The sequence below is a fragment of the Gossypium hirsutum genome, chromosome D01, assembly GCF_007990345.1.
Source record: "Gossypium hirsutum isolate 1008001.06 chromosome D01, Gossypium_hirsutum_v2.1, whole genome shotgun sequence".
Classification (NCBI taxonomy): domain Eukaryota; kingdom Viridiplantae; phylum Streptophyta; class Magnoliopsida; order Malvales; family Malvaceae; genus Gossypium; species Gossypium hirsutum.
This window is the reverse complement of record NC_053437.1, coordinates 50,733,062-50,805,150: the sequence shown is the minus strand read 5'-3', so window position 1 is coordinate 50,805,150 and position 72,089 is coordinate 50,733,062. Positions and strand designations below refer to the sequence as shown.

Sequence of the window (72,089 nt, the reverse complement as noted above, 5' to 3'; positions counted from 1 at the left end):
AGAAATTAAAGTTGAAAATCCATTATAATCACTTTAATTAACAAATAATGATTGAAACCAACTTAAAAACAAGTTTAGAGATGAGGATTACCTTTAATTGAACTTAAATCATTGATTTGGAAGTTTGAATCAAAATGCTTGAAGAAATTCGGATGAATTTTTGCCCAAATTTGAAAATTATTTCGAGAGATTTTTGGGAGAGAAAAGGTTTAGATCTATTATCTGATATTTGGTTTATAAAAACAAGCAAAAAACGAGAGAAAAAGCTTTCAATTCGGGTGAAAAATGAGTGAAAAGTGAGATAGTTGTAGAGTTGTTAAAACTGAAAACCCCGCCTAATTTTCAAAATTTGGGGAATTTACCATCAGGCCACTCCCCTTTTTCCCTTGTTTTACAATTTGCTCCTTCCCCTCCAAAATTCCAACAATATGGTTTATTTGCTATAAAACCTCTTACACATTTCCCTTGTTTTTCAAATTAGTCCCACTTAATTAATATTTTAAATCACACAATTAAACTCCCATTTTAAATTATTTTTAAATTCCAATTTAACTCAAAATATTTATTTTTACCCAAAAATTATTTAAAACCATTAACTTAATTTTTCTAAAAATATTTTTATTTTTTGGAATATTATTTACTGATTTTTAGATGAAATTAAGTTAACTAATTAAGAATATAAATCACTAATTAATCTGATTAATTCCTAATTTTCACTTAAAACTCGGTAAACTTACCCGAAACTACTAGACCTATTTTCGGGGCCTTACAGAAACTTTTGCCCCTATTGCAAGGTTTGACACCATAAGGCTGCTATTGACTCTTGTTGCTCAAAAGGTTGGAGAATACATCAGATGGATGTGAAGTCAACATTCTTGAATGGTTATTTTAAGGAAGATATTTATGTCGAGCAACCACATGGGGTCACAGTACCTAAGTGCGAGGCCAAGGTGTACAGACTGTGTAAAAACCCGATTTCAGTGAAATCAGAACAGTGGTTTCGGGACCACAAATCCAAGTCCAAAAGGAAAATTATTTTAAAATTATTTTATGGTCTACATTATGATAGAAATAGCGTATGAAAATTTCGTAAAGAAAATTTTATTGATTACATGTTTAATTTGATGAAAAGAACCAAATTGCATTATGTTCAAAAGTTGAATTCTAGTAGCTAAAGGGACCAAATAGCCATGGAATTCAAAATTTGGGGTCCTTATATGGAAAATAGACCATTTATAGGAGTTAGTAGATAAGTATGATTAGTCATCAACGGAAAATTTGATAAAGAAAAGGATGAAATTGAAAAGTAAAAATAATTAAAGATGATAAGTAATAAAATAAAACAAAATATCATCATATTATCATATTATCATCTTTCCAAAAAAATACATGGAAACCCTAGTTTGAAGCTTGAAGATAGACAATCTTATTTTGGCTCTATTAGGAGAGCATTCAAGTCTTGTTTTTAATTATTTTTATGTTTTCAAGATCATAACAACTTAATCTAGCTATCTCGGGGATTAATTTGTAAAGTTATCAAATTATTAGGGTTTTTCATGGATGAGTATGCATGAATTATGATTTTTTATGGTGGAAAATGAAAGGTTGTTGATAGATAAACAATTTTTGTAAAGTAAATTTTGATGAAATTGTGATTTAGGGACTAAATTGAAAAGATGTAAAATTGATGGAAAAATTTTGAATTTTATGAAATACATGGGCTGTTATTGTTACATGTAAAAATTGGTTTAGACTTGAAATAAGGATTAAATTACATGAATTTTAATTTTTGAGCCTAAGGAAGATATTTTATTTAATCAAAAGTATAGGAGAAAAATGGTAATTTTGCCTAAGATGTGAGTTGGATTGAATTGAATATGAATTGTATTAAATTGAGTCAATTTACTCGCATAGATCTAGATAGACCAAATACGGAGTTAGATCTGGAAAAGAAAAAGTGTCGGATTAGTAGATTTGAGTACATAAACACTTGTCGAGGTAAGTTCGTGTAACTAGATTGTATATTTATATGTTTTAAATTGAATAATATGTATTTGAAATGTATAAGTGCCATGTATATGATAGTAATCACATATTCGATGATGACTGACAAGTATTAAGTCCCGTTTGGAATAAATGAAATTCGATGGATACAGGATTCCTGAATTGGTTGTGGTCCTGCATATGTTGCGAACACACCACAGCTCGAAAGAGCTTCCCGTTAATAGCTTTTATGAGCATCTCGATATTTGGCTCTCACGAGCTTCCTATTATATGGTTCTTGCAAGCTTCCCATTAATAGCTCTTCAGAGCATCCCGATTGGTTGTGATCCTTCATGTGTTGTGGACACACCATAGTTCTTATGAGTGCCCCGATATAGGGCTCTCCGAAGCTTCTCGATTAAAGTTTTTTTCATAAGCTTTCCAATTAATGGCTCTCCGGAGCTTCCCGATACTGGCACGCTTGAACTTCCCGAATATGGCTCTTATGAGCTTCCCGTTACATGGCTCACAGGATGCTTCCTGTTATATGGCTCGAGAGAGAGTTTCCTAATTATGTGCTCGAATGAGCATTCCTAAATATGAATTGATGGATGATACATGAATTGATGAATTACAGTTTCGTACACTTTGTGTGTACTACCCTTGTATCCATCGATACTTGTATCCATCGATACTTTAAATGATTCAACGGGAAAAGTTCTGACATGAGATACATGAAACCTGAAATGAAATGTATTATTATATACACGAAATATATGAAATTGACGTATGAACACAAGATGTGGAAAGTTTATAAGTATGAAAATTTGATATTTGATGAGCTTATACATGTTTCTTAAAATTCATGTGAAATACATGGCTAACATATTTGATGAGGATATGTGTTTAGGCTATTAGTCAAATTGCTTTGGATGCATTTTGTATGCTTACCCTAAATGTAAATGAATGGTAAGTTAATTCCCGTTATACGAACTTACTAAGCATTAAATGCTTACTCTGTTTTATTTCCTCTGTTTTATAGTAATTCAGAAGCTTGTTGGGTTGGAAGCTTGGCGAAGATATTTCACACTATCCATTGAACCATTTCGGTACATATAGAAAACTAATTTTGAATATAATGGCATGTATAGGGTAAATTGGCCAATATTGGCATATAAATGTTTTGGTTGTAACTAGCCATTGGAATGGCTTGTGATGAACATTGTTTTGATGTATATATACGAGATAATGTCATGTTTGATATTAGTGTTTAGTATGGTTGATTGATAGTAATTTTTATAAATATGTCTATATGTATTTTTGGTCAAAACAGTAAGTTTGGATAATATGGATTTATGAAGTGATATGTCATGCATAAGACTTGGTTTTTGGCTTCATTTAAATGTCTTGTATTGGCTTGTGAATGTGTTGAAGTGTTAATGTAGGTGCAAGGCAAGTTTGGGTGAGAAATGTGGCTTGGAAAGGGCCTATTTCGTCCACATGGGTAGAGACACGGGCGTGTTTCTTAGCCGTGTGTCCCCTGCATCTTTAAAATTTCAAAACAGAATGCTCTAAAATTGTCACACGGGCGTGCGGCTTGGCCGTGTGACCCCTGTACCTATTTAATGCAAGTCAATATGCTCACACGGCCTAGGACACGGGCTTGTGGCTTGGCCATGTGAGCCAAGTCAGTGAGCACCCTAATTTGGGCACGGGCTCGGACACAACTGTGTGTCTCTATTTCGAACACCCATACTGCCTGAGACACGGGCATGTCTCTTGACCATGTGAGACATACGGCCTAACCACACGGACTTGTGTCCCCTGCACATTGGAAAAATTTTGATATTTTGTGAAAATTTTTCTGAGTACCCGGTTTAGTCCAGACTTGTTTCTAATGTATGTTTTGGGCCTCAAAAGCTCATATAAGGGACATTATGATTGAATTTAATTAGTTTCTATTTTAAATGCTTAATGATATGAAATGTATGTTATAAGATCTATAAACTCCGGTAATACTTCATAACCCTATTTCGATGAAGTATATTAGTTAGGGGTGTTACATTTATTGGTATCAGAGCTACGTTTAGTCGATTCTCAGACTAGCATAGCATATACGAGTCTAGCTATACATGTCATTCTATAACCTGTGATAGTGTGGTATCTCCTGACCATTTTAAAAAAATATATTTTTCATATAGTAATGTCATCCAACTGAGCTGAATTTGAAGAAGCTGAGAGTAATGCTCAAGCTTCAGTTCAAAGAGCAGCCTCAAGTAGTAGAAGGCCCATATATGAGGGTCAAGGCGGAGAGGCAAAGGAAGCCTTCTTCCAAATGATGAATGAGTGGTTTACAGAATTTGTAAGAACAAATTTGACTATGCAACAACCTCCACCCCCTCATGTACCTCAATCGATTCCTTACATGCCTCAAATTACAGAACTTGTTAGAGCCGATAAGCCTCCTGTTGATAAAATCCGTAAATATACGGCAGAAGAATTCAGAGCTACTGCTGAGGATGATCCTGAAAGGGCTGAATTCTGGTTGGAAAATACTATCAGGGTACTGGATGAATTATCTTGCACACAGATCAAATGTCTTAAATGTGCAGTGTCTTTGTTAAAAGATTCAGCCTACAAGTGGTGGAACACCTTAATTTCTCTTATATCGAAAGAGAGGATTACATGGGAATTTTTCTAAACTAAGTTCAAAAAGAAATATATCAGTCAGAGATTCCTTGATCAGAAACGTAAGGAATTTTCAGAGCTTAAATAGGGGCAATGGACAATATCTAGATATGGAAGAGAATTTGTCCGAATGAGTAAGTATGTCAGAGAATGTGTCCCGATTGAAATCGCAATGTGTAAGCGATTTAAACAGGGTTTAAATGAAGACATAAAATCATTGGTAGGGATTCTTGAGTTGAAAGAATTTGTTGTATTGGTTGATCGAGCTTATAAAGCAGAAGAGCTTAGTAAAGAGAAAAGACAAGCTGAGATTGAAGCCCGGACTTCAAATAAAAGATTTATTGGAAAGTTATATCAGTCGGCATCAAAGAAATCAAAGAAATATCATGACCGTTCTACCACCTTTGCGGGGTACTTTGAGAGAGAGATTCAACTTTGTAGTTCAAGATCTCAGGCTACACCTGTAGCAAGTACGGATAGTGTTAGAAACACCAAACCCAGATGCAAGCATTGTAATAAACTGCATCTCGGTGAATGTCGCATGAAAAGCAGAGCTTGCTTTAGATGTGGTTCTTTTGACCACTATCTTAGAGGTTGTCCAGAAAAGCTTGAGAAAGATATCGTCCAAACTTCAAGGCTGAGTAACCCCGCTAGAAGAGGTAGACCACCTTGTAATCTCGACAATGTGAGTGGTAGCCAAGGCACGACAAAAGATTCAACTGTAAGATCTGAAGCACAAGCACTAGCCAGAACATATGCTACTCGTGCACGTGAGGATGCTTCTGCACCCAATGTTATTACTGGTACTTTTTCTCTTTTTGATACTGATATAATTGCATTAATTTATCGCGATTCAACTCATTCATATATTTTCACAATTTGGTGTCTAATAAAAATTTACTTGTTGAGTCCACTAAATTACCCCCTAGGCCGGTACGTGATGGTGGATAAAATTTGTAAGAATTGTCCGTTAATGATACGGGGTTATTGTTTCCCGGTTGATTTAATATTATTACCATTTAATGAATTTGATATGATTCTAGGTATGGACTAGTTAACTCAACATGATGTTGTGGTAAATTTGTGGTTAAAGTATCAAACCCCCTAGCCCGGTACGTGATGGTGGATAAAATTTGTAAGAATTGTCCGTTAATGATACAGGGTTATTGTTTCCCAGTTGATTTAATAATATTACCATTTAATGAGTTTGATGTGATTCTGGGTATGGACTAGTTAACTCAACATGATGCTGTGGTAAATTGAAAGCAAAAGCATATTATTTTGAAATGTCAGAATGGTGAAATGATCAAATTGAATCAGATAACTTGGACGGATTGTCTAATGTAACATCAGCCATGTCAGCACAGAAATATGTCAGAAAAGGGTATGATGCCTACCTTTCTTATGTGTTAGATACTAAAGCGTCTGAATTAAAGATTAAATTAGTGTAAGTTATTTGTGAATATCCTGATGTGTTTCTAGAGGAATTACCTAGATTACCCTGGTCAGAGAAGTTAAATTTTTTATAGATCTTTTTTTGGGGACAACACCGATATCTATAGCTCCTTACAGAATAGCTCTGACAGAATTAAAAGAGTTGAAAATAAAGTTGCAAGAATTGACTGATAGAGGTTTTGCTAGACCTAGTTTTTCACCCTAGGGTGCACCAGTTCTGTTTGTCAAGAAAAAAGATGGATTGTTGAGATTATATATTGATTACTAGTAGTTCAACAAAGTTACAATTAAGAATAAGTATACACTGCCTCGTATTGATGACTTTTTTGATCAATTGGAAGGTGCTACAGTGTTTTCAAAGATTGATCTTCGTTCTGGTTATTATTAGTTTCGGGTGAAAGAGTCAGATGTGCCAAAAACATCTTTCAAAACCAGGTATGGGCATTATGAATTCCTTGTGATACCATTTGGCTTGACAAATGCACCTACAGTATTTATAGATTTAATAAATAGAATTTTCAGACCGTATCTAGATAAATTTGTGGTGGTGTTTATTGACGATATTCTGGTATACTCCCGAGATGAAAATCAACATACTGATCATTTGAGAATTGTTCTGCAAACTCTGCGTGAGAAAAAACTGTATGCTAAATTTAGAAAATGTGAATTTTGGCTTCGGGAAGTTGGTTTTCTTGGACATATAGTATTTGCTGAAGGCATCAAAATGGACCCAAATAAAATTTCAACAATTATTAACTGGAAACCACTGAAGAATGTATTTGAAGTTAGAAGTTTTCTAGGATTAGCTGGTTATTATTGGAGGTTTGTAAAAGGGTTTTCAATGATAGTAACACCGATGACTCAGCTATTACAAAAAGATGTGAAATTCGAATGGTCTAATAAATGTCAGCAAAGTTTTGATCGATTGAAAGCCCTGTTGACTGAAGCACTAGTTTTGGTTCAGCCTGAATCTGGTAAGGAATTTTTGATTTACAGTGATGCATTATTGAATAGTTTAGGCTGTGTTTTAATGCAAGAAGGTAAAGTAATAGCCTATGCTTCTAGACAGCTAAAGCCACATGAAAAGAATTACTCGATACATGATTTTGAATTAGTAACTATTGTATTTGCCCAGAAAATTTATCGACACTACTTGTTTGGTGAAAAGTGTTATATATTCACCGATCATAAAAGCTTAAAATATTTGATGTCGCAAAAATATTTGAATCTGAGACAGCGCAGGTGGCTTGAATTGTTGAAAGATTATGATTTGGTTATCGATTATCATCCGGGAAAAGCAAATGTAGTTGTAGATGCTTTGAGTAGAAAGTCTCTATTTGCTTTGTGAGCAATGAATACCCAATTGTCATTGTTGAATGATGGCTCAATCTTAGCTGAGTTAAAAGCTAAACCGATGTCTCTATAGTAGATCTGCAAAGCCCAGAAAAATGATAATGAATTACAAGTTAAACGGGTACAGTTTGAATCAGCTTCCGATTTAGAATTCCAGATTGGACCCGATGATTGTCTGTTATTTTGAGGCAGAGTTTGTGTACCGAAGAATTTAGAGCTTGTACAGAAGATTTTGCACGAAGCTCATAGTAGTACTATGTCTGTTCATCCGAGGAGTAATAAAATGTACAACGATCTGAAACAGATGTACTAGTGGCCGGGAATGAAACGTGATATTTTTTTAATTTGTATATAGATGTTTGACATGTCAGCAAGTTAAAGCTGAACATCAAGTACCTTCAGGATTACTACAGCCAGTCACGATACCAGAATGGAAATGGGAAAGAGTTACCATGGATTTTGTGTCAGGGTTACCCCAATCTCCTTAAAAGAAAGATGACATTTGGGTAATCGTCGACTGTTTGACGAAGTTCACACATTTTATTCTAGTACGTATGGATTTCTCCCTAGACAGATTAGCACAATTATATGTTTCTAAGATTGACAGATTACATGGTGTGCTAGTTTCTATTATTTCTGATAGAGATCCGCAGTTTACATCCCAATTTTGGAATAAGTTATAAGAGGCACTGGGTACGCAATTACACTTCAGTACCGCTTTTCATCCTTAGATTGATGGTCGATGTTATGTTTTAGAATTTGAAGGCAATTGGGAGAAAACTTTGCCGTTAGTCGAATTCCCATATAATAACAACTATCAGTCAAGCATTAAGATGGCACCATATGAAGTTTTATATGGACGCAAATGTAGAACTCCATTGTATTGAACTGAGTTTAGTGAGAAAAAGATACATGGTGTAACATACCGATTTTGGGCCTAGTCGAAACAGTGGTTTCGAGACCACAAATTTGACATGATAAAATTTATTTTTATTATATTTTTGTAGTCTACGATTTCATGGAATGATTTTCTGAAAATTTCGTTCGAAAATTTTAACGTTTGGGCACTCAGTTTAGGAAAAAGGACTAAATTGTAAAAAGTGCAAAAGTTGAGTTCTACATGTTAGAGGTGTCCAATTGTTATGAAATTTTAAATTGGAGGCCCTTATATGGTAATTAGACCATTGGTTAAGTTGGTGGACAAAAATGGACATGGTTAGGCATGTTTCCAAAGTTTTTCATTAAGGGTATTTTGGTCATTTAGTTATCAAAATGAATTAAAAACAAAATTAAAAGCCATTTTTTGTCCATCTTCAAGATTTGGCCAAATTTCACAAGGGGGAAGCCATATTTAGGGTTTTCAAGCTTCCCAGCTCCATAGTAAGTGATTCCAAGCCCCGTTTTTAATGTTCTTTACGTTTTTGGAGTCCTAGTAACTTGATTTAGCTTATTCTAGCAATAATTTAACCTAGGGTTTATATTTGGAAAAACACCCATAGGTGAAATGTGTTTATTTTGATATTTTATGGTAAAATATGAAGCTAGAAATTATGTTAAACAACTTTTGCTAAGCGATTTTAAATGAAAACTAGTAAAACGACATAATCGATAAAAATACCTAATGTTCATAAGTGTTAGAGTGGAAATTTGATGTTTCCATAGAAGGGAAAAATGTTCAGCATGTCATAAAACATAAGAATAAGAGATGAAGTTTAATTTTTGAGATTTGGGGCAAAAGTGTAAATATGAAAAAGTTTAGGGGCAAAATCGTAATTTTTCCAAAGTTTGAGTCAAGGACTGTTTTGATGAATGTGCATATTAAATAAGTTAAATTTGCTATTATAGATCAAGAAATACGTGGAATCGACCTTGATAGGGGAAAAGAAAAGATTATGGACTGACTTGCAAAATTACTATATTTTGCACCGAGGTAAATTTGTATGTGATTAATACCTTGTTTTTACTTATGTTTTAACATTTTTATAAGATATGATTGAATATGGGATAATTTCTTGAGGTGAATTATGAGTTGTGGTTGAATATGAAAGAGTTGGAAAAATGTTAAAAAAAGAGTGAGAATTCATGGTTAAACCTTCAGAATGGGCCGGATATTGTTGGAAATATAGGTGGATGCTATGTGCTGATTCCACCCGATATTAATGAAAAGAAAGGTAGTTGCTATGTACTGATTTCACCAGATACCAATGGTTATATAGGTGGTTCCTATGTCTTGATTTCACTCTATACCATTGAGTATAAAGGTGGTTGTTATGTATTGATTTCACCGAGTACTATTGACTATAAGGGGGTGCTATGTGCTGATCCACCGTGTAACTGAGATTATTTCGAAGTGTTCATCGGAAACTGATTAAGTGAAAATATATGTGATGAACAATGTGTTTGATCTTTAATCGACCCTTTGGTACGATGAAATAAAGTAATGAAATTAAGAAAGAGTAAATTTAAAGACAAAACAGTTTAGGATAGAAACAGTTGTGTGATTTTGAAAAATCACCAAAAATGGTTGAAACTGAATTAAAGGTTTGATGAGATATAAAACTAAATCTTAATGAGTCTATTTTCACATAAAGGAAACAGAGTAAGCAAAAGAGTTAAATATTTTGAGATATTTGAATTTTAGTGAGACAGGGTCAGAATGATTTTGAAATCACCTGTTCTGACTTTGGAAAATCACTAAAAATTGTACAAAAATAATTATGGTTTGTAATTTACATTTTTAAATTTATCAATGAGTCTATTTTCAATAGAAATAAATGGGAACATCATTTGAATTCTGTACAAATATATAATTAATTTTTAGTGAAGAGGGGTCGGAGCTGTCGAGCAGTGAAATAGGGGAAACTTTAAAGAATAAACTATACTAATTGGCTAAATCAAAAATTCTGAAAATTTTATGCTAAGAAGATATATGAGTCTAGTTTCAGGAAAAATTTACGGATCTTAATTTAGAGTTCCGTAGCTCTAGATAGTTTAAAAACAGCTTCTAATCATCAAAAATCCTATGCGGATCTTAAACGTAAAGACTTAGAGTTTCAAGTTGGTGACAAAGTATTTTTCAAAGTTTTACCATCGAAGAAAGTTCTTCAGTTTGGTCATAAAGGAAAACTGAGTCCACGATTTATCGGGCTATATGAGATTACCGAAAGAATTGGACCTTTTGCTTATCGGTTGGCTTTACCACCAGAACTAGAAAAGATTCACAATGTCTTTCACGTGTCTATGTTACAAAGATATCAGTCAGACCCTTCACATGTTATATCCCTGACAGAGGTTGAGATTCAACTTGACATGACTTACAGTGAGGAACAGATCAGAATTCTGACACGTGAGATAAAAGAACTAAGAAATAAAAAAGTACCTTTAGTAAAAGTACTCTGGCAACGACATGGAATAGAAGAAGCTACCTGGGAGCCAGAGGAAACTATGAGAAATCAATATCCAGACCTCTGTATTGGTAAGATTTTTTAGGACGACAATTCTTTAAAGGGGAGAGTTGTAATACCCCGTGTTCAGTGAAATCAGAACAGTGGTTTCGGAACCACAAATTTGAGTTCGGAAGAAAAATTATTTTAATATTATTTCATGGTCTGCATTACGATAGAAATATCGTATGAAAATTTCATAAAGAAAATTTTACTGATTACATGTTTATTTTGATGAAAAGGACCAAATTGCATTAAGTGCAAAAGTTGAATTCTATCAGCTAAAGGGATCAAATAGCTATGTAATTCAAAATTTGGGGTCCTTATATGGCAAATAGACCATTTATAGGAATTAGTAGATAAGTATGATTAGTCATCAATGAAAATTTTGATAAAGAAAAGGATGAAATTGGAAAGTAAAAATAATTAAACATGATAAGTAATAATATAAAAAAAATCATCCTATTATCATCTTTCCAAAATAAAAATACATGGAAACCCTAGTTTGAAGCTTAAAGATAGACAAGCTTATTTTGGCTCTATTAAGTGAGTATTCAAGTCCCGTTTTTAATGATTTTTATGTTTTCGAGTTCATACTAACTTAATCCAGCTATCTCGGGGATTAATTTGTAAAGTTATCAAAGTATTAGGGTTTTTCCATGGATGAGTATGCATGAATTATGAAGTTTTATGGTGGAAAATAAAAGGTTGTTGATAGATAAACAACTTTTGTAAAGTGAATTTTGATGAAATTGTGATTTAGGGACTAAATTGAAAATATGTAAAATTCATGGAAAATATTTTAATTTTATGAAATACATGGGTTTTTATTGTTACATGTAAAAATTGGTTAGACTTGGAATAAGAATTAAATTGCATGAATTTCAATTTCCGAGCCCAGGGATGAAATTGTAATTAATCAAAAGTATATGGGGAAAATGGTAATTTTTCCTAAGATGTGAGTTGGATTGAATTGAATATGAATTGTATTAAATTGAGCTAAATTTACTCGTATAGATCCAGAGCTAAATTTACTCGTATAGATTCGGATAGACCAAATACAAAGTTAGATCGTGGAAAAGAAAAAGTGTCGGATTAGTAGATTTTGCGTACACAACACATGTTGAGGTAATTTCGTGTAACTAGATTGTATATTTATATGTTTTAAATTGAATAATATGCATTTCGAATGTATAAATACCATGTATATGATAGTAATCACATATCCAACGATGACTGGCAAGTATAAAGTTCCGTTTGGAATAAATGAAATTCGATGGATACAAGGTTCCCGAATTAGTTGTGGTCCTACATATGTTGCAGACACACCACAGCTCGAATGAGCGTCCCATTATTAGCTCTCATGAGCATCTCGATATTTGGCTCTCACGAGCTTTCCGTTATATGGTTCTTGCAAGCTTCTCGTTAATAGCTCTTTGGAGTATCCCGATTGGTTGTGTTCCTGCATGTGTTGTGGACACACCTTAGCTCTTATGAGCATCCCGATATAGGGCTCTCCGGAGCTTCCTGATACTGGCTCGCTTGAACTTCCCGAATATGGCTCTTATGAGCTTCCTGTTACATAGCTCACATGATGCTTCCCGTTATATGGCTCGAGAGAGAGCTTCCCAATTATGTGCTCGTGTGAGCATTCCTGACTATGAATTGATGGATGATACATGAATTGATGAATTACAGTTTTGTACACTTCGTGTATACTACCAGTGTATCTATCGATACTTTAAATATTCAATGGGCAAAGTTTTGACATGAGATAACATGAAATTTGAAATGAATTATATTATTATATACTTGAAATATATGGAAATGACGTATGAACACAAGATGTGGAAAGTTTATTAGTATGGAAATTTGATATTTGATGAGCTCATACATGTTTCTTGAAATTCATGTGAAATGCATGACTAACATGTTTGATGAGGATATGTGTTTAGGCTATTGGCCAAATTGCTTTGGATGCATTTTGTATGCTTACCTTAAATGTAAATGAATGGTAAGTTAATTTCCCGTTATACGAACTTACTAAGCATTAAATGCTTACTCTGTTTTATTTCCTCTGTTTTATAGTAATTCGGAAGCTCATTGGGTTGGAAGCTTGGCAGAGATATTTCACACTATCCATTGACCCATTTCGGTACATATAGAAAACTAATTTTGAATATAATGGCATGTATAAGGTAAATTGGCCAATATTGGCATATAAATGTTTTGGTTGTAACTAGACATTGGAATGGCTTGTGATGTACATGTTTTGATGTATATCTAAGAGATAATGTCATGTTTGATATTAGTGTTTAGTATGGTTGATTGATAGTAATTTTTATAAATATGTCTATGCATTTTTGGTCAAATAGGTAAGTTTGGATATATATGGATTTATGAAGTGATATGTCATGCATAAGACTTGATTTTTGGCTTGATTTAAATGTCTTATATTGGCTTGTGAATGTGTTGAAGTGTTAATGTAGGTGCAAGGCAAGTTTGGGTAAGAAATGTAGCTTGAAGATAACTTATTTCGTCCACACGGGCAGAGACACGGGCGTGTGTCTCAACCGTGTGTGACACACGGCCTAGCATAATGGGCGTGTGTTTTGGCTGTGTGTCCCCTGCATCTTTAAAATTTCAAAATAGAATGCTCTAAAATTTCCACACGGCCTGGCACACGGGCGAGTGGCTTGGCCATGTGACCCTTGCACCTATTTAATGCTAGTTAGTATGCTCACACGGTCTAACACACGGGCGTTTGGCTTGGCCATGTGACCCAAGTCAGTGAGTACCCTAATTTGGACACGGGCTGGGACACGGCCGTGTGTCCCTATTTTGAACACCCACACAGCCTGAGACACGGGCATGTCTCTTGACCGTGTAAGACACACGACCTGACCACACAGGCGTGTGTCCCCTACACCTTGGAAAAATTTTGATATTTTGTGAAAATTTTCTGAGTACTCGGTTTAGTCCTGACTTATTTTTAATGTATGTTTTGGGCCTCGATAACTCATATACGGGACATTATGATTGAATTTGATTAGTTTCTGTTTTAAATGCTTAATGATATGAAATATCTGTTATAAGATCTTTAAACTTCGATAATGCTCCGTAACCCTGTTCTGATGTTGTATACGGGTTAAGGGTGTTGCAGACTGTATAAAACTTTGTATGGTTTGAAGCAAGCACCAAGCATGGTATGAAAGAATTGACGGTCACCTAATAGAGATGGGTTTTGAAAGAAGCATCGACGAACCCACTTTATATGTGAAGAAAACTGGTAGTGAAATATTTCCCATTATTTCATTGTATGTTGATAATTGTATTCAAAGATTAGGTGCAAGACAAGTTTGAAATGTCAGACCTTGAAGAAATGACATACTTCCTCAGTTTGGAGGTGAACTAAGCTCACAATGAAATCTTCATAAATCAAAAGGGGTTCGCAATAAAAATCCTTCGAAGATATAGTATGGAGAATTGTAAACCTGCAAGCACTCCCATCGCTTAAGGTGAGAAGCTCACCAGCAATGAAAATGCTGAAAAGGTTAATGAAACAAGCTACAGAAGCTTGGTGGGATGTCTGCTTTACTTAACAGCATCCAGACCTGACATAATGTTTGTTGTAGGTCTGTTGTCAAGGTACATGCATTGCTGCAATGTGAACCACTACAAAGTAGCAAAAAGTGTTCTTCAATACATAAAAGGAACTCTAGATCATGGAGTGAATTTTATGAGGACTGAAAAGATCAAGCTACTTGGGTATTCAGATAGTGATTAGCCTAGATCCACTAAAGACATTAAGAGTACCTCATGTTATTTATTTACTCTAGGATCAAGTGTGTTTTGTTAAAGCTCGAAGAAGCAAGAAACTGTGGTGCAGTTAACTGTAGAAGCTGAGTATGTCGCAACTACAATAGCTATAAATCAAGCCATTTGGTTGAGGAAACTACTGAACAATTTAAATTTGAAGCAAGAAGAAACAACAGAGATTAAGTGTGATAATAAATCTACTATGGCAATTGCAAAAATCCAGAGTTCCATGGAAGAACAAAACACTTCAAAATCAAGTATCACTTTGTGAGAGAAGTGGAGCTAGCCAAGGAAGTCACATTAGTTTTGTCACACCCCAAATTCGACCTAGACGTTATGGCCAAATTTGGAGTTACTACGTATCATGATTGAAAATTTTGTTTTTGTATAACTTGAAAATCATCATTAACTTTCAAAATCCCAGAATATTCAAAATCATATCTTAGAGTACCATTTTATTAAAAATTTTGATTTTTTTAATTTCCAAAAGCTTATAATTTTCATAGCGGAAACTCCTTAAAAATGAATAATTGAGAAACATGGTTTTTTGTTTGAAAGCCTTTAATTTTTGCAGAAAAAACGAGTTTCATCATATAAAACATTTAAACAGTATTAAGAAAAATACAAAAATAAAGTTTTAAAATCTAAAACAGTTTAAAAAGTCAAGAGAGTCCAAAATTTATAGAACCCAAATCCCAAAATTTAAAATAAAATCAAATTTAAATAGATTATGACATTAACCGAGCTCCCGATTGCACCGTCCCGCCTAAGTTTGAGGACTACCTGAAAATATCAGTCAAATAGAAAATGAGCTTTCGAAACTCAATGCATAACAAATAACTTAAAACAGTTAATGCATATCATGCAGATTTATCAGAAACAGATACATAACGGAGCAGAATAGATACAGATATATAATCTTACCCCTAACCGCTACACACCAACTCAGACCATCCCAACACACCATATGGGTATAATGTAACACCCCTATCCCGTAACCGTCGCCGGAATAGGTAAGGGGCATTACCGGACTTGTAACTCATGTCAGAACAATAAAATTTTAAACTTTTTCTTGAAATAAAGATCATTCATTTAAATAAGTACTAAGCACAGCCAGAGATAAAATTTAAACTTCACTAAGTAAACATTCAAAAGATGCCATTTTCGCATGGCTTATATACATTAACCAAAATATTCTTCCGCCACTAGTCTATTCTATACATGCCATAAAATAGTTCTAAACATAACAGTAACAAGCAGTGGATAGTGATAGTGTGACTAGTTGCTGACGATCCCCGAGCCTGTAGCTTCGCAATGAGATCTATAAAACAGAGGAAACAGAGTAAACGGAGTAAGCATTACAATGCTTAGTAAGTTTTAAGCAGTGTCAATAGATAACAATCAAATTATAACATAGTTGTTCGTATTTTATTTCACTCTTCCTTCGGGCATACCATCCCTTTACCGAATATGCACATCTCATCATATACAATAGGTAGATAAACTTTCACATAAAAGTGAGCTCAAGTGACATAGATATATCGTATGATTTCACATAACCTCTCACACTGATCCGATGTCACATAATCATAGGAATAGTCTCATAGATTGCTCTCGTATGCATCACATAACTACCTTATGATTTAGTGCAAATCAAGCTCACATATAAACTTGGAGTACATACCTGTTTAACCTTTCACATTGAATATATTTATAAGCAATTCTTATTACGAAGTCTTACCCGGACATAATCTCCACACGAAGTTATCGGGTCTTACCCGGACAAAATCTCCACACGTAGTCATCGGGTCTTTAGAGCTCGGATATAGTACGAGCACGAAGCTTACGGACATTAATCAGTGATAATATTCTGGCATAAAGCCTACGGGGTTTTAACCCGGATATAGTACTGACACAAATGCCCTTCGGGACTTATCACATTTATACACTTTCACATCCATCACGTTGGCCACTCGGCCCTGTCACATATATACACTTTCACATTCATCACATCGGCCATTAGGCCTTATCACATATATACACTTTCACATTCATCACATCGGCTATTAGGCCTTATCACATATATACACTTTCACATTCATCACATCGGCCATTAGGCCTTATCACATATATATACACTTTCACATTCATCACATCGGCCATTAGGCCTTATCACATATATATACACTTTCACATTCATCACATTGGCCATTCGGCCTTATCACATATATACACTTTCACATTCATCACATCGGCCATTAGGCCTTATCACATATATACACTTTCACATTCATGACATCGGCCATTAGGCCTTATCACATATATACACTTTCACATTCATCACATCGGCTATTAGGCCTTATCACATATATACACTTTCACATTCATCACATCGGCTATTAGGCCTTATCACATATATACACTTTCACATTTATTCAAATATACTTCACATACCACATATACTATCATGTACAGACTTGGTCTTGGCCGAATCTACATCCATCACTTTCCAATGAATAATTTAATTTTACGCCATACTATCATTTCATATTAGAATACTCATAAGCTTACAATATCACGATTTAGAATTCAAGTATGGGTTTAATCACTAGCTTATGAGCAACTAAAACAAGTTTTATCCATGTTTACAACAAAATCACATATTCACTACGAGCTGTTTTCCTGAGCAATGGTCACTAAATTATATATAACCGGAGCTACAAAACTCCAAATCACTTGCCGTTAATTTTTCCTGAATATAAACTCGTATATCTTCCATCCATAAAATTTCCAGAATTTTAGGTTTGGCCAATCAATACCAGATTTTTCTTAAAGTTTCCCCTGTTTCACTGTTTGACTAATCTGACCACTCTTCACTACGAATCAAATTTATCATTTTACAGAATTCAAAATGTGTTTCATTTGATTTCATTTGAAACTAGACTCATTAAGGAGTCTAAGCATATAAATTTTATCTTATAACCATTTTTGTACAATTTATAATGATTTTCTAAAAACAGAACAGGGGATTTCGGAGTCATTCTGACACAGTCCCGCACAACTTTAAATATCTCTTTATAGGCAATTTCTTTGCTTACACGGTCTCTTTTATAAGAAACTAGACTAACTAAGCTTTGATTACATATTTTATTCAGCCTATAATTCCACACCAACAATTTATAGTGATTTTCTAAAATCACGTTACTGCTGCTGTCCAAAGCAATTTATTACAATTTGCTCTTAAATTTCCAAGTCCAAACACTTATGAACTTACCATTTGAGTTTAAGACATATCATGGCCACATCATATCTTATTAAATCAACTCATTATGTCCTATTATGATTGAATTTACTCAACGTTTAATCACTTAAAACTTACCTCGGAAGTTGCCGAACGATTACGACGGCTCTTCGATCACTTTTTTCTTTTCCCTTATCCAACTTTGATCCTCTAGGCTCTTGAGCTAAATCAAACAAGTTTACTTCTCAATCAAACACATACATACGGCAACCATATACATTTCAAAAACCAATTCATTCGTATCATTTGTCCATATATTAGCTTTTAGCATATTTGGTCATTAGAGCGACCTATTTAACTTTCAAGCATTCATTTCTAATTTTAATTAAACAATGCCGAATGCCATTAGCTACTAATGCCACACACACACATGTGCATAAAATTCATCCATACATAACCTCTAGCTCATTCGGTCATTCATCTCTCAAACCTATCAAAGTTTCATGTCAAACTTCCCTGGCCGAATACGCATATAAGCACATAATGCACATTTAGAATTTTTTTTATTTACTTCATGATACATTCGGCCTTGGCAACAATTTCATTAGAAATCCCTATTAGCCACTTCATCAATCAATTATATCATCTACTTAATATTTCATAACTTATCATGCTAGCTGAATATTATTTATTCAAGTTCATCATCTTCATATTCGGCATTAGCATCAAATATAATAGCCCATTTCTTCCCACTTTGAATCTATGCATCCATTTAATCATAGTTTGTTCAAGCACTCATACAACAAGATTCATCCAATTTAACAAGAAACAAAAACTTTATTCCTCCATAGCTACAATGGCCGAAAGATCTAGACATCTCAATACCGAAATTTCTAACATGGGTTGCCTAAAGAATTTGGTAGGGAGTTCAAATTTATCTAGCATTTCAAGTAACTTAACACATCCATATAGCTAACATGCTAGTAGTATCAAGGCATCAACTAAAATTTTGAAGCCTCTTAGCCGAATCCTAACTCTCCAACAACTCTAATTTCATCCATGAGATAAATAGAAGTAGGCTAACCCTCCAAAGGATGTGTAAACCTCCAAAAGCAACATTGAACATACCTTAATCTCAAGAACCACCTTGGCCGAACTTCCCCTCTTCTTCTTCCTTCCATTCACGGCAATGGAGGAGCAACCTAGCTCATTTTTTTGTTTCTCCCCTACTAACCACTATTATTTTATTACCCATGTTCTTTATTTTATTAATTCTAACATAAAACACTAACATAAAATGTTTATAATACATTTTAACCCATAGCATGGCTGGCCACTAGTCAAATTTTGGGTACTTTGACATGCAAACCCACAACTTTAATAGTTTAACATTTTAATCACTTGGACATTTGCCTATCATATTTTTAAAGTTTCTCAAATATGCCCTTTTTAGCTAAATTTCACATCCAAATGACAAAATTAAAGCATGAAATTTTCACACATACTTATTCACAAATAATAAGCATAGAATATAACAATTAATTATTTTTGTAACTCGATTTTGTGGTCCCGAAACCACTTTCTGACTAGGGTCAAATTAGGGGTGTCACATATAAAAACACTCATCCAACCCTACATACCACTTAGTGTCGATAGGACCCTTTACAGAGTAGCTGCAACTGGGCTGCCAAATAAATAGATGAGGTATCGCCTTTTACAAAAGCACTTCCTCCACATATCATAACCCATCCCAAATATAGAAACAGATTATAACAGATGTCAGACATGTTTCCAAAATACATGCATAAGATAACAAATATTGAGCATAAATAATAGTTTCTCAGATTTCACATAGCCAAAGTTTACTAATTATATACCATTTTGAATACTCAACAGATAATAGACTTAGTACTAACAAATGACCGAATTTCATGTTTTATAGCTTATCAGATCACAAACAGACGCCATGGAAGACCTACGATCGATCGAAATGTCATATATAACCATAGGGGAAATTTTAGAATTTTGGGCCCACACGATCCAGCACACAGTCTGTCACATAGCCATGTGTCACACACGGCTTACCACACAGCTTGGCACATGGCCGTATGGCGTCGACAGTAAACTTTTTTGGCTTTTTTCGATCATTTTTTTTGTGTTTTTCGATATACACCTGGTCTGATTTTAATACGAATTTACTCTTGAGAACCATAACCTAGACACGACATAAAAACATCCATTAAAATGATTTATTGAACCCAATTCACCATAAACGACAAAAGTAACTTCAACGTACTAACATCAATATTCGACATTAAACCTCAAATGCACTTCTTACTTTTTGAAAAATAGTAGTTAACCAACAATTCTAAATTGTCGCGAGATCAATCGCCTCTCGAACCTCACCTAAAACGCAATTGATTAACATAAGAAACGCTTCCAACCCAACAATTAAATGAGAAAAGAAAGAAAGAAAAAGTAAGGAAAAACCCCACTTACAATACAAAAAAAAAAGATTCAAGAGCACCCACACAAACCACCGACGCCAAGAACGAAATGCACAGCAGAAGGACTAAGAGCGATGTTGTGAAAAGAAAGAATGAAAGAACAGAAAAGAACAAAGAAAAGAAAATCCAAGAACATCTCTAGAGAAGAATGGCGGCGTGGGGACTTGGAAGAAAAACAAAATAAAAGAAACAAGAACAAATTGTGAAAATAAAAAACAACAAAAGCAGGAACATGGTAAAATGGTTTTGCTAAAATAAAAACTAACCCTTTAATTTACTAATTAAAATCCAACAATAATTAAACCCCTACAAATTAAATGGAGTTCAACTTAAACACTAACACTCCAATTAAGCAGCCCCCAAATATTTAGCAAAACAAAAAGCCCCCTTCCCATGCAGAGACTCAAACTAGTGACCTTCAACCCACATTGAAGATACTGAACCACCGAAGCAAGTGACAACTAACAACAAAATTGAGCCAAAACAAAAGTTAAAGATTTTGGGGCATTACAAGTTCACTATAGTTCACAAGATTAGTTGGCTGACATTTTAGCAAAACCTCTTGGGAAGATGAGCTTTGAAAAGTTGAGTTATGATATTGGAGTGGAAGCATGGAGGTCAAGGAGGAGTGTTGCGAAATGACCATCCATGCAAACTTCGAGCTCCAAATGTAACACCCCTAACCCATATCCGTCGCCGAATTAGGGTTACGAGGCATTACCGAACAGACACAACCATTTCTTTTTTTAAAAAAAAAACCAAACTGATCACAAACATAGAAATTAAACCATATTCACATGGCTAATTATATTATACAATCCAAATCTAACCAAAATCATACTCAAACCTATACATGCCATAAGATCAAGTTCAAACTGTTAACAAAATACAAAAAGAAGTCGATAGTGTGATAGACTAAGCTGACGATCCCCGAACTCGTAACGCGTCTCCAAAATCTATAAACAAAAACAATCAAAGTAAGCTTCTATAGCTCAGTAAGTTTATAGCATATCCAAAATACATATAAACGATCATTTGTATTATCATTATATACCTAAAAATCAAGTTATATACATCATCATTAATCGCATATATAAATTCCAAATATACTTATCATTGCATTTCATTGAATGCATGTTTATGATCTTCATATACATATGTCAATAGCAAATAATTATACTTATCAACCACATGTGCCGAATGCACATATATATATACTTTAGTTCACATATGCCGAACGGATAGATATCTATACTCACCAGACACAAAGATTCGAGCTTTTATATGCTCATCAAAAACATAGCAACAGATGTTCATATATTAATCCAATATAAATAACCAAATCATATACATATATATTCAATGTATACAATCACTTAATTAAACAGATTCAACGGCACATAGCCTGCTAGACTTATAGCCTGATTCAGATCACCGGCACGTAGCCTACTAGGTTTATAACCTGATTCAGATCACCGGCACGTAGCCTGCTAGACTTAAAGTTTGAAAAATTCACCGGCATTAAGCCTGCTAGGCGCTTAGCCTGAAAATCTCAATTTCACAGATACAAGGATGATTTCTCGTATATTTCTTAATAGCAACACACGTTCATAACATTTATATATAATTCACAATCTCAACTCTATCCCAAGAAAAATTTGTAGTCCATGTTCGAATCATACAAGCATTTAAAATTTATACTTTTAATTCAATGCAAATCTTAAACATATATATATACATTCAACCATGTATATCAATATATAATTCCATGCCTAATTTCAATACATATACTTTTAATTTTAGCTCATCAAATATACAATAGATGTACATTTATATATATATGTACATATTCGAACTTCATTTATGCATATATATATATAACACTCATACTTAAAATTCATTACAAGAACATATACATATATGTAAGCATACTTATTCAAATATAGCATATACATATAAATTACAATTCACATATACATATCTATTTGAAACTTCTCATACAATCATGGGTTACATAAATTTAAATAAATCCAAGAGTTTATACATATATATACCTACATATATATATTCGCACCATATATATATATTATATTCCTTTGATTAAAATCAAGAATTTATACCTATGCAACATTCATACTTTAACTAATTTCAATAACTTTTATATATATATATATATATATGTATATATATTCTAGTTTTATATATATACATATATATATACATGCTTATTCGAATATCAACTATACTCTTATACATTTCTTACCTTTATTTCAACCCATAAATCTATACAAGATTATACTTGTATATTCGAACATGCTATATATGTAAATATCATCCATACTTCAAAATTTATTCAATCAATATACTTTTAATTATAGCTCAACACCAAATACAATTAGTATACATGAATAAATATTAATATAATAAATTTTAATTGCTAATAGACTTACCTCGGATATCAGCGGACACAATCGACTATTTGATTACTTTCGTTTTTCCCCGATCCAAATCTATTTTCTTCGTTTCTTGATCTAAACATAATCAAATTTAACCTTTTTATTCATAAAAACATTCAATTAAGTCCAAAAATATATAAATGGGAAAATTACTATTTTGCCCCTAACATTTTACACTTTTTGCAATTTAGTCCTTTTTGCACAAAACACAAAATACACAAAATTTGCCCTCACTAAGCTAGGGCCGAATGTTCCTTGTCTTCATACTAGTCCACACATTTCATTTGTTTCACATTTTAGTCCCCCAAAAATTTAATTTCACAATTTAGCCCTATTTACTCAATTTCACTAAAATTCCAATACAAAACATATTAATCTAAAACATATCTTTCATTATCCATTATCAAACATCACAAAACACAATTATTCATCAATGGCATAGCTCAAAATATTCATGAAAATCAAAAATTCAAGCATGGGTCGGATAGTACTCGAAGCAACTATCTCAAAAACATAAAAATTATCAAAAACCAAACAAAACATACCTTGAATTTGAGCTTCCAAGTGACCGAATGTTCTTAACTTTTTTTCCTATTTCTTTTCTTTGAGTTTCGGCAATCACAAAGATGAACATGGCATTCTTTTAGTTAAATTTTTAGCATATAATAATTTATTAACCTTTTACTAAAATAACCTTAAAAATAAACAAACAAAACAATATAAATTAAGGTCACTTTTGACCATTACCTTCCACTGTCCTTTAAAATAGACTAATTGCCCTTTAAGGACCTCATATTAAAAAGTCATTATCAAATAAACACTTTACACATTAATATGCAAATTTCACATTTTATGCAGTTAGATACTTTTGTTAAATTAAACACACAAACAACAAAATTAATTCACGAAATTTTCACAACATCAAATTTATATATAATAAACACGAAAAATAATATTAAAATATTTTTTTACTCGGATTTGTGGTCCCGAAACCACTATTCCGATTAGGGTCAAGACCGGGTTGTTACACCAAATATGCGAGCTATACAAAACTGTGAGTTCACCAAAAAGTGCGAGCTCACCCAGACTGCAAGCTCACCAAATATATGAGCTCACCAAGACTACGAGCTCACTAAACTTGAGAGCTCACATGCGAGCTCTTCACTCTACAAGTTGCCAGCTTGCACTGAAACTGTGATAAATTTTGATTAGACATTTTGGCAGATGATTAGACAGAAACCAACCAATGAAAAAAAAAGTTATACGAATCTAATCACTAGATTAAGCCAAGTTGTAATTATTTTATTATTATTTTTAGCTTATTTAAGCTTTATAATTCATGTAATCTGATAAAGAATGAGATAGATGAATGCGGAAGCGGATCGTAAAGTTTGTCAAAGTCGCAGACTTATCCTAGATCTCTAGACGAACGTAAATTGAAATGAGAAACAACAAAAATAGATTAGTTGTCACAAAGGAGAGTCAAACAAAATTAAAATAAAAGAGAGATGAACCGGCTGGTAAAGAGTCCAAAAGAGAATGAATTAGGGTTTCTTGGATGGAAAGAAATCATCCTTGGGCCTCAAGAAAACGCCCCAACCAGATTTGAAAAAAAAACACAAACGGATTTGATAGAAGTGATTTTAAAGACAAAAGCAAATTGTTTTGTGCAAAAATGTTTGAAACAACAAGAAAATATTAAAACTCCTAATTTTAATGTGTTTCTTGATGGAACAAGATAGGAGAACGTCTTTTTTGAAGCAACTTTAACTTAGAACGAAAATCAATAAAATTAGTAAGCCAAAACAGCAAGAAACGATAAATTAAAGATATAAAAGAGAAGATGATGTCCTAAGAAGCCTTAGAAACATTAAGAATCCACAATTCATTTCAATGGCTCTAATTCCCCTTCCAAGAAAAAATCTTGGCAAGAAAAAGCTTGAAGATGGTTCCCACAACCTGAAAATTTGTTAAAATAACTTTTAAAATAAACTCAAGAGCAATTATTGAAGAAAAACTCAACGAGAATTATTATTAACTCAAAAAAAACATAAATCAATTGTATGTATGTGTATAAGAATGAACATTCATGCTACTTGTAGGCCCCCAAAATAAGTTTTTCTAACCCAAATTGAATAACTAACATGACAACTGTCAAATAAAAAAATAAAATAATTCTAAGTGTGGACTTTTAATGAGAATTCAGCCAAATGAATTAAATGGGCTCATTAGGCTAAAAAAATAAAATTGAACCTGTAACTTAAATATTTTACAATTTAGGCCACTTTGATATATTGGTCTAATATTCAATTAAATTACTTTTCAAGTTTCAGGATGGGCTTGTAGACATCTTTTGATCCATTTGCTCTCGAAATTGGGTCGTTCAAGCTCATATATGAAATTCAATGTGCGTTAACAGCAAGATTTGGTTTCTTGGACCAAGATGTCTAAAATTTGAAATCTTAATTTTCTTCATTTTGAAATTGTCCGAAACAGTAAAATTGAATCAAAATTTGGTTTCTTGAATTTTTTGAAATTGTCTGAAACAATAAAATTAAATCAAAATTCAGTTTCTTTAAAACAGGAAAATGAATCTTGATTTTCTTTTTGGTCGGGTGCGCATCTAGTACATTAGTAATAAAGTCTTTGTCCTATTCAATCTTACTTAGATTTACTTGGCCTTCATTGGATTTGAGCTGATCAGATTCATAATCCTTTCGTGTTAATGAACCACTAGTTCATCTTGTTTTCACTCAATTTTTATCTATTTTTGCTTCTGTTTCAATTCGTCCCTTCATCAAATTTCCAACAATATATCGAGATGGTGAGTCAAAGAAACTGGTCTTTTGGTCCTACATTTTCTTATGTGATAACTGCTTGTGGGAGTGGAGGGTTTTATATGGAAGGAATTCAAGTTCATTGCAGGGTGATTTCACTTGGGTTCGGATTGACTTTGTTTATTGGAAGCTCACTTATGAATCTTCATCTGCATATGGGACGGTAACGTGGCCTTGAAGTTGTTTGATCAATTGCCTGACCGGCATTTTAATTTGATATCATGGGATTCAATCATTCCTGCATATTCCGAGAGTGATGTGCTGTCTGATGCTCTTGAATTAGTTAAGAGGATGCATTTCTGCGGTAAAAAAAAAAACCCTTTAATTCATTCTTTCTTGAGGTTCTTGAATTTATCCAGTAGAAGAGGGGGATATTTCCTTTGGCAGGCAAAGTCAGTCTTTTGTTACGAAAGTAGGGGGATATTCAGTCAGCGCTAATTGATATGTACGCCAAAGATAAGTTTGGTGTTTGTATCTCCTTAATAACCTCTTTGTGGCACTGTGGTACCACTGAATATTTGTTTGAGATATGGTTTAATGTTTGATGAAGGATTAATGAGATGCTTGCACCCTTAATTCTATGTTCTTATGATGCTTTAATTCTTCATTTTTCTTAAAATATCTGTGTTTGACATATTCTGCATATGTTTTGCCATGGATATAAAATAATGGAATCCTCCCAATGCTCTCCAAATATAGAAATCTTGAAAAAAATTGAGGATACCCCCTCCCCTCAGGCACTCACAGCCGAATCTGCGTGCTCGTGCACTGTTTTGCTATAAAATCTGGCTATTGAATCTGATATTGAGGTTTCATGGTCTCTTATTGATGGGGTATTCAAGATGTTCCCATTCTGAACTCTCTCGCCTGGTTTTTGAGACACTTCCTATTCCTAATGTCTTCTGTTTCACATCTATAATCAATGGATATGCAGAAAACGGGATGGGGAGAGAAGGTGTGCAATGGTGCATAAGGGTCTGATACCAGATGAAGTGACATCTTTACGTCTTTTAAGTGGGTGTAATCATGCAGGGTTGGCCAAAGAGGGAAAGTTGGTATTTAACTTAATGAAATCCTTTTATGGAATTTGCCCAGAACGTTAGTATTTTGCATGTATGATATATGTTATTGTTGGCCTCGCAGGTCTGCTCTGTGAAACTGAAGAACAGACACCAGGAGGGGTCAATTCTGTAAGGTATCTAAGATTTAGGGTCATTGTAGAGTTGCTGTTTCATCCAACTGAGAACTTGGGGACAACACTTGAGCTTGTTCCCCTTTTATTTACATGAAACTGAAACCTGTTTGTGAAGTCTGCATCTTCTGCTTAATCTTCCAAAATGCAGTTACTTTAGCTTGACGCTCTTGGCTTGTAACAGGAAAGAATCTTTTTTCTCCCCTGATTCGCTAATTCAATTTTCTTTTTAGGTAGTTGCAAAAAATTTTCTATGTAGGTATGTATTGCCATATTTCATGTTAAATATATCCCTGCATGCATGCTTGGTGATATTTCATTTTTCATTTTATAAAATTGAGTTAATATATATATATATCTACTTTCCTCTGCTAATTTTTTTATCCACTGATATGAATGAGAGATAGATTGTACTAAATACATAACATTTGACTGGTGAACTTTGGCAACTGGTTGAAGAGTAAAGCAAAGAACTTTAAAATAAAATTTCCCTTGTACTTTAAGTGTGGGCATGTAGAAAATGTAGCACCTTAGTCTACTTTTAAGCCAAGACAGATAGCTCTCAAAACCATTCATTTCCTAAACTAATCTGCATATATAAATTAAATCAATGTCTTATTGCATTTATACAACTAAATCAATCTCCCAAACAAACAAAACAGAACAAATTATGGCTAAATTATTCCTTGTTTCCGTTCTTGGTTTATTGATAGCAGCATATGGAGTTGCAGGAAACGTGGTATATGACAAGTTTAACATACTTGAAGAACTTGAAGACATGGACATTGCAGAAGAAGATACAGACTTTCTTGAGTCCCCATCTTGGACAAGTGAACATGGTGGCAAGGTTCTTGTGAATGTGGATAGCTTTGGAGCAGTTGGAGATGGAGTTTCTGATGACACTCAGGTATATATATATATATTATGTACTTTTTCCGACTCCTGAAATTACCTTTATGGTTTTTTTAGGACACATTGAAAGCTCTACCTTTATGGTTTGGGCAGTAGTTTGTTGTCGCTGTTTCCATGGGGGATCTGAAGCATAACAATTCTCAAGGATTGAGAAAATAGATATATATGCATGCTGTCGGGAAATTCATGCTTGGCGTTATTACTTTTAGCCAAATAGAATTTCATTGTCATAGAAGTAAGCTAATTTCTCATTTGATAAATCGGCAATGTTTTCTACATCAGGCTTTTAGAAAAGCATGGGACACAGCATGCTCTACTCGAAAATCAGTTTTATTGGTTCCTCCTGGACGTCGTTATTTAGTTAATGCTACAAAGTTTAAGGGGCCATGTGCAGAGAGGTTGATTGTTCAGGTAATTTCAGTGTACGTCAAGCTAAACACATGAAATAACATCTCAATTATCTTTATCCATGTTAAATGATCTTGGATAATAATTCCATGTTCATAACTTCATATTACTTTTTAACTTTAATAGCAGTCATATATATATATTATACATTTGTTCTTAAATCATAATCATTATTGTTATTATACAGATTGATGGAACAATAGTGGCCCCAGATGAACCCAAGAATTGGGACCCAGATCTTCCTAGACTGTGGCTTGATTTTTCTAAGCTGCAGGGAGTAGCATTCCGAGGAAAAGGAGTTATCGATGGATCAGGCAGCAAATGGTGGGCAGCTTCTTGCAAAAAGAACAAGTCAAATGTAATTCTTATGATTCTCTTTAAAATTCTTTCATGCTCAAGTTACGAGTCAAACAAATAGAATGTAACATGTGTGTTTCCTTTTCTGTTTGCTTTTTCTTTGGCAGCCTTGCAGAGGGGCACCGACAGTAAGGCTCTGTTTCCACAATTATAAAACTCATGCTTCCAATAAGTAGCATGCCATGATTTTGCACTTGAACTAGCAAAAAATCTCGAATTAGATTTAATATATGAGTTTGTTGCAGGCACTGACTATAGATTCAAGCTCATCTATTAAGGTGAAAGGCCTTACTATTCAGAACAGCCAACAGATGAATTTCGTCATTTCAAAGTCTGAAGCTGTTCGAGTATTTGGTGTTAAAGTCACATGTCCTGGAGACAGTCCAAACACTGATGGAATCCACATCACTAAATCAACTAATATTGTTCTTCAAGACTGCAAAATAGGAACAGGTTGTTAGATCTTTTGTCTTTCCTAGCAAGATTGGTGCTTTTACTTTCTGATATTTGTCTCTTGTTTTTAGTTCATTTTTAAGTTTTGTTTTACACTTTCTATTGGAAAAGAAAAAACACCAAACAAATAAAGCCTAACAATGAAGCTGAAAGGATGAGTTAAAAAAATTATAATTCAACTTATTACATGTGTGCATACTGACTGGTTAAACAATCATGCTGACTGTATATGAAATTCAGGTGATGATTGCATCTCAATTGTCAATGGTTCATCGACTATCAAGATGAAGAGAATATATTGTGGACCAGGACATGGAGTCAGGTATGTTCCGAACTTCCAGTTAGATTCTATTAACTAATTCTACCGACTGTTTCTAGATCTACTTGAGAGAGACACATGGTACAGTGTAAACTAGTTATATGTTTCATTTCTTTCCTTATTCCTATTTTATGAAAAATTTGGCCACTTAGCATTGGAAGCCTTGGGGAGGATAACTCGGTGGGCATTGTCACAAACGTGGTCTTGGATACAGCATTACTCAGGGAGACTACGAATGGTGTCAGGATTAAAACTTGGCAGGTATTTTGAGACATATCTTGTAAACCTAGCGTCGTTTATCAATGAGAATAAGCATTTAGCCAGTATTAGCGAAGTAGAAAGTAGAGGACTATATGGGGCTTCAGTTGTGAACATATCTGAGAAAAAGACAAGTTGGTAGCATACTTTTAACATTTAGATGCTGTTTATGAGTAAGATATGAGATCTGATATTTGCTTGAACACAATTTGTAGTTAGAGACACTTCGGGTTTGAGAATGACATCTGTCTCTTTGTGATTCTTTGATATAGGGTGGTTCTGGTTATGTTCGTGGTGTGCGTTTCGAAAATGTGAGGATGGAAGATGTTGCTAACCCCATCATTATTGATCAATTCTACTGTGATTCACCAACAACCTGCCAAAACCAGGTGCGTAATCCAAGTTACTCAGTATCTGTATGATGATTGTATTAGAGTCCCGATTCTTGAAAGAGCCTCTCATCCAATTAGAATACTGCTCACATGAATTCATTGTTCTTTTTTTATTTGTTAGACATCAGCAGTGCAAATAAGCCAGATTGTATACCGAAACATTAGTGGGACAACGAAAAGCAAGCAAGCAATCAAGTTTGCCTGCAGTAATACTGTTCCCTGTAGCAATTTAGTCCTAAGCAATGTAAACTTGGAGAAGAAAGATGGCACAGTTGAGACCTACTGCAACTCTGCACAAGGCTTCGGCTACGGGCTTGTTCATCCTTCAGCCGACTGCCTCAGTTCCCACGACAAAGGCTCTATTCTTATTGACAGGAAAGACAATGCTGAGCTTACCGAACCCACTGGAGATCATATTATTCACACTGAACTCTAAAGCTCCCTGTGGCATATGAAAAATGATGGCATAGTATTACTGCACCAAGAGCTAACTAGCACAGTTGAGGCCGGTGAGGTTTGAGTCACGAGTCAAATTTTATTGGAAATAGCAGATGTCATTATTCTTAGGACTATTATTTGGAAAAGTGGCGGTGGAGATATTTAACTCCATGAACGAAATAAAAATGCCTCAATGTGTTTCACTTATTTATTTTTAATTCTTTTTAAATATTAAGAACACATGATGTTTCTTAACTCCATTTGCGGAACTAAAAATGTTAACTGCTTATGCTGCATTGAAATTAGTCCAGACAATATAGCAAGGATATGTAAAATGCAGTTAATGTATGTATCTAGTTACAGTGAAGAAGAAAGATCAATTTAATTAGATTAACTTAGTAAACATCTTGAGGTGAGAAGGGCTATGCCACTTTGTCCAGTTTGTTACTTGCAACACAAGTAAACAGTCCCTACAGAAGGGGGACTTCAAAAATAATACTCCTTATTTTTTATGAAAACAAAGCCTTTAAGATAAAAATTCGAACCAGATTCTTGTCCCTTAGGTTAAAAACAACATTGATTTTGATTGTTTCAATACTGTTATGCTTAAAAGGCAAAAGAAAACAGATAATAATCATATGAATTTGTTTCTGAAGCTGCCGCTATTTGATTTTTATTTTTTCTTTATCAAACTCACTACTCCCTATTTGTTTATTATCTCTCAACTAAGCATTTGATTTTTTTTTATTCGATTCGACATATTTAGGTTGAGTATTTGGTATAATAGGAGTGTAATTTTTTTTATTGTTCAAGTAATCTTAAAAAATTAATATGTATCTCTATTTTTTTTAAATAATTTATTATACCCTTATAAAATACCTATTAATTTTCTGATCCTGTTTATGGAGTTTAATAATTCAATTGATAGTGTACTAAATATTTCTCATATAAATTATATAGATGATTTTAATTTTTAGATTTTTGTGTGGGGTGAAGTTTGACATATATATTAGTTGATCTTGTTTTCAATAGTTAGGATTGTTGAATTTGTGAACTTTTTACGGAGCAAAGTAAGATTCAGGTTTTTCAGGAGGGTTCATTAATTTACGCTATTTAAGGTGAATTTTATATTTTTTTTATTTTATTAACTTTTAATGTGACATGTGAGTTTAAATTTTTTAAATATTATATTCTTATTTATTATAATTAGTGTAAAATCAAATTTGATTTTATGATGAGAGAAATTTATGAAATAATACGAACAATTTTAATTAAATAATGGTATTTATAGTGAATAAATATTAAAAATGAAGTAATTATGTTCCTCGTACAACCATTAGCGACTAGCCCAAGCAACACCAATATAAACAATTCCAACACCAATGGAAGAACATGTTTGATGATTGTTATCAATAATAGTGGCCACTATGAACTACTAGAAATTAAATCCTAATTTTAATCTATATATTGTAATAGTAATTTAATTTTAAATAATAAATATAATTTAATATGAATGTATTTATTTTTAAAAGTAAATCTTAATTTCAATATGTATATAATTGTAATTGTAATTATAATTTAAGCTATAAGTTTATTTTATTATTACTATGACTTTATCTAACTATTTTTTTCAAATTAATATTATTTTTTATTATAATTATAATTATAATTATCACAACATTTTTTTTGCTTAAAGTTTATTAAGTAATAATTCTTTTTTAAAATTAATATAATTGTAACTTAAATTCTAATTATTTTTAGGGTGAATATTGTATATGCTGGTACTTCTTTATTTCACAAAAAAGCTTTATGTTTCTCTTCTTCTTCTTTTGTTAAATATCTATTTTTTTAATATTTTACTATACTCTTATAGGACACTTATTAACCCCCAACCTTACTGGTAGAGTCTAAAAACTTCAATGGCACTATACCAAATATTTTCCCTTATTTTTAAATTTGTTATAACAACTTCTATTAAATTATAATGATCATAATTTCTATTTTATTTTTAAATTTTAAATTAAATATTATAATTACTTTTAAGTTTAATTAATATGATAAAAATAATAAAATATATTTCCTCATTTCAAAACTTTTTTTTAAACTTGTGTTTTTATAGAGATAGATAGTTTATTTCCATATTCCTGAGTGTTATTTTTTTAAAATATTAGTTGAGACGACTTTAGCTGATTTCAAATAAACGAGGTAAATTGTGGCATAACTGAAATGACGAAAATTAGTTTACGTACATGTGATTTGTTTGTGTAATTAGCTAAAAACATATCTACTTTATTACTACATTTTTTGCACAGAGTTTTGATTGATGTATATTTTGTTTTGTTCTCAATGGTTAAATGAAATAATTGTATTTTTTTTCAAAAAAATATATATATAGTAATTGAATATAAATTATTTTTATTTCAAAATTTTAAAATATTGCTTAACTTCATATAAATTTAATGGATTTTGCTTTCAATAGTTGAGGAATTGGTATAGAATGGTTTGATGTAAATTAGGTTGGATACATTTGAGTTGTTGCAGTTTATGGGGAGGGATTCACAATATAGATGAGGGATGCATTTCTCTCCTTACAATTTATTATTTTTATTTTTATTTATTTACAACCTATCTATAATCTATAATATACATATAAAAATATGAACGAATCAATATAACATTTATTATTCATTATATTATTCAATTTTTCATTTTAAATAATTTTTATTTTTTAAAAAATTTATCATATTTATAAATAAAAATCTTTATTTTACTAAATTGATTGGTTTAAAAATATACTTAAATAAGAAAAATGACCATACTTATAAATAAAATTTTTAATTCTATTAAAAGACGTTTATGAAATGAATTTATATAATGATATATTTTGCATTATTATGTTTCCATTAACAAAAAAAATATAATAATAAAAGAAGTTGAAAATTTTAATTAAGTAATTATACAATATTATAAAAAAAAGTATTTTTATACAAAGATGAATGGCATATTCAGCATTCTAATTTAAATATATATATACATAAATTTTATATTAGAGAAACTAAAAACATATAATAAAATATTAATTATCATGCAACATTCTAATTAAAAATTATATAAAATTAAAATTGGAAAATCTAAACATATAAAGAAAAAATATATATTAATTATCCCAATTTCTTTTTTTTTATCTATTTTGTTTCGTTTATTTTTTTTCCTTATTCAAACGTTGGTTTGACATTAATAATCATATCTAGAAAAATACAAAAAATATAAAATTATACCAGTTTACTTGTCTATGTGTTTTTTTATATCATGAAATGAAACAAAATCATAAAACTGAACACTTTTATAAATTGAAGAAGTTGCTGCTTTAACAATGAGATAAAAAATCAATTACAATTTATATTTATTATGAACAGTTAAGTATTAAAACCAATATTTAACTAAAAAATTAATTAACAATGAATTAATACATAATACTATTAAAATTAATGTAGAAATTTGGAACTAAAATGAAAAGCTATAATAGTAAAATGAAAAATAAAAAATAGGCGTGATATTGTATTATCTCATCATTAATTAAAATAATCTTTTATCTTTTTCCAATGCCGTTTTGGTTTGAACATTATTTGATATTATCTCTTCAAAAAACAATCGCTTCAATGTTTCATTCTTTTTAAGATAATTCTAATTTATTAATGCTAACAATCTCAACTCTTTTTACAAGTATTTTTTTTTAGATGTTACATGATTGAACATACTTAACTATTGGATGCTATTTATAGAGCTAAACTTAATTTTTTTAATTGTTATATAATTATCGATTAAGTGATAATTACTAATAGATAAAATATTTTTCTAGAATTATTCAAATTAAAACTCAATTTTACATCAATTTTTTAATTGAGTTACCATTCTATTTTACGTAAACTCGTGCTTTTATATGTATATATATTATAGATAAATAACTTTATATTTCATATAAATTTTTTTATGAATATTATCTTTTTATAATATAATTCAATATATTAATTTATATTAATTATATATTATCTACAAATTATTATGGTCAAATTATTAATTGTTAAAAAAATAACAATTAAATAGTGAAAAGTCTAATTTATATCAAATTTTTTTTTATAGATTTTACAAATGCTTTAACAACGATTTCAAATTTTTTTTATAGATTTTACAAATGTTTTAACAACGATTTCAAATTTTTTATTAGCATTATATTTGAATTATCAAAATAATTGATATATGCTAATCAGTTATTATTTTAAACAGTTACTTTGCATTATATGGAGTGTGCCTCACATTTTTTTTGGCTGAATTAGAGTTGACGTCCTAACGATGTGACCACCGACGTCACAATGAGAAGATTCACCAAATCTCGATGAGGCAACAGCCACGCCACGACATGGCGACGTGTCATGTAATTTTCTCAATTTTCTTCTTCTAGTCAAATTTTGATTATTTGTCCCAATTGAACTCTGATTAGTGCAAATTATTTTAATATTACTTGACCTACGAATTTAGCTTATAAATAGACACTTTTCTACCCTGGAAAGATTGAACTCATTACACATTTAGGTATTTGCTTTTGGAGATTTTGTGTTTATATTTAGAGGGTTCTTATTTTGGATTTTCGGGTTTAGTTTTATCTCCATCTTTGTACTATTCATTTTTGTCGTTATAGTGAAATTATTTTTGCCAGTGATTTTTTATCTTCTTCAAAGATGTTTTTCCATGTAAAATATTTGTATTTGATCTTTTCAAATTCTTCGTTATTTTACTTGTTCGTTACTTAATCAGGTTTATCCCCAACAAACTTGTATCAAAGCTTGGTCGATTTCCACATTCAATCCGTTTAGAGATGACAACAACAAGGTTCGACATTGAGAGTTCAATGTCATCACAAAATTCAATCTGTGGCAACTTCGGATGATGACAATACTAATCTAGAGCGGCCTAAAAAAGTTGCTACAGGGAAGAAGCCCGCGGATATAGAACAGTCAGAATGGGAAGATCTTGATGAGAATACCCTGTCCGTAATTCAGTTATGTCTCTCGAACAATGTATTGTAGGAGGTGTTGATGGAGAAAATGACATACATCCTAGGAAAAAGGTTAGAAATCCTTTACGCTACAAAGTCTCTCGCTAATTGATTGGTGTTAAAATATCAGCTATACATGTTCTGCATGAATGAATGTGAGCACCTTGGAGGTCACATCAGTCAATTTATTACTCTTTTGAATGATTTAAAGAATGTTGAGGTTTAGATTGACGATGAAGATCAGCCTATTCTATTATTGTGCTCTTTACCCCCTTCATACTAGTCTTTCAAGGAGACCCTGATTTATGGTAGAAATAATCTCTCATTCGGGAATGTGAAGGGTCCTTTGTTGAGCAAAGGTAAACTCGACAGTGGGTTTGGTTTGAATAGCAAGTCAAAAAGGCAAGCCTCAGTTTTGATAGCATCAAGGAAGCAAGACAAGAGATGTTGCTATTGTAAGAAGTTAGGTCACGTCAAGGCATATTGTTACAAACTGCGAAATAAAAGGGCTGCTGAGAGCAACGAGGAAGATTTAGCTGGGGCTAATTTGGCCAATGATAAGGGTGATGATTTCTTTTTGGTGTCAAAAAGCGAAAGCTCTAAGCTTACGTCTGAGTGTATCTAGAATCCAGAGTGTTATTTCCACGTATGTCCCAATAAGGACTAGTTCTCCATATACAGTTCAGTTGAATGTGGAGTTGTGTGTACGGGCAATGGTTCACCCAGTAAGGTAATCGGTTTTGGTACTGTTTAGATCAAGATGTACGATGGGGCAATCAGGACACTACAAACGTCAGGTATGTACCTGATTTAAAGAGAAATCTCACATCCTTGGAAAATTTAGACTTGAAGGGTTGTAGAATTAACATCGAGTCAAACAGAATTAGAGCATCTCGTGGGGCTCTTGTTTTGATGAAAGGTAAAATGATTGACAATCTTTATGTTTTGAAAGGATCAATGATGATCGGTGAAACAGGACGTCCCTTATCTATTAAAGAGTCAAAGTCGACTTGTTTGAAGTGGAGACAACTTGGTCATATGAGTGAAAAATGTATGATAGTTTCGTATAAGAGATTCTCTCTTGGGTGTAGGTTTTGAAAAGATAGACACTGCATTCGTGAAAATTAAACCTGAGTCAATTTTGATTTGACAATACACAAGTCAAAGACTAGGGCCATGTTTGGATCAATATAATGTCATAGCCATTACAACCCTATTCCGTGGGCCCACCCTAAACACCTATTTGGTTCAATGGAATGCGGCCTATGTAATAAAATTGTTTGATTTCTATTATGTTTCCTCACCAACGATTATTGATTCGGTGTTTAAGGAGACATCACCACAAAAACGCTCCTCTCTTACATCATCACAATCACCTTCATCGCAGGGCTAGGTAAAATATTTTCTCGCTCATTTCCTTCCATATTTCTCTCTTCCAATTTTCTGCCCTCTTTTTCTGCTTTCTTTTTCTTTCTCTCAATAGAGTTTTTCTTTTCCTCTCTTTCGTTTTGTTTTCTTGATCTATAAAATTCCATCAATTGTTAGAAGGAGCAAGAGAGGAAAATTAAATCAAAATTAAATCACAAGCATAGGCAAAAGCGCAATGGTGGAACTTTATGATTGCCATGATTTCTGTAGTTTTGATGTTAGCATTTTGCAGTGCAGATAACAGCAGATGAACAGGCTGCCGAGATTAAACACTTGAAAGAGGAAAATGAACAGTTCCTCCTCCACAGCTCTTCGAGAACTGTAGCGGGACCTCGAAAACAAAGCCAACGATCTTAGCAAGCTCCAGAAAGGCAAGCCAAAGGAGACCCATTCTTAGCTTTTTTTTTTCTTTATTTCCTATTTGCTTTCAAATATTACGATTGAGAAGCCCTATAGTTTTATTTATGTATTCGTTGAATGGCCTCTCGCCAGATATAGCCAAGAACCATCAAGTCAGGAAGAAGTACTGATACGAGTCACAAAAGCCCAAATTCTTGAAGGCGAAGCCCAATAAGCAAATTCCCAGCCCAATCAAGAAATCCATCCATACTTAGTTGAAAATCAGGCCAAATTGTCAAAGTGGCCCAAGTTGTAAAGTTTTATTTTTATTTTTATTTATTTATTTACTTAGTTTAAATTTTTATGTCAATATTCAGTCCAAGAGTCCCAGATAAAATGACCTTTGACCGAATTTCCATATTAAAATAATTAGGAGTTTTTTTTTTAGTTTTCTAATTAGATTAGGACTAGTTATAAGGCCTATTTAAAGGCATGGCTGTCCACCTTGTTAAACACTTATCATTATTATTAAAATTTCAGATTTGTTGAGAGCAGAATTTTCTTTGAGTTTTCTCCAAAATTTCTCTCTTGAGTTTTCTTTAGAAGTTGTTTTAACAATCTTGTGATTGTGGGAACCATCTTCAACCTTCTTCTTGCCATTGATATTCTTTGGAGGGGAGATTAGAGCCGTTTGAAGGGAGTTGTGAGATCTTTCGAGATTTCAAGGCTTCTTAGGACTTATCTTTTAATTTCTTACTGTCAATTCTTTCTTTATTTCTGCTTGTGCCGAATCTTTATCTAATTTATTTTCTGTTCTTATTGTGTTTTCAGCCTTTTTCTATCTTAAGGAATTAGCCCAAAAATCCCCAATTTCTAGGGTTCTTGCCGATTCATCCATACTTTTTTGGGAGAAATTAGATTGCCGAAATTTGGGGAAAACTATCTGGGTGTTCAATTGGGCAGAATCTCAATCTCTTCTAGGGTTTCAAGATTCCTTATTAACACTTATTTCTATTCTCTATTTGATTCTTTACTGTTTTGGAGATTTTATTTCAGATCTGAAAATTCAAAAATCTAATCTTTTAATTTTCTGTTTCGTTTCAGATCTAATTGTTTAGAGTTTTCGTAGGAGTTTCTCGTGACTTGGCAACTCGATCTTGGTCCGCGCGCAACCCCGTATCATTTGGTATCAGATTTTGGGCGTTTTGGGTGTTCTTGGTTGATTTCTAAACTGATATCTATTTTTTAAATTACAAACAGCAGTTTTACCCAGAAAAATTTTCGAAAAAAATTCATTTGAGTGGGTAAACATTTTCTGATTGATCTGAAATTTTACATACATATTTTTGGCATTGTTATTGAATATAAAAAAATATTTCCCGCAAAAAAATAAGTCGAAAAAGTCAAAAAATTGAAAAAAGACGAAATCCAATAAAAAAATTAAAAAAATATTCAGTGGGTTGAATTTGGTGCCCAAATTTTCCAGATCAAAAATTAAATATTTGAAGACATTCCAGATTTAATTTTGTGATTTTTTGAGATCGGTAACACCTCGAACGAAGTTGTCAAGTTACTCCGCAGTTTTTCGAGTTTTCTGTTTTCAACAATTTTTATTGATTCTTAGCTGTAGGTTTTCATTTGTTTGCTTTTTATTCTCCCTTTACAATATCTAACACCTTCTTGTTTTTTTGTGTTAGTAGGATTTAAACGTGTGCCCAATTCTTCCTCGGTGCAACACGAATCACTTGGTGTCTCGTCAGTTTTTGGCATCCTAGTGCAAATTAGGATTCTTTGGTAGTTTGGTTCACACTCTCTAATTGGTTGATATAAACTCTGATAAAGAACTCACAAGATTGAATTCGACCTCATTGAGAATTTGATTTTTCTTTTTGAGTGATTAATGGTGAGGTTTGCTAACTTTTATTTTTGAGTGTTGAGTGTTTATTTTTTACAGGTTTTGAAGATGTCTAAAGGTGATAATAATGATGCACTTATGAAAGTCCAACAACAGTTAGACAGACATACTGCTGCAATCACACAAATAAATGCTACACTTCAAGCATTGAATACTACTTTGAATGAGGTACGAGTGAATCAAAAACATCAATATCGAGATCCAATTAAGGAAGATAGGGATAACCAGCCCCATAGATGCAACCCTCAACGTGTCCCTAGAATGGATGATGATTGTCATGATCATGGACAATCATCTTTGGCAAAACCAAAGAGCGAGCAGCAACGAGAACATCTCTTTCATACTCGCTGCCACGTACAAGGTAAGCTTTGTAGAGTTATTATTGATGGTGAAAGTTGCTCGAACATAGCCAGCACGACGATGGTGGAAAAGCTTTGCTTAACCACTACCAAGCATCCACAACCTTATCAACTACAAGGGCTTAGCAACGAAGGCCAATTTAGGGTCACTCAACAAGTGCGCATCGCCTTTTCTATCGGTAAGTATCAAGACGAAGTTGTGTGCGACGTAATGCCTATTCAAGCCTGCCATTTGTTGCTAGGAGAACCGTGGCAACTGGATCGAAAAGTCACTCACGATGGTCGTACCAATAGGTATTCTTTCAAGCATCAAGGAAAGAAACTCACCTTAGTGCCGCTCACTCTGGAACAAGTCCATGAGGACCAAATCAAACTGAAAAATTCTGTTAAAACAAGTGAGGAAAAAGAAAAAGAGAATGAAAAAGAGCAAAAAGAGATTGAGAGTGAAAAAGAAATTGAAGAAAGAAGAGAAAATGAATTAGAAAAAGAAACAAAAGAAAAAGACGTGGAAAGGGTAGTGAGGAATGTTTCCACTAACCAAGATATGAATTTTTCTTGTGTTGCTACTTTTCAGGTTCCCGAAAGATCGAAAGATAACTTTCAACTTCAATACCTCTCAAATGAAAGACGCTTTCATACGATCAACTTAGGCAAAGATGAAATCACACTACATGATCCCGAAGGTAAGCGAGGTAAGGAAATTTTAGAAACCGAGTCCAGTGCAGATTTGAAAATTATTGATAAAACTTTTGGTGACTTAGTTCTTAAAAGATCCCCTCATTTTGATCCGATTAATTGTTACTCTTCGATTGTGGTTGATAAAGTCATTACGAAAAGAAGCGTGATTTGTTATTCTCTTGATTTACCTTGTGTAAAATCCTCGAATTTGTCCAAATCTGTTTTGGAGAATAAGGTAACAAAATTTTCCAAATTTGTTTTCAATTTATATTCGTGCCTTAAATAGTTTATGTGGTTGTACATGAAGTTTGAGTTCCATTTGACAAAGGTTAACTTAACAACGGAGATTCGACTACACTATGCCCCCGATGAGCGAAGGTTTGTTTTAAATGAAAAAGGTAAAATCGACCCTTATTCTTCTGCTTATCGAGGTAAGATGCTTGAAACCTTTGAAACACTTTTGTACTCCTCGGATAGTAATAAAGATCGTGTTGATGAACACTTAAATCGAAACGTGCTTGACTGTCCTATTTTATTTATTGATGATCTATCTGTTTTGATGGTTAATAAAAAGATTCTTGTTTTTGATAATGCATGTGTGAGTGAATCTATAGACCGTCGATTAATGCATGGTATGATTATGCAACTCTGTGAACCATGTGAATCTTTTCAAATACCTACTTGTGACGATTATGTTTACCATTTGATTTATTACTCGCAATTTATTCATGGTTTGTGGGAACAATGTGAGACGACTGAATGCCTTAAAACATGTCCATCTTTGTTTCAAATATTTGACGAGGCAGTGGTGAGTAAATTAGATTGTTTGCATGGTAATCTGAATCTGTCCATTCACATGCGTTATACCTGTTCTATTATGCTTATGATTGGACTACAAGCTTATTTCCGTTGCTATTTACTATCTCATGGCTATTCTTCTCAGTGGACTCAATTGCCATTAGTCCCGTTCGATAGAGGAAAGTCAAGTTCATTTGATTTTTCAGATTCGAGGACGAATCTTTTTGAGGAAGGGGGGAATGATACGAGTCACAAAAGCCCAAATTCTTGAAGGCGAGGCCCAATAAGCAAATTCCCAGCCCAATCAAGAAATCCATCCATACTTAGTTGAAAATCAGGCCAAATTGTCAAAGTGGCCCAAGTTGTAAAGTTTTATTTTTATTTTTATTTATTTATTTATTTATTTACTTAGTTTAAATTTTTATGTCAATATTCAGTCCAAGAGTCCCAGATAAAATGACCTTTGACCGAATTTCCATATTAAAATAATTAGGAGTTTTTTTTTTAGTTTTCTAATTAGATTAGGACTAGTTATAAGGCCTATTTAAAGGCATGGCTGTCCACCTTGTTAAACACTTATCATTATTATTAAAATTTCAGATTTGTTGAGAGCAGAATTTTCTTTGAGTTTTCTCCAAGATTTCTCTCTTGAGTTTTCTTTAGAAGTTGTTTTAACAATCTTGTGATTGTGGGAGCCATCTTCAACCTTCTTCTTGCCATTGATATTCTTTGGAGGGGAGATTAGAGCCGTTTGAAAGGAGTTGTGAGATCTTTCGAGATTTCAAGGCTTCTTAGGACTTATCTTTTAATTTCTTACTGTCAATTCTTTCTTTATTTCTGCTTGTGCCGAATCTTTATCTAATTTATTTTCTGTTCTTATTGTGTTTTCAGCCTTTTTCTATCTTAAGGAATTAGCCCAAAAATCCCCAATTTCTAGGGTTCTTGCCGATTCATCCATACTCTTTTTGGGAGAAATTAGATTGCCGAAATTTGGGGAAAACTATCTGGGTGTTCAATTGGGCAGAATCGCAATCTCTTCTAGGGTTTCAAGATTCCTTATTAACACTTATTTCTATTCTCTATTTGATTCTTTACTGTTTTGGGGATTTTATTTCAGATCTGAAAATTCAAAAATCTAATCTTTTAATTTTCTGTTTCGTTTCAGATCTAATTGTTTAGGGTTTTCGTAGGAGTTTCTCGTGACTTGGCAACTCGATCTTGGTCCGCGCGCAACCCCGTATCAAGTACACTATTCAGTTAGGAGAGAACGAGCTAGTCCTCAAGGTTTCCTTGGGTTTTCGTTATTTTGCTGACTGAATTGATTGATTAATTATTTAGCATTCAAATGAGTTTTGATGATTATTAGTTCTTTTGCTGGAAAAAAAATGTTATTAGGAGTTGGATTTATTAAACGAGGATGCAAATGTGTACAAGTCGATAGGTCCAGTGCTTGTGAAACAAGATTTAGCGGAGGCTAACGCCAACGTTCGTAAGAGAATTGAGTACATCTCTGCTGAATTGTACGTTTCCTTTCACATTTTATCTTTTGATAGTATTATTTTGCCGGGACATTTTGAGGCAATGTTAAGCACTATGATTCAGATACAAAGTCGGGGTTAGGGTGGTGTTCGGATTATGAGTTTTTACTGTAAATGAGTGGGTTTTCAAATGTGGTTTCCAAACCCGAATTTTGCGACCCAACTAAAATTCCAAATTAAGCTAAGTTGGTTTCATTTTAAGTAGTATCTCGTTCCATGCGGATATATTCCCATAATAACATGTTTGTCTGGGCTTCAGTATTAAAAGTCGATTTCTTATTTATTTGAAAGTAGAGGGTATGCTTCACCCTGATCCTTCTAGAGTTGTAACCTGATGTACTTCCTCTGTTACTTTTTTCTTTTGACATGCTTAAGCAGTAACCTTGTATCTGCATTTTTTTTAATTCTGCAATGTGCATCATGTGATATTGTAATTATCATTCCATAGTTGCATGTGTATGAACTTTAAGACTTTGTTTCTGTCAACAGGAAGCGACTTGATGGATCTCTTCAAGATTTGGAAGAGAAAGAACACAGCAAGAGAGAAGCGGTTGGTTTTCTTTCTTTTAAAGTGCTTTACTTGTGCTGTTTTGATGCCTGTATAAATTGTCTCTATTTGACTCTAAACAACACTGGCACAACATGTTTCTGAATTGTGAAAGAATTCTATTGTGTTTAATTAAACAATTGAAGGCTGTTGGATAATCATTCAGAGGCATGATTATTTATGACATGAAAATTTTGACGTGAGACTAAGATTGATTGTTAGTATGGTTCAAAAGCATTAAGCAAGGTTTGATTTCTCCTGCTTGCTACTAAATGCTTGTTACAAGGGTTTTTGGGTCTTGATGAGTACCTGAAATAGGTGATATCATTGGGGTGCTAATTTGCTAATACTCTGTATGTCTACTTTTGGGTCCTAGCTTGCAGTATTTACTCAGTTGGCTTTGCCTGATTCATCAAGGTCCAATTTCATTTAAATTTGGTCTTATTTTAAACTTCTCTGTTGTTTACAAGTTTGTTGGTTTGCCTTTTGCATTCCAGAGACTTAGCTGTTAACATCTTGGATTAAATTTCAATCTTTTTTTCTCTAAAATACCATGGCCATTTTACAAACTGCTTTTTACATGGATGCATCTTGCTGTTTGGCTTTTATGAAAGTTGCCTACTTGCCTCCTGGTAAACTAGAATACAACAATCATATAAGTTCCTGTTAAATCCACAAGATATGAAATCAAAGTGTGTTTTGGTATACTAGAAAATGTCTTTTTCCGTTTAAGTTGAACTCTAAGAAAATGTAATTAGATTTATAAGCCATATTTTCTTTGCGCTCTTTTCTACCCCCTCTCATGCAACGTTTCTAATTTATAGTTTGAAAAAAGTTGCATCATGAGTATGCATTTCTTGCTAAGCCTAACAAATGCTAGTATTGAGTAAAAGCAAAAATTGAATTTGATCCATTGGCTTTGTATGCACTAGATATTGAAGGTGCAGCAGAGGATTCAATCTCATCAAGCCAGAAAAGCCAAGGCTTAGCCCATCTTCATATGTTTTGCCTTGGTGAACACTATCATTCTAGTGGCATGATATTCTATGACCCCTAGTTGTAAAATCATGATTGCATGCCTTGGTTGGAGCTGTAATCGAGTGTTCTTGAACCACAGTTGTAAAAATAAAAATTGCAGAACCCATTTCTGTTTCCATCTTGTTTTTACTTTAATCTTACTCCTCATTCTCTTCTACACTCCATCAATTTCTAGAACATAACAAGAAAGAATAAAAACTCATTTCTCAACAGTTTCAACTCTCAATCAATTTCCAGAAGATAACAAAAAAACTAAAACTAAAACTAAAACTCATTTCTTAATAATAGATCTATAAAATGTGATTTGGAGAGGGAAGCTGTCTTACCCATTTTTCTTACAGATAACAGATAAATAAAGGGGGAAAACAAGAAGATGAAAAAAAAAGCTTAAATCAGTGGTTTTTGGAGCAGATGAAATAGTGGATGATGGCACTACCGGTGGTCGACTGTCGCGTAATTGATTCCAATTCATGTTAAGAGAAAAGATTAGATGAAGAAGATGAGTGGTTAAGAGTGATGATGAAGTTTAGAGGGAGGCACGATAAAAAAAAGAGAAATAAAAACACTAAAAAATAATATTAAATTTTCTATAATTAGGTGGGTGTTAAATCAATTTTAAAAATAATTTTTTAAAATATAAATACATGCATTTTTTTAATATAGTACGTATATAAAAAATACCCAAAAGAAATTTTGAACAAATTAATCTTTGAAGTATAATTTATAAAAATATCTCTTGATATTAATTTTTATCATAATATTCTTATTTTATTATTAAATCTAATTAATTTAGATAAACAAAATATGTATTAATAAAATAAATAATATTTATCTAGTTTAAGTATGTTGTAATAGCATAAGGAAAAAAAAATGACTAGAATACCTTTAGCAAAATTTTTTTTAGGTAGATGATTATTATTATTATTATTAAATTTTAATAGGATTAAAAAATAATAACTAATTTAATCATTTTTAAATATAATTATTATTAAAATATGAATTAATACATATTACCACAGCTTCGATCTTTTTCAATAAAATCATCACGTAGTAAATCAAAAAAGCTCAAAGTTAGGTTCCTTTCTCCTTCAAGTTTACCTACTACTGTACCAGCGCGAATATGATCTCCACCAGACATATGTAAAGCTTTAGCTAGTAGACGAAAGTGCATACCATGATTCTTCTGTCTATCAATAACTGTGTGCATTGAGCGATGGATGTGAAGAAGAAGATACAATCACTAGGGTTATTAACGAACAATGAGTGAATATTGAAAGAAATGATTCCCTTTTGTGAGAACCTGGAGTAGCAGTTCATTATATATGATAGAGCTCTTTTTTCTTTTGAATTAGAAATATCAATTTTCAATTAGAAATAGTGATTTCCCCATGTTGTGTAAAATCCGCACTGAAAAAATAGAAAAAAGAAAATTAGAAATAGTGATTTCCCCATGTTGTGTAAAATCCGCACTAAAAAAATAGAAAAAATAAAATTTTCTCCTATCATATATAATGAACTGCTACTTCAGGTTCTCACAAAAGGGAATCTTTTCTTTCAATATTCACTCATTGTTCGTTAATAACCCTAGTGATTGTATCTACTTCTTTACATCCATCGCGCAATGCATGCAGTTATTAATAGACAGAAGAATCATGGTATGCACTTTCGTGTACTAGCTAAAGCTTTACGTATGTCTGGTGGAGATCATATTCGCGCTGGTACAGTAGTAGGTAAACTTGAAGGAGAAAGGGACATAACTTTGGGCTTTGTTGATTTACTACGTGATGATTTTATTGAAAAAGATCGAATTATGTATTAATTCATATTTTAATAATAATTATATTTAAAAATGATTAAATTAGTTATTATTTTTAATCTTATTAAAATTTAATAACAATAACAATAATCATCTACCTAAAAAAAATTCTGATAAGAGTATTCTAGTCATTTTTGTTTTTTTTCCTTATGCTATTGCAACATCATTCCATTCAACCAAACACAAGAATACTATTACAGTTCTATTCCATTCCATTCAACCAAACAATTGAATTACTGATTACAGCTTTATTTCATTACAACTCTATTTAATTACAGCTCTATTCAATTACAGTGAACCAAACGTACCATAGAAGTCTTCTAGCTTCTATGTTTAAGCACAATTTCAACTCAGTTAATATCCTACATAGTTCGAGATAGGCCCGTGGTAGGCTTTGACAAAGACGACGTTGTGGAAATACGAGTCAATGTGGAGATTTGTGGAATGAACCTTGCATTTTTTACCAAAACAAAGTTGATGTCTTGACGATGAAGAAGCGTCGTCCCAACAACGCGACCACCGACGTCACGACGAGAAGATTCACCATGTCCAGACGACGCGATGAAGAGCGTCTTGATGAGGCAACAACCATGTCACAACGTAGTAATGTGTCATGCAAGTTTCTCGATTTTCTTCTTCAAGTCAAATTCTGATTATTTGTCCCAGTCGAACTCTAATTAGTGTAGATTATTTTAATATTATTTGACCTACGAATTTAGCCTATAAATAGACAGTTTTTACTCTAGAAAGATTGAACCCATAACCCATTTAGGTATTAACTTTTACAAGCTTTTAGAGAATTTTGTGTTTACATTTAGATGATTCTTATTTCGGGTTGCGGGGTTTAGTTTTAAATTAATTTTTGTACTCTTCATTTTTTTCGTTATAGTGAAATTATCTTTACACGTGATTTTTTATCCTCTTTGGAGAGATTTTTCTATGTAAAATATTTGTGTTCGATCTTTTCAAATTTTTTATTATTTTACTTGTTCGTTACTTAATCAGGTTTATCCCTAACAAACTTGTATGAAAGCTTGGTCGATTTCCACATTCAACCCGTTCAAAGATGACAACAACAAGGTTCGACATTGAGAAGTTCAATGGCATCACAAATTTCAATCTGTTGCAAGTTCGGATGACGATAATACTGGTCTAGAACGGTCTGAAAAGGTTGTTACAGGGAAGAAGCCTACAGATATGGAACAGTCAGAATGGGAAGATCTTGATGAGAATATCCTATCCGTAATTCAATTGTGTCTCTTGAATAATGTATTGTAGGAGGTGTTGATGGAGAAAATGACATACACCCTGGGGAAAAAGTTAGAAACCCTTTACGCGACAAAGTCTCTAGCTAACCGATTGTTGTTGAAACATCGGCTATACATGTTTCGCATGAATGAATGTGAGCACCTTAGAGCTCACATCAGTCAATTTATTACTCTTTTGAATGATTTAAAGAATGTTGAGGTTTAGATTGATGATGAAGATCAAACTATTCTATTATTGTGCTATTTACCCCCTTCATACTAGTCTTTCAAGGAAACCCTGATTTATGGAAGAAATAATCTCTCATTCGAGGATGTAAAGGGTCTTTTTTGAAGCAAAGGAAAACTTGACAATGAGTTTGGTTTGAATAGTAAGTCAGATGGGCAAGCCTCGATTTTGGTAACATCAAGGAAGCGAGACAAGAGATGTTGCTATTGTAAGAAGTTAGGTCACGTCAAGGCAAATTGTTACAAATTGCGAAATAAAAGGGCTATTGAGAGCAACGAGGAAGATTTAGTTGGTGCTAATTTAGCCAATGATAAGGGTGATGATTTCTTTTTGGTGTAAACAAGCGAAAGCTTTGAGCTTACGTCCAAGTGTATCTAGGATCCAGGGTGTTCTTTCCACATGTGTCCCAACAAGGACTGGTTCTCCACATACAGTTCAATTGAAAGTGGAGTTGTGTGTACGGGAAATGGTTCACTAAGTAAGGTAATCGGTATTGGTACTGCTTAGATCAGGATGTACGACGTGGAAATTAGGACACTACAAACATCAGGTATGTACCTGATTTAAAGAGAAATCTCACCTCCTTGGAAAATTTAAACTCGAAGGGTTGTAGAATTAACATCGAGTCAAATAGAATTAAAGTATCTCGTGGGGCTCTTGTTTTGATGAAAGGTAAAAGGATTGATAGTCTTTATGTTTTGGAAGGATCAATGGTTACCAGTGAAACAGGACGTCCCTTATCTATTAGAGAGTCTAAGTCGTCTCGTTTGAAGCGGAGACAACTTGGTCATATGAGGGAAAAATGTATGATAGTTTCGTATAAGAGAGGTTCTCTTTTGGATGTAGGTTTTGAAAAGATAGGGCATTGTATTCATGAAAATTAGACCTAGGTCAGTTTTTATTTGGTAGTGTACAAGTCAAAGACTAGAAGTCTTCCAGCTTCCATGTTTAAGCACAGTTTCGACTCAGTTAATATCCTGCGTAGTTCGAGATAGCTCGTGGTAGGCTTTGACAAAGACGGCATTGTGGAAATACGAGTCAACTTGAAGATTTGTGGAATGCGCCTTGCATTTTTTGACCAAAAAAAGTTGATGTCCTGACGATGAAGAAACGTCGTCCCGACAACGCGACCACCGACGTCACGACGAGAAGATTCACTACGTCCGGACGATGTGATGTAGGGCGCCTTGATGAGGCAATAGCCATGTCACAATGTAGCAATGTGTCATGCAAGTTTCTCGATTTTCTTCTTCAAGTCAAATTCTGATTATTTGTCCCAGTCGAACTCTGATTAGTGTAGGTTATTTTAATATTATTTGACCTACGAATTTAGCCTATAAATAGACATTTTTTACCCTATAAAGATTGAACCCATTACCCATTTAGGTATTAACTTTTACAAATTTTTAGACTATTTTGTGTTTACGTTTAGAGGATTCTTATTTCGGGTTGCGGGGTTTAGTTTTATCTTCATTTTTGTACTCTTCATTTTTTTTGTTATAGTGAAATTATCTTTACACGTGATTTTTTATCCTCTTCGGAGAGATTTTTCTATGTAAAATATTTGTGTTTGATCTTTTTAAATTCTTTGTTATTTTACTTGTTCGTTACTTAATCATGTTTATCCCTAACATATTAATTACATGAAGTAAAATTATATTGTATATTAAATATGTAAAAATGTTTCAATTATGATTTGATTTATTATTATTATTATATCTGAATTGTTAAATAAGTTAATATAGTTTAATCATATTGAACTATTCAATTATGGAATATTATTGGACACTAATTACAATAATTAAAATATAATATTTAGAAAATTAAATAAAAAATTAAATGTGTAAACTCACATGCAATGCATGTGACATTAAAACTATTTATTATTAAGGGCATGTTTGAAAAGTGACCTAATAATTGAATTTTAGTGTAATTATGCACATGTGGCATGTTTAAGTAATCACTGTAATTAGTGGATTCTATTGAACTAGATGTAATTGGAGCACCCCAATTACACTTTCTAATTATTAGGGGGTGTGAATTGGAATAATTATCGCGAGTAATTACAAATAATTACATTCAAATCTAGTTATTCTATGGCTTTACAAACATGTTCATACATTTAAAAACTTATTTTTATACAATAATAATAACATTCTAATTTTATGATATATATTAAATATAATTACATATTATTTTACAAACTTCATTTAAATAACTTAAAACTTTTATTAATGATATAATTTTTTACACAATTTAACCTACTAAATAATTGATTAAATTATGTAATATTTATTATTAATTATTTATAGTTGGAAAATAATCAATAGACGATAATAATGGGTATATGTCTAATGTTAGAGAGTAACTTAACAAATATGGAATGCTAGATAAAATTGCTTAGATGTCTATTTCTCTTGTTAATCCATACTATAATTACGTGTGTGATTGAGTTGGTCTCACCAACTTAGTGAATGAAATTACTAAAACAACCTTACATAATTTAAATAAGTTGTATTATTACAAGAATACTTTTGTTTTTTTTTTATTTTAAAAACAATAAAAAAGTAATATAAATGTTGATATTTGAACTCATGCCACTAACATTTATAAAAAAAAAATTTTAACAGGTCAACCAAAACTTTCCTTTAATATTTTTATACATTTCAACATTATTACACAAATTATTTCTCCTATATTGTTTATATATTTATATTATTATTTAAGTGTATGACTAAGTTGGTGTTACGAGTATATTCTTCAATATAGAAAATATATAAATATTAATAAAAATTGTAATATTTTTGAGGTAAAAGAATTCATACCACGACGAGGTCGAGGCATAAACAATACACAAATTTCATAATTCTTTTGTAAAATTCATTTTAGCTATGTCTAGAAATTCAAACCAATTATTTAGTTAGTTAGGCTTGTGTCTCAATAGTTGTTTTAGCTTTGTTTTGGAGCCCTCTCCTTATTTAAACATCAAACATTCTCTCCGTTTTTCACATTGAAAGATACTAAAAGACAAAAAAAAGAAAGGAAAATAACATGAGTTGTATTAACTTGAAAAGGCTTACATTTATGTTTGTGATTGCTTGTGTAGTGTGGTGTTCAAGTATTGGAACGTGCATTGCTAGAAAAGGCAATTACCAAAAGGGAAGATCAAAGTGGAATCCTCCTCATAAAACTACTCCTAAGCCCAAAGCTCCTACACATTCAATTCCCCCGCCCTTCCATCAGCCTAAAGTCTTTGACGTGCGATGGCAGAACTGACGATACCAAGGTGATGATAGCTTCTTCACTGTTGCATAACAAGCCTTTGAATTGTTTGCTTAAAAACTCATGCCATTCAACTCTAATCTAATGCAACACAGGCATTCCAAGATGCATGGTCAGATGCATGTAAAGTGGAGGGATCAACGGTTCTCGTTCCGTCCAAATTCACGTTCCTTGTAGGACTCGTTTCATTCTCTGGTGCTAATTGTCAACCAAACATTGTATTTCAGGGAAAAACATTTGAAGTATATAAATAATAATGGCAGCTTGATGATCTGCTTGCTAGCTGCTGCACTTACATAAATATACAGCAGTAAAGAGTCGATTTGCTGACTTTTGTTTTCAGGTGGATGGTATAATTATTGCTCCCACTTACTTTCAATGTTGGGGCAATGGTTCTTTACCATGGCTTGAATTCACATATCTTAGAGGCGGTGTAACAGTTCAGGGAAGAGGTATCCTTGATGGAAGAGGCTCAAGGTGGTGGAAAGATGATGGAAAAGAACCCAAAATTCCATTAAACACTTTATTTCAACAAATCTCACCAATACAGGTAATTACCTACTTTAGTTTCCACTGACCCCTAAGGTTGATTATTTTGTTTTTTTTGTAACTAATCATATTTCTATTTTAAATTCGGGTGATAGGACAGAAATGAATTCGGTGGAAACATGCCAAGAAAAAAACCAATTGTAAGGACTACCTCAAAAAACCATGAAAAACCAAACTTTTTCCGTGACTATGCATGGGATGCAATCTTATGATGTTTTATCTGTCTTGCTGTGGCACAGGCACTAAGGCTTAATGCGAGCACCAATGTGGCAGTGAAGGGCATAACGATTCGAAACAGTCCTCAATTCCATCTCAAGTTCAATCATTGCAAGCGAGTTGTGGTGCACGATATGACTGCCGACTCTCTTGGGGACAGTCCTAACACAAATGGGATCCACCTACACAACTGTCAAGATGTGCTAATCCATTACAGTAATCTTTCATGTGGTAACTATTTCAACTCTATCTTGCTAGTAAATAAACAAAACGAGGTAAGACCTTAAGTAGGAAATAAATACTTAAATCGAATTAATCAGATCTGAAGTGAAGTAATTGTTGCAGGTGATGACTGCATTTCCATACAATCACGATCCTCAAATGTGTTGAAGTTTGGTTAGCATGTAACAAAGTAGTCAAGTAGACCATGAAGATCGGCCATGCAGGAGCTGCTGAAGTTAATGCAACTGTTCATTTTTGTTCATTTTGTAAGCTTAGGATGATGTAATATAATCTAGTTTATTTTGAACTATGTTAGGTTAATGATTGATGTAATTTGATAGTGAATGAACTGTTAATTCAGCTTTGTCTATGTGTACAAGCTTTGTTTTTCAAGTTTCAATGTATTAATGGTAGTAGGTGTTGATTAGGTGACCACTTACTATTTTTTGACAAGCTTAGTGCTTGGTTTATGTATTGGTATTATGCCATTGTTCAAAGTTGAATGAAATCAGTTTGTGTTCTTCCACATACTCTCCATTTTATCTTGTTTTTGTTCTTTCTTTTATTTTTCAAATTCAGTTGTTTCTTCCGCAAGCATCGAGCCTTGTTGCAAAAGCCACAAGCTATTTTTTTTCTTTCATTTGTTCTTTACACCAACAATTAGTATCTAGAGCTTTAATCTTAAGGGACCTGTTATACAAAACAATGTCCTCATCAAGCTTCTCACCAGCTGTACCACTAGTCTTCAATAGAGAAGGCTATCACATATGGATGGTCAAAATGAAAACCTATCTACAGCCATTCAATCTGTGGGAGGTGGTCAACTTAGATGTTGAACCAGAGCCACTCAAAGCCAATCCAACAGTGGCTCAGTCAGGTAGCATGCTGATGAAAGGACCAAAAGGCACAAGGCCATGTCTTGCATCCAAAACTCAATGTCAAATGTCATCTTTACAAGGATCATGGCCCGTGAGACACTAAAATAGGCCTGGGAAAAATTAAAAGAGGAGTTTCAAGGGACAGAGAGGACAAGGCAGCAACAATTGTTAAATTTAAGAAGGGACTTCGAGAATTTGAAAATAAAGGAAGAAGAAAATGTCAAACAGTACTCAAACAGGATTATGGTTGTGGTAAACAGCATAAGGCTCCTTGGTGAGCAGTTCAATGAAGCAAGGATAGTGGAGAAGGTGATTTCAACCTTACCTGAAAGGTATGAGGTAAAAATTTCATCCCTTGAAGATTCAAGGGACCTGACCAGCATCTCACTGACAGAGCTGATCAATGCTCTCTATGCACAAGAGTAGAGAAGAGTTAGCAGATTGGTGGAGCACCAAGAAGGTGCCTTTCAAGAAAAAACCAAACCTACCTCGAGTAATACTGCCTACAAAGGTAAAAAGACTTGGAAAGGCAAACCAAAGTTTGATGCTGCAAAAGGAAGGGACCAACCCTGCAGGCATTGCAAAAGACCTGGTCATTTAGAAGTAAATTGCTGGTTTAGACCAAGATGGGGCATGTTGAAAAGGTCTACAAAAAGAAGGGCAAGCCAAGGCAGAACCAACCCCAGTAGCCAAAGGCTGAGGCTCGAGTAGCAAAAGAAGGTAGTGACCATGAGGAGTAAGTTTTTGTTGTGTCATGCTCAGTTGCTCAGAAGAAGCTTACAAAATGGCTGGCTCTTGGATAGTGGTTGCACAAACCACATGACACCATATGCTGCTATTTTCAAGTCCTTAGACAGAAGCTGCAGAACCAAAGTTAAGATTGGTAATGGTCATTTTATAAAGGCAGAAGGTAAAAGAGATGTGTTGATATGCACTCCTACAGGTAACAAGCTCATTTCGAATGTGTTGTTTGTACCTGAAATTGATAGCAACCTGCTTAGAATAACTCAGTTGCTAGAGAAAGGGTATTTTGTAGTGTTCAAGGGTAAGGAGTGCCAAATCAGTGGTCCAAGTGGATCCAAGCTCATGGCAGTCACTATGGCTGATAAGAGCTTTGTTGTTGATTGGACAAATGAATTAGACACTGCCTATACAGCCACAACTGATGAATCCAAGCTTTGGCATCAAAGACTTGGTCATGCTAACTACAGATTAATGGATCAACTATCCAGAGAAGACTTGGCTGAAAACTTCATTGGTTCAGTTGAAAAATAGAAAGTTTGTGAAGTATGCTAGCTAGGAAAGCAAGCTAGGCTCACATTTCCTTCAAATCAAGCCTGGAGAGCCTCTAAAAGGCTGCAGCTTGTGACACCCCTAATTTGACCCTAGTCGGGAAGTGGTTTCGGGACCGCTAAACCGAGTTGCAGAAATAATTGAATATAATATTTTATGTCTAAAATATGTGATCATGCATGTGTGAAATTTGAATGCTTTGATTTTTGTCAATTTGAATGTGTTTCTAAATAAAAAGGACTTATGTGAGAAGCTTTGAATATATGTGTGGCTTATTTTAAGTGATTAATTATTGAATGATGCAAATAAGTGGGTTTGCATGCCAATTTGCCACTTTTAATGCTAGTGGCCGGCCAAGCTCATAAGTATGGGCATTATATGCATGGTTTAATATTATTATATTTATTAGTGGTGAGAAATATGTAATAAAAAAATGTATTAAATGAATTAAAGATGAATAAAAGAGTATGGGTAATAAAAATAATGTGTTAGTGGGAGGAGAAACCAAAGTTGGTTTATTCCTCCATTGCCGTAGCTAGGAAAGGGTGGAGAAGAAATTTCCTTTTGTTGTTAAAATTTTCGGCTAAGGAGATTGCTAGATTAAGGTATGTACAATGCTACTCTTGGAAATTCATGCATAAATTGAACGGTTAGTTTGAATTCTACCTATTTCATGGTTCAAATTTTTGTTATTTTGGAATATTGAAATTCGGCCAAGGAGCTTGAAATTCTTAGTAGTTGTTTTGATGTCATTAGCATGGAAATTTATGTTGGATGTGTTGAATTTGCTAGTTGTTTTGGCTTGGAATTTAAGGTTTAGTGTTTGATTATGTGATTGCCCATATGTGTGATAGCCGAACATAGACTTTGTTTAAAGTCTTGGTCAAAGGCCGGTTAAGTGTTTTGGAAATGATTAAGCTAGGTGTTTGATCTTTTTGGTTCGGCATAGTACATAAAATGTTGCTAGATGGAGAAAAAATTCGGCCAGCAAGAGGTGTGCTAAGGCCGAATATAATTTTGTATATTAATGAGTAATGCATGTGTTGAATTGATGGAATGGAGAGGATGTTTTAATAGTGCATATATGTGTATTAGCCAAGTTTTGAACTTGAAACAAAATGGTATTTGGTCAATACAGGTGACCATACTTGTAGAATGTATTAAGTATGCAATCGGCCTCAACATAGACATGCATGTTCGGCCACACGAATGAATGCATAGATTGATGTTGTACATTTGGCTATAGGTAAGCATAATGATGATCCTATCTTGACTTAGACAATCGGCTCAAGGAGAATTTGTTAAGTGCTTAGTTAATTGATATTAGGTTAATGATGTGTGTATTTGGTCCTAAAGGTGCACATGAGGAAATGTTTGATTAATTGTACTAAATTGCTTAATGTGATTAAAAATGCGTATGATCATTTTGTATTTGAGCTAAAGGTGGCCATATGACCTATCAAATTCATTGTCATATTCGGCCATAAGCTAGCATAATGAGACTTTAATAAGTTAAATTTGTTTGAATTAGCTCAAGAGCTTAGAGGACCAAAGTTGGATAAAGGAAATGAAAAAGTGATCGAATAGCCGCCGAAATCGTTCAACAACATCCGAGGTAAGTTTTAAGTGATTAAACGTTGAGTAAATTCAATTATAATAGGACATGATGAGTTGATTTAATAAGATATGATGTGGCCATGATATGTTCTAAGCTCAAATGGTAAGTTCTTAAGTGTTTGAGCTTGGGAATTTAAGGGTAATTTGAAATAGTCTGCTTAGGACAGCAGCAGTAACGTGACTTTAGAAAATCACCATAAATTTATGGATTTGAATTAGAGGCTGAATGAGACATGAAATTAAATATTAATGAGTCTAGTTTCTTATAAAAGAAACCGTGTAAGCAAAGGAATTTCCGATAATGAGATACTTAAAGTTGTGTGAGACAGCGCAGAATGACACTGTAATCCTCTGTTCTGCTTTTAGAAAATCATTATAAATTGTAAAAAAATGGTTATAAGATAAAATTTATATGCTTAGACTCCTTAATGAGTCTAGTTTCAAATGAAATCAAATACAACACATTTTGAATTCTGTAAAATGAGAAATTTGATTCGTAGTGAAGAGTGGTCAGATTAGTCAAACAGTGAAACAGGGGAAACTTTAAGAAAAATCTGGTATTGATTGGCCAAACCTAAAATTCTGGAAATTTTATGGATGGAAGATATACGAGTCTATATTCAGGTAAAATTAACGGAAAGTGATTTGGAGTTTTTTAGCTCCAGTTATAAATAATTTAGTGACTATTGCTCAGGAAAAACAGCTTGTGCTGAATTTGAGATTGTGTTGTAAACCTTGATAAACTTGTTTTAGTTGCTCATAAGCTATTGATTAAAGCCATACGTGAATTCTAAATTGTGATATTGGAAAATGATAGATGTAGATTCAGCCAAGACAGTGTGTATACGTGAAAGTATATGTGGTATGTGAAGTATATTTGGATAATTGTGATGTGAATACATGAAAATCTATATTTTGATTTAGGATTCTATGTGATGGATGTGAACATGCATATATGAGATAAGGCCTATTGGCCGTTGTGATGAATGTGAAAGTGTATATATGTGATAAGGCCTAATGGCCGATGTGATGAATGTGAAAGTGTTTATATGTGATAAGGCCTAATGGCCGATGTGATGAATGTGAAAGTGTATATATGTGATAAGGCCTAATAGCCGATGTGATGAATGTGAAAGTGTATATATATGTGATAAGGCCTAATGGCCGATGTGATGAATGTGAAAGTGTATATATATGTGATAAGGCCTAATGGCCGATGTGATGAATGTGAAAGTGTATATATGTGATAAGGCCTAATGGCCGATGTGATGAATGTGAAAGTGTATATATGTGATAAGGCCTAATGGCCGATGTGATGAATGTGAAAGTGTATATATGTGATAAGGCCTAATGGCCGATGTGATGAATGTGAAAATGTATATATGTGATAAGGCCTAATGGCCGATGTGATGAATGTGAAAGTGTATATATGTGACAGGGCCGAGTGGCCAACGTGATGGATGTGAAAGTGTATAAATGTGATAAGTCCCGAAGGGCATTTGTGTCAGTACTATATCCGGGTTAAAACCCCGCAGGCTTTATGCGAGAATATTATCACTGATTAATGTCCGTAAGCTTCGTGCTCGTACTATATCCGAGCTCTAAAGACCCGATGACTACGTGTGGGGATTTTGTCCGGGTAAGACCCGATAACTTCGTGTGGAGATTATGTCCGGGTAAGACTTCGTAATAAGAATTGCTTATAAATATATTCAATGCGAAAGGTTAAACAGGTATGTACTCCAAGTTTATATGTGAGCTTGATTTGCACTAAATCATAAGGTAGTTATGTAATGCATACGAGAGCAATCTATGAGACTATTCCTATGATTATGTGACATCGGATCAGTGTGAGAGGTTATGTGAAATCATATGATATATCTATGTCACATGAGCTCACTTTTATGTGAAAGTTTATCTGCCTATTGTATATGATGAGATGTGCATATTCGGTAAAGGGATGGTATGCCCGAAGGAAGAGTGAAATAAAAATACGAACAACTATGTTATAATTTGATTGTTATCTGTTGACACTGCTTAAAACTTACTAAGCATTGTAATGCTTACTCCGTTTTCTCTGTTTCCTCTGTTTTATAGATCTCATTGCGAAGCTACAGGCTCGGGGATCGTCAGCAACTAGTCACACTATCACTATCCACTGCTTGTTACTGTTATGTTTAGAACTATTTTATGGCATGTATAGAATAGACTAGTGGCGGAAGAATATTTTTGGTTAATGTATATAAGCCATGCGAAAATGGCATCTTTTGAATGTTTACTTAGTGAAGTTTAAATTTTATCTCTGGCTGTGCTTAGTACTTATTTAAATGAATGATCTTTATTTCAAGAAAAAGTTTAAAATTCTACTGTTCTGACATAAGTTACAAGTCCGGTAATGCCCCTTACCTATTCTGGCGACGGTTACGGGATAGGGGTGTTACACAGCTCGTGCACACTGATGTGTGTGGCCCTATGAAGACTAAGTCACTGAATGGAAGCAGGTACTTCATTCTGTCTATTGATGATTTTTCAAGATTTTGTTGGACTTATTTTTTGAAACAGAAATCAGAGGTAGGCTCAGTGTTTTCAAAGTTCAAGATTACTATTGAAACTGAAACAAGTTGCAAGCTCAAGACCATAAGGTCTGACAATGGGACTGAGTACACCTCAGTTCAGTTCCAGGCCCTTTGTGATGAGGCAGGCATCAAACACCAGCTCACCAACACATATACTCCTCAACAAAATGGTGTAAGTGAGAGGACGAACAAGAGTTTGATGGAAATGACTAGATGCCTACTGTTTGAGAAGAATTTTCCTAAAACCTTGTGGGCTGAGGTAGTTAACACTGCTGTGTACATCCAAAATAAGCTTCCTACCAAGGCCTTGGATCACAAAACTCCTTTTAAGGCCTGGTTTGGATTCAAACCATCATTGGCTCACCTAAAGGTCTTTGGTTGTATCTGCTATGCACATGTGCTTGCTGTTAAAAGGGATAAGCTGGCTAAAAGAGCTCGACTTGGTATTTTTGTTGGCTACAGCACAGTGAAAAAAGGGCTATAAGATCTTGGATCCTTCAACAAGCAAAGTGTCTGTAAGCAGAGATGTAGTGTTTGATGAGAAGTCATGCTGGAATTTGGAAAAGAATGAGCCACAGGCAGTGTCTGAAGACCTAGTAACAGACCAAACTGAGCCAGATCAAAATGGTCTTGAAATGGACATTAATGATGAAGCAGTCAGGGGTACTAAAACATTGGCTAAGATTTATGAAAGAGCTCAAGTAGCCATAGCTGAACCAAGCTATTTTAAAGAGGCTGAAGCTCAGCAAGGGTGGAAGCAAGCAATGGCTGATGAAATCAGCATGATTGAGAAGAATCAGACTTGGGAACTGGTTGAAAGACCAGCCAAAAGGAAGATCATTGGGGTGAAATGAGTCTATCGAGCCAAGTACAATGCTGATAGGAGCTTGAATAAGCTAAAATCAAGGCTGGTTGTTAAGGGGTTTAGCCAGAAGTATGGTCTGGATTACCTGGAGACCTTTGCACCAGTGGCCAGGCTAGACACCATCAGATTGCTGATTGCCTTAGCAGCACAAATGCAGTTCAAAATCCACCAACTCGATGTGAAGTCAGCCTTCCTCAATGGATTTCTTGATGAAGAAATCTATGTTGAACAACCACAGGGCTTTGAAGTAGCCGGTAAAGAACATTTGGTCTACAAACTGAAGAAAGCCTTGTGTGGCTTGAAATAGGCTCCAAGGGCCTTCTATAGCAGGATCGATAGCTACCTGGTTAGTTTGGGATTTGAAAGAAGCAAGAGTGAGCCAACTTTGTATGTCAAGAAGGAAGGTGCACAAACTCAGCTCATTGTATCTCTGTATGTTGATGACCTCGTAGTGACAGGAGCAGACCAAACAATGCTGACTATTTCAAAACCAAAATGCAGTAGATGTTTGAGATGTTTGATCTAGGAAGGATGAACTATTTCCTTGGCATGGAAGTGACACAAACACACCATGGGATATTCCTAAGTCAGAGAGCTTTTGCTTCCAAGATTCTGACCAAGTTCTCAATGCAAAATAGCAAAGCAACAAATACTCTAGTTGCTGTTGGAGAAAAGCTATCGAGCCATGGTGATTTTGAAAGGGTTTGTGAAATAACCTATAGAATTTTAGTTGGTTGTTTGTTGTATTTAACAGCCACTAGACCTGAGATTCTCTTAAAGGTTCCTGTATTGCAGCAATGAGAAGCATCTTCAAGCTGGAAAAAGAGTGCTCAGGTATGTCAAGGGTACATTGAGCCATGGCTTGATGTACAGCAAAGCTAAAAGCCTGAAGTTGGTTGGCTATACTGGCAGTGACTGGGCTGGTTCGATGGATGAGATGAAAAGCACCTCTAGGTATGCTTTCAATCTTGGTTTAGCCATGTTCTGTTGGAGCTCAAAAAAGCAAACACTAGTTGCTCAATCCACTGCTGAAGCCAAATATGTTGCAGCAGCAAGTGGTGTCAACCAAGCCATTTGGCTAAAAAAAATTATGGCTGACTTGAATGTACAACAAAGGGAAGCAACAAATATCTTTTGTGACAATCAATCTGCTATTGCAATTGCCAAAAATCCAGTTTTCCATGGAAGAACAAAACATTTCAGCATTAAACTCTATGTTGTTAGAGAAATGGAACAAGCTCAAGAAGTGAAACTAGTTCATTGCAATTTAGAGGATCAATTTGCTGACATTTTAACCAAGCCTCTTTGTGTAACAAGATTTGAGCATTTGAGTAAAAGACTAGGAGTTTGTAACATGCTAACCAAGGAGGAGTGTTGAAGTTTGGTTAGCATGTAACAAAGCAGTCAAGCAGACCATGAAGATCGGGCCATGCATGAGCTGCTGAAGTTAATGCAGCTGTTCATTTTTGTTCATTTTGTAAGCTTAGGATGATGTATATAATCTAGTTAATTTTGAACTATGTTAGGTTAATGATTGATGTAATTTAATAGTGAATGAGCTGTTAACTCAGCTTTGTCTATGTGTACAAGCTTTGTTTTTCAAGTTTCAATGTATTAGTGGTAGTAGGTGTTGATTAGGTGACCACTTACTATTTTTTGACAAGCTTAGTGCTTAGTTTCTGTATTGGTATTACGCCATTGTTCAAAGTTGAATGAAATCAGTTTGTTTTCTTCCACATACTCTCCATTTTATCTTGTTTTTTTTCTTTCTTTTATTTTTCAAATTCAGTTGTTTCTTCCGCAAGTATCGAGCCTTGTTGCAGAAGCCACAAGCTATTTTTTGTCTTTCATTTGTTCTTTACACCAACAAAATGTATCCATTTTCAATGTAAGCTGTGGACCAGGGCATGGAATCGACATTGGAGGCTTGGGAAGGAATTACATCTGCAAAGCCCGTGTATCGAACATCACTATCCGGGATATAGTTATGCATAACACAACGAATGGTGACTGAATAAAGACATGGCAGGTAATATGTTACGGAAGGCTTCTAGTATGACTGCTTGACATTCTTAGTAACTTTTCTGATATTATATTTGCATGCAAGGTGGACGCAGTTCGGTTCAGGGTGTTGTGTTCTCAAACATACAAGTATTTGAGGTAGTTCGTCCAATTGTGATAAATAAATTCTACTGTGGCGAAAAACACAAAACGGAATGCAGAAACCAAACAACAGCCGTGGCTCTATCAGGAATCACCTTTGAAAAAATAAGAGGAACATATAAAGATAAAGCTATGGACATAGGTTGCAGCAATAATGTTCCATGTAGGGGTATAACATTATCGGCCATTGAGTTAACCCCAGTGCCCAATGAACGAACCCGTACGGATGATACATTCTATTGGCAAGCTTTTGTTGAATTTACCGCCCCTACGGTGCCACCAATCGGGTGTTTAAAGACTGACAAGCCATTAAATAATAGAGCCCAATCTAATCGTGATATGTGCTGATTGCTGAGCTTAGTGTGGGTGACGTGACCTATGCTTCTCACTCAGCTCTTTCGCACCATTGGTTTATTAGGTACCAAGTGTATATTTATTTACATTCTACTTTCATAGGATGGGATTATTGTACTAGAGTCAATACTGGCTTGTTTGTTAAACCATATATATTAATACAAATTTGTGACATATTATACAAATGTATTTGTTATCCACTACATGTGCAATACATCAATACATAATATATTTCTTTTCTTCTTCTGGTGTAACTATCAATTCACAAATCCAGTATTTGTTGAGATGTGGAAAGAAAATTTGAAAGAGATTATAATAGAAAAGGTACAAGCTAGGAAAAAAAACAAAACAACAAAATAAAATTATATATATTATGAGTAGGGGCATCACTACATCTACATATAGATGAATGAGAATTGTTCCTACTCAATTTCAAAAGATTGGGTCTTTTTAGTAAAAGAATGAAATGAAAGACTTGCCAATTATACCATCATTTTTACTCTACTACAGTCCTTAAAGTTTTCTCTTCTAATAGCCTTTTAACCATGACCAGTGGTTCTCAAAAAAATATGAAAACCTACTTGTCTGCAACTCGATATTTGCTAGTCTAATGAAGCAAAGCTTCATTGTTTCCTTTTATTGTGCTAGTCTTTTAACATAGAACTTGATGAAATCAGTCAAAATCTGCAAGAACAGGAAGTATTGCTATGAGTGGTGCTCTCTACTTTTGTTATTGTGAAAGAAGAATGATGAACACAATGCAATTATTTATACAGTTTGATTTCTTTACATTTAAAGGACTTTACTAGGGAGAGAATTCACTATATTTCAATGTCGTACAAATAATGATTTAAGTCCTATCACGCACTGGTATAGCAACCTTAGTTTTGCAATTAAGATTTAGATCAGTCTCTTATAATTTTCCCCCTAAAAACTTAATGTGTAAACCAAGCGGTTCACTTGTTTACTTACAAAATGCACATCTAAAAAATAAATTCCTAATAAATAGAATAAGTGTTAAAATTCTCCACACTCTTTTACTTACACAAGCTTTTCAATATGTAATAGTTTAAAGCTAGTTAAGATAAAGATCAACTACAATGAAAGCCCAATAAAAATAGAAACACAATTATCAATAAGAATATATTCATTAAGTCTAGGATAAGTCATGAATCTTTAAGATTTGTTTCCATGTTGTCCAACCCAATCTCCTTAAATCAGGAATTCTTGTTACTTGATTTACTTTGATTTGATTCAATTTGATCCAATCTTTAAGGATTTGTTGGTTCATAAGATCAATCTTCAAATATGGGTCAACACATGCCCATAATATCATCTAGGTCCGTTGGGATCTAGCACCCTTAGTGTAGTGATATCGTTAAATGTACTTGTAATTTTTTAAACAATTTGGTTTAATAATATTTCATTATGCACATTAATATATTTTATATAATATCCTCAACAATTTTTTCACACAAAGAAAAATACAAATTTTAGCTCAATAGTTTTCTAGCATTTAACTAATATTAAGTTGCATTATGCAGTAGAATCATAATGGAAGAAGACAACTTATATTAGTAGGAAATCTAAATGGTTCATAGTTTAATCAAAATTGAAAAAATCAATTAAAAGACTATTACGTCGTCTATCAAGTCCAATTAGAGAGATACTTTGTCTTGCATATCGAAGTGGATAATCCTAGAAGATAGAGACATAAATGTGATTTTCTGGACTGATAGTACATCAGACATGACGTAAATAGAATAAACCCTAAATTCACTATGTATTTTTTTTTCACTTGTAATATTCATAGTGTGACTTACCTCAATCCTAAGTAAGTGGTAAACTATGTGTGCGTGAATCGTATATTTTGATGTATTGAAAGCCTGATTTCAATGGTTTATAGAGTCAAATTTGGTATATTGGGTATAAAAATTGAACATGACATAGATTCACTTACAATAGTGTAATTCATAGCCCAATAAAGGGTAAATGATATCCTCTCATTGACATTACGTGATAGATGAGAAACTAATATGGTCGCGGGTCATCTGTCTAGCACAAATGATTTAATTACTATATGTTAGTAATTGACTTTTCATATAGGAAAATGTAATGATTACCATGAGACAAAATATGATCATATTGGGTAGACGATTTTAACCCAAAGAGATTAAAGATATCCTGTGAGGGTAACACACTCATGACGAGGTCATTAAACGAGCACTTGATTAGTTACTTCCATAACAATATATAATAAGAAAGAGCCAGTCATGATACTTTAGTGCAATGACTTCATGACTAAATAATATTGTAATTAATAGGCGAAGAGTCAAAATTTAATTACAAATTATTTGAGCCCTAATCATATATGTTCAAATGATCCCCTCTACTAGCTCAGTACAGCTCTTAATTGTTTGCAATTGAATGATTAATTTGTACCAAATACAAGAGATGAGCTTGGAGGCCTATCTGGCATATAGTGGACGGCAACTCTAGTCTTAGAGACTAGGTAGGTATTCCTTGTAGGGAATATTTGTATTTTTCTATTAAAATAATATTATTTATTCAACTAGAACTCTTCTATTTTTTTTATATATATAATGGGACATAGCTCAAGCCATAAACATACAAACTAGCTACTCTACTGAACAAATAGTTTAAATTTATTCTAAGTTAAATTATATTTTCTTAAGAGTTCAATTTATTGGTTTTTGTTCTTGGAACAAATAATTAATTTTCCCCACTGGAAATTTAATAAAGTTTTCATTTTGTGCAATTGGTTCTTGGAGATAGAGGTCACATTCTAAGCAAACTACAGTTCAAGAATAGTGAAGAAGATCGTATTGGTCGAAAGCCAAGAAATGAATCAAACCGCCTACTTCAAAGCACAAGTATAAATTTGGTTAGGGTTTATTTTTTCTAAATAACACAATTTCTTTGTTTGAGATTTTTTTTATTTTTTGCTATGCAACAAAATCAATTTCTAAACTGAATTTTTCTAAACCGAATATCAAATTTATCTCTTTTTCTTGTTGTTTAATTAAAATTGATAAGATGTGACATTCTTTAGTTATATGCATGTTTTGGATATTATGCATGTGAATGAATGTATCTACATTATTTTATATTTTATTATAAATTAAATTTGCCAAAAGTTCTGGTGATAGATTGGTTGTATTTATGTTTTAAATTTTTTTAGTTTGTAATTAGAGTGTAGAGTATCATCTTCATGTAGAGTTTTAATTTTATTTAAAATTAAGTAAAAAATTCATGTGAGCCGGAAGTTGACAAGGTATTTTTTGTAGTTCTAGAATTTTTCAACAAAACCCAAAAAATTATAATGAACCAATAACCAAAATGTAATGGAAAACCGAGAACAAATGAATGGACGACATGTAACAACTCGACTTTAGTCGATATTGAAAAACGCAGTTTCGGAATCCCATTTCCATAAACAAGTCTGTAAGATGATAATAGGAGTATTTACGGAGTTAGTATGAAAATATGTTAAAGAATAGTTAAGAAAATAAACCAATGAAATTGTTAATTAAAATTCAGGGGATAAATTGAAAAAGTTCAATTGTTATTGAATTTTAAATTGGAAAATGCTTGAGGGCTGGCAATCAACCAAAGAATCAAAAGGTTACTTAATTATTAATTTGAAATGAGTTAGTGGACTTTGATGTACATCCACTTGCCTTTAATTAATTAAGGTTAATTATTAAATAAACATGATTAATAGTTAATAAACTAAGTTAATGAAGCTTAATGACACCACTAATTAAATATATTAACCAAATGTTAGGGGAAAATATGAAGTATTCATCTTTCTTTATTTCATTATTGTTTTCTTTTGCAATTTGGGCCAAAATCCCTAATGTACTTATGTCATTTCTTTAAAATTATTATGTTTTCATGACAATCTAAGCTTGATGAAGCTTACCCATGCCTTAGAATTATCAATTCTTAAATGTTTATCAATTTTTCATTAATGGATATGTAACACCCTGTTTGGTAAAGCCTTAGTATTCGGGTGTTGTTTTAGAAGTAAGAATTTTGGAATGATTTCTAAATAAGTAAAGTGATGGATTTATTGAAGAAATAGAATTTCACGAGTACGCCTTTAGGTGAAGTCCTGAAAGTTTGAAATATAGTCCATAGGAATAAGGCTTAAGATTATAGTTTTAAGTGTCCATTGTTAGGATTGGATTAAGTATAAGTTACTTTCTGAGCGAGTCTGTGACACCTTATTCTGGTGTATTATAGAGTAACGAAACTTATGGCTAAGTTAGGTATGACGATTCAAAGAATAATAGTAAGAGTGTGAAAGTCTCAGAATTAGACGTATAGTTATATAGAAAAATGATAAGCGAAGAAGTGTTCGCCCAAAAAGGCTCATCTTGGCTTATAGAATAGGCGAACCAAAAATGTTTTGTTTATATAACCCTCTATAATAAGAATGGTTAAGGAATCATAGGGAGGAATATTTAACTAAGTAGTGGTAGGTAGTGGCCCAAATGCTTTTTTTGTGTATAGAATGGGTGGACTCTGATATAGAAATAAGTAAACAAGGATTTCTAGTTAGATTAGGATGATAAGTGAAACGAAAGTGATGGTCACGAAAAGGATGATTATGACGAATGAGGCCACGTTGAAGGCATAATACCTCTAGTGACCAATGTGGTCCTATACTAGTTGATTTGTAAGGAAATCTGGTTGGGAACTAACCAAACATGAACCAGAAAAGTTAAAGGCTAAATGAGTATCAGGTAAGTTTCTTGGGAGTGGCAGATTTTAGATAAGACAATTTAGTCTTGACGTGACATTTATCAAGTCCCCAGGAAAACTTGAGTTAGGTTAAAAGGATACTCATGTTAAGTTAAGAAGGGTTGTCTTCCTTATTAAGGATGGAGGGGCTAAGCAGATAGAGATGCCTCCCAAAAAGACAATTCTGGAACTCTGGTTTTCTGCTAGTAAGCTCCCTCCCGACAAGGTACGTTTCATAACTATGTCTACTAAGGAAACACAGATCTGTGAGTATACTTGATAAAATAAGGCTTAGTGATATGTTTGAGTTAAAGTAGAGGTAAAGGGTTACCCGAATGAGTTCTAAAAAAGTGTCTTTGTATGATGAGGCAAGGAAGCCATAGTATCTGGTTGACTGAAATATCTGGAACTCAAGTTGTTGTTGTCACAAGGAAGGATTAGATATGAAGTTTGATAGCCTTTTAGGTTATTAAGTGAGTCCCTAAGCCGACTCTTGCAAATGTATTATGCATGTTCAAACCTTCTATAAAAATAAGCTAAAAATGCATGATATGATGATTTTGTGAGAAATGTATGTCTAATTAACTTGTATGAATGATTCGTATAGAAAATGGATATGATCTCTGAGGTTAATGATTAATGTTTCTGAATGAGTAAAAAGTGTCTATGTGTGTTTTGAGGATATGAACAAATTAGATGTCAATGAGTGTCAAGTATGAGTCTGTCTGATGTGTCTGTGTCTATCTTCAGAGTCGTGTAAAGGGGTCTGCCGAGACTGAAAACACGAATCTTTAAATGGAAAAGTCTATGGCACTTTGAAGACCATATAGTTTAAGACCATGGATGGGATATGGCATCATATGGAAAAGATTTAAAGTACGGTTGGGTGAGTACCAAGCGATGAGGGCCAAACCTCACAATGGTGAGTTTAGGCGAATCCCTATCGCAAAAAAAAAACAATTTCCGTAAAAGGAAACCTTTGAAGCGGTCTCTGTTAAAAGAAACGCCCTCATGGCATAATCTGAAGAACGACTCACATGATGACCATTTAAAGAGAACGCCTTTGGGTAAACCCTATATAGTTACAAGGGACAAGGCTAGTGTGCAATAGAGTATGTGGCGAGGCAAGGTTATATGTTAAAAATATGTATAAAGTGTGCACAGAAGTAAGGAAAATCTGGGTGAATTCTGAGTTAAGTATTGGGCATAGTCTACCTCGCTTGAAGAAAATGATAAGACTAGTAAGTATGGAAGAAGATATCAAGTCTGATAATAAGGTAAAGTTTTAAACAAAGGATATAGAAAGTAAAGAGATGTTAAATGTAGTATGCTTGTAACAACCCATTTTCAGTGGTGTTAGAAACAGTAGTTCCAGAACCACGATTTCGACAAGGGAATAAATATTTTAATAGTTATTTAATGTCAATAGGGCTAATTTAAAATAGTATTAAATTTTCATTAAGAAATTTTGAGGTTTAAATGGTTAATTAGGTAAAATGGACTAAATTGAAAAAGGTGAAAAAGTTGAGTTCTATTAGTTAAGTGGATTAAGAAGCTTTAATAAGATGAATTAATGGACTTATATGGTAAATATACCACATTTAAAATTAATGGATGTTTATGGATAGGTACTATGGTAGTTTAAATGATTTTTAAGGGTAAAAAGGTAAATTAGTAAATAATTAAACAAAGTAAATAAAAGATGAATGAAGTATCATCTTCTTTATTTTTCTTTCCCGAAAATTGATTGCACCATTAGGAAAGGAAGCAAGTTTTGGTCAAGCTATTTTCTAGTGCATGGCATGTAAATTTGTCATATTTTTAATGATTTTTATGTTTTTGAGCTCTTTTTAGCTTAAACTACTTAGCCTAGGGGTTAATTTGCAAAACTATTAAAGGTTGGGGGATATGTTAGGAATGAAATTGATGAATTTGTGATGTTAATTGATAGATTATTAAATTTAGTTGTTAAATAAACATGTTTTGTTAAGTAATTTTTGATGAATTTTGGATTAGAGATTAAATTGTTGAAAGTGTAAAGTTCATTGGTTTTAATGTGAATTGTTGGTAATTATAGGCTGTTCAAGACCCCTAGTAAAACTGGCTAGCATGTTTGAGTTAGAAAATGGTGAAATTGCAAGTTGAGAATTTAGGGTCTAAATTGTAAGAAAGTTAAAGTATTGGGGGTATTTGTAAATTGATGATGAAAGGGTTTAATTGCATAAAGTTACTTATTAAAATGTTGGAATTATAATAATTGAATGAAATTTTTTATTTATGATCAAGATAAACAACAATGGGACTTAAATCGAGGAAAGGCAAAGGTTTCAGATTAGTCTCTAACTTTACTTTTGAAACTATAGTTAATGAGCTAAGTTCGTATGAATTAGAATCTTACTAAATATAGTTTGATTGATTATCTATTATATTATGTTGGTTATAAATTGACTTGAAAATATATATATTGATGTTTGAAGTAATTGACAGATAAATAATCTCGTTTGAACCTTAAGAATTCTTAAGATATGAATGACATATCATTAGGGATTTCATGTTTCGAATGCTAGTCTTGAATTTCCTATCGATGATTGAGGTCCTGCATTTGTTGCGGATTCTTCACAGCTCGTGTGAGTAGCATCCAATAGCTAACATTCCGACCCACAGCTCATGTGAGCAGACCCATTTCACAGCTCATACGAGCACTATTGAAAAGGAATGGTTACGATTATATGGAAAGGTACACTATGTGTGACATTCTTGGGTATCCAATGAAATTCTAGATGGTTCCAAGGGTAAGTAAAGGTAATTGGCAAGGCATGTGTTCAAATGGATAATTGCTCATAAACTTATGAAAGGTAAACTTGGATGAATGCAAATGAATTGAAGGAAACTAAATGATTATGTGATGAATGTTATGTTCATGAAGATTCATTTGTGAAATGGTTATATGCATTATATATGAGCCTACTAATTTGTGAGTTTGGTGATGCTTATAGGATTGTATTAAGCTTATGAGTATGGTAAAGATGTTATGCATATTTTATAAATTGAGTTTAAGAATGGTAAGTTATGTTTGAGTTTATACGAGCTTACTAAGCACTAGTTGGTTACGTAATTATTTTCCTTTGTTTCGTAGATTATCGAAAGCTCGATAGGTTGGAAGCTTGTTGGAGTACTATCACACTATCCAACAATCATATCGGTAGTTTTTTTTTAGTTATTTTGGCCAAGGTTATAATGTGAATTGTTTAGGACTTTATATTATGGTAGTTTTGAATATGTTAGTGATCAACTTGGTATGAATATGTCTTTGGAGTAGGTATTTTGTATGTTAGACTTCTAATGCTTAGGCAAGTTTAAGTCTTTTGGTCACTTTTAAGTACTTGTAATATATGTTCCCTTTTGGTATGTTTATTATGAAAAGTGAATGGTTATAATTGATGTCATTAGGGAGCTAAATTGACTATGTTTTGTACTTGATATGTGGCATTATAGCCTTGTTTGATTGAAGTTGTTTTGGTATAAATGCGGTACCTTTGCATGACATATTGGTTACATGAAATAAGTTGTTTGAATTGGTATGTTTAGATGTGTTAGAAGGATGTTTAGGTCTATTAAATGTATGCACAAATGGAGGTGGATGATTGGGTATGTTTTGGTCTTGAAATGACTTGTTTATAGGGTCAAATCATGGAGCACACGACCTGGGACACAGGCTGTCACACGGCCGTGCGTGGCTGCACAGCCGTGTGTCACTTATTATTTTAGGTGTGAGTATCACACGGCCTAATACACGATCGTGTGTATCAAGTCAGTGAGTTACACGGTCTAGCACACGGCTGTGTCACAAGTCAGATAGTTACGTGGTCTGTCACACGGCCTGCGACACGGCCGTATTACCTAACTCAGTGAGTTACACGGTTTAAGACATGGGCTGGGACACGGTCGTGTGTCCCATTTTTCGAGCACTACATGGTCTGGGCTATGTCACACGGCCGTGTGACCCTTGTTTTCAAAATTTTCAATTTTTCCCAAAGTTTTTAAATTGTTTCAAAATAGTCCTAGATTGATCCCAAACTATTTTTAGGGCCTCGAAGGCCCGATTTAAGGGCCAAATATATATGTTTGATAGAGTTGTAATGAGTTTTAAGAAATTGATATTAAACGACTTCGTTATTCTGATTTGCATGGTAATGCTTTGTAACCCTAATTTGACGACGAAGATGGATTAGGGGTGTTACAATGCTCAAGAGAAGGGAAAATGGTTCGGAAGAAAGAAATATGGTAGCCTGAGCATTGTACCTGCCAACGAAGGAGCAAAGGTCAAGAAATACCCTAAGGATATGCATAATAACACATGCAATGTAGAATGAATGAAAAACGTATTCTAAGGTTTATCTCACTAAGTTCTTACGAACTTACAAAAGTTGTTTCTATTTTTAGGTCTGTAAAGGAAGATGCATCGAAAGACGACACCAAGGTTATGCCAAGGATGTAACACTCATAGATAAATGTTTACATCAATGAATAAGAAATAAAAATTTTATTTTACATTTATAAGGATGTAACACTCGAGATTTGGATCCAGTAGATTAGGTCGGGTCGAGGGCATTATAGGATATTTAAGGAAATTCAGTTTAATTTTGATGAGAAATTAAAGTATGAGTTTTGAGCATGTTAGGACCAAGTTGAAAAGTAGAGAAAACTGCTGGAATTGATTAGAAATTTAACTAAGCTTAATAGTTTTTTTTGACATTAGAGGCTAAATTGAATAAAATGAAAATTGTTATGAAATTTTGCTAAATTGAATAATATGATCTCAGATTTTGGTCCGATGTTAACTATAAAAAAATATGAACATTTTGGATATTATGACTAAAATGAATAAAATGCAAAATAAGTTTGATTATATGTTTTTCATGTGATTGAGTGTAAACCAATGCCATTTTTGTAATTGAATTATCCAACGTAGCTAAACACAGCATTGGTCCATTCTAAGAGAAAGGAAAGGTGAGATTCATGGACAAGTAATAATTACGATTTGTGCTCGTAAGATTGGAATTAAATGCATATACATGTATTCATATGACTTGTTACAACTAGCTTGATTGAGGTAATGTCTCTACTTGTCTCATTAAATTGGTAAGTATCGCACGGTTAATCACTTGTGAAAAATATGGTGATATGTATGCGATGATATGAAATTATATAAATTTAATTGGATTGAGTATAGTATAATTGCAATATATGAAACTATGATAGGTGATCTTCATTATATATATGTTTGAAACATTGATTACACTGTTAACTGTCTCGGGTAAAGTCGGGCAAAGTTGACATACCATAGGATTGAATTAGTGTACGAGATTATACTTCAATTTATACCGATGAGGCGCAAAGTACATATTATACTTCAGGCATTCCGATGAGGTATGAAGCACAAATTATTTCGATTTGTACCGATGAGGCGCGGAGCATAATTTATACTTAAAATGTTTCGGTAAGGCTGTAACGACCCGATTTTTAACGATGTCTTAAAAATTTGGATTTAGATAGGATTTACCAGACCAAGTTAGTAAATAATTAGAATAGAATAATTATGAGTTAAAGTATGGATCGAAAATGTCGAATTAATAGGTGTTATTAAATGAAATTGGTTAATAAAAAAATAGTACAGGGACTAAATTGATTAGTGACAAAATTTGAAAGGAAATTGATTTTCAAATTGGCAAATGCCTTAAATGGAAATTAAACTAAGGATTAAATGATAATTGGGCCAATTAGTGTTAA

At 33.3% G+C, this 72,089-nt stretch overlaps 1 protein-coding gene and 2 pseudogenes across 29 annotated transcripts; all 3 read left to right on the top strand.

The window, feature by feature from the left end:
- Positions 1–25,370: 25,370 nt before the first annotated feature.
- Positions 25,371–30,899, top strand: LOC107922404 (probable polygalacturonase At1g80170). Of its 29 annotated transcripts, none has more exons than XM_041087366.1 (13): positions 25,372–25,769; positions 25,861–26,615; positions 26,717–26,837; positions 26,926–26,977; positions 27,691–27,881; positions 28,169–28,297; positions 28,482–28,652; positions 28,759–28,779; positions 28,897–29,104; positions 29,345–29,426; positions 29,576–29,684; positions 29,954–30,070; positions 30,195–30,899. In XM_041087366.1, exons 5-13 carry the CDS (start codon positions 27,753–27,755, stop codon positions 30,507–30,509), a joined length of 1,281 nt encoding a protein of 426 aa, XP_040943300.1. In that variant the 5' UTR covers positions 25,372–25,769; positions 25,861–26,615; positions 26,717–26,837; positions 26,926–26,977; positions 27,691–27,752; the 3' UTR covers positions 30,510–30,899. The 29 variants fall into 29 exon arrangements, with proteins under 29 accessions (XP_016707922.1, XP_040943300.1, XP_040943302.1 ...); XM_041087368.1 differs by lacking the exon at positions 25,861–26,615 and adding an exon at positions 27,208–27,233 and having other exon boundaries at positions 25,393–25,769; XM_041087361.1 differs by having other exon boundaries at positions 25,393–25,769; positions 25,871–26,086; positions 26,717–26,833.
- A 6,307-nt stretch (positions 30,900–37,206) lies between these two features.
- Positions 37,207–44,311, top strand: LOC107922406 (prefoldin subunit 6-like; annotated as a pseudogene).
- A 2,197-nt stretch (positions 44,312–46,508) lies between these two features.
- LOC107921582 (polygalacturonase At1g48100-like) lies at positions 46,509–61,523 on the top strand (annotated as a pseudogene).
- Positions 61,524–72,089: the final 10,566 nt, after the last annotated feature.

Excerpts from the sequence above, each read along its gene's own strand:
- LOC107922404 (XM_041087352.1), top strand. The coding sequence starts at position 27,585 with ATGTCTTATTGCATTTATACAACTAAATCAATCTCCCAAACAAACAAA. Across the intron at positions 28,298-28,481 it reads CAGAGAGGTTGATTGTTCAG|ATTGATGGAACAATAGTGGC; the intron begins GTAATTTCAGTG and ends GTTATTATACAG. Across the intron at positions 28,780-28,896 it reads CTTGCAGAGGGGCACCGACA|GCACTGACTATAGATTCAAG; the intron begins GTAAGGCTCTGT and ends AGTTTGTTGCAG.